Here is a 72,089-nt window from a genome sequence, read left to right on the forward strand (position 1 = left end):
AGACTACTGGAATTCTAGTATTTCAATAGACCAAAATAACATTAGCAGCTCTTGTAACTGTGTATGGTAAATACAGCTCTGTCCATTCGTTGATCTTCAGACCATTGTTTCTGGTGAGACAATTAAGTAGCCTAAGGAGACTAGGCTGCAAAACCCAGATTATTTCCCACCCCCCCCAGTATAGTCATAATAGAGTAAGTGAAATAAAATGATGAATTGTTGTTGTATCAGCTGAACAGCTAATGCAATGAGCCTCTATTCCTATAAACTTGAAATTTAGTGTTTTAACAGTGGACTTTACTCTCCCACTCACCTGTAAATGAGCGCTGCTGGAGCAACACTGTTCTCAGGTCTGCTTTCTCAACAGCTACATTCGTTTCCTCTCCTGTGAAATCACTGCTGCTTTACATCATTGTGAATTAGGTCAGAAACAGACCCAGTGACTGCTCATTCCAGCTAGTGAAACATATGGAGAGCTGCTGCAATGACAGATCCATAATAATGCTTCTCATTTTCAGTCAATTAAATTTAGACCACGCACAACTATAAGAAGCACACAGTGCAAAATTTTGGCAAGGTGACTGGCAAGCCATAGCAGATCTAACCAACTTTAAGTCTTTCAAATTCATCTTTCCTGTGAACTTTAATCAAAGGCTATAAAAAGCCAGCTGAATACAATAAGAAAAACTGTGAAGATCATTAAACCAGAAACTTCCCATTGCCTCATAGTGACTTGCAGAAAAACCATATCAACATCAGATGCTCATCCCCTGTGTTACAATCATAACTCACCTCACTGGAAAACAATCCAGCGTGGTAATGCCTGTGAACACCAAACCTGTGTATCGGAGGCAGATAAGAGAGGAGATCAGACATGTTTGCATAAGTTACAAGAGAGGACAATTACTTCTACTGGAGGGAACAGGATCTTTAGGAATGTGCTTTTGGACATAGGAGTGTCTTTTGAGAATTACTGAGTACATCTTCAACTGAAAACTATCAATTAAGTGTAATTACTTCAAAAATAAGGCATTTATGCTGTCAACGAGGCTGCATCTCGGTGCAGTCTCAGGACTTCTGTTTCACCCTCCTGGCATATTCATGCGGCTGTTAACAGACACTTCCCTTTTCGTTTGCTTGGTTTTGTTTTGGTTTAGTATTCCTTCAAAACTTTGTTGATAAAATGATTGTTTGTCCCGTGGCTGCTTTGCTTTTTGACAACTTCCCCTGCAAACCCCATCCCACAGCTGCAATTCCCTGCTAAGAGCATAATTAACCCCTCCTTGTTCCCTGCCCAACCACCAGCTCCATAGCAATCACAACCAAATTTCCTTTCCTCCTCCCATCTTTGGCAGCAAATCCAAATTTTTGTCTCTGCCCTGCCGGTATGCTTTGTGTTGTTTATTATGCTTACCCACATGCTCTGCCTCAATATTCCTCAGAATTTGTCTGTTTACATCTTTATGCTTGTCAATCCATCTGGTGCATTTCTGGTTTTGCCCTCATTAGGTGCATCCTACCCACCCTTTGCCTTCTAATCACTCAGTCCTACAAGACAGATCCTTTTCTGTGGAAGCTACAAATGAGGACTCTGCAAGATCTGGCTCACTAGTTATAGACTCAACATACATTTATCTGTTTATACAGCAGGTTCCAGAGGGCAGGGGCTTTTCTTCTGTGCCTTGCACAGAGCTTGTAATTTAAAATGCTGCCACTATCAGCCACACTACAATGACAACCACAACACAGCTTTGCTGCGACTGGGAGGGAAGCTTGCTAGCGGAGGATGGGGTTTAAACTCTGCCTGACAAAGAAAGCAACATTGAAACAATCAGTTAAGCTTCTGTTTACAGAACCCAAAGGGGTACCTAGAAACCCCAGTCAAACACGGACTGTCTATGCAAGTGACAAGTAATGGATGATTTAGTTTGGCAAACAACCAGGGACAAGCACACATGCTAGGGTTAGCTGCACATTTTTCCCCTGTGTGAAACCAAATGCACAATCTGAATTTAGAATAGAATAGAATAGAATAGAATAGAATAGAATAGAATAGAATAGAATAGAATAGAATAGAATAGAATAGAATAGAATAGAATAGAATAGAATAGAAAGAATAGAATAGAATAGAATAGACCAGACCAGACCAGACCAGACCAGACCAGAAGAGATCTTTGAGATCTTCTCAGGATCTCAGGTAGTCTCAGGTAGTGACAGGACTAGGGACAATGGAATGAAGCTGGAGGTGGGGAGATTCAGGCTGGATTTGAGGAGGAGGTTCTTCACCATGAGAGTGGTGAAACCCTGGAATGGGCTGTCAAGGGAGGTGGTCGAGGCCCCGTCCCTGGGGGTGTTTAAGAGCAGGCTGGATGAGGCTCTGTCCAGCCTGATCTAGTGTGGGGTGTCCCTGCCCATGGCAGGGGGGTTGGAACTAGATGATCCATGTGGTCCCTTCCAACCCTGAATGAAACTATGAAACTATGAAACTATGAGATCATTGCATCCAACCCATCATCTAACACCATCTAATCAACTAAACCATGGCACCAAACACCCCATCAAGTCTCCTCCTAAATACCTCCAGTGATAGTGACTCCACTACCTCCCTGGGTAGCCCATTCCAATGGCCAATCACTCTCTCTATGAAGAATTTCTTCCTAACATACAGCCTAAACCTCCTCTGGTGCAGCTTGAGACTGTGTCCTCTTGTTCTGGTGTTTGTTTGTGTTTATTTATGTATTTATTGCAAATAGTTTCAAACATTACCTCTGAGACGCTGAAAGAGATAGTCTGTTTAGGAAAATAGATAAATAAATAACAAATAAATAACCTCCCCTCTCCTAAGGATGATATTAAAAGCTGACAACACAAAGTTTTTACTAAGCCACTTTTGAGACTTGACAGGGTGCTTGGTTGCATGGTTTAGTTGGTTGGGTGGTGTTGGATGATAGGTTGGACGTGATGATCTTGAAGGTCTCTTCCAACCTGGTCTGGTCTGGTCTGGTCTGGTCTATTCTATTCTATTCTATTCTATTCTATTCTATTCTATTCTATTCTATTCTATTCTATTCCTGCTGTGTTTTTACTGTGAGATAAGCCTATCAGATAGCACAAAATCTAAGGCAACATGTTTTCAATCTAGGAAATATATTTTTCAGGAGCAGGTTTTTACAACCATCCTCTAACAGCCTTCCTGAAGCAGAATGGACCCACTCTTACTTAGCCATGCCCCATGAACCACCTCACCCCAGCAGGCACACAGCAGGGAAGAAGCAAAGAGGAGAGAGGAAGATGGAGTTCTTCAAAGCAAAGGAACACCTGTGATGTCCCTGGCCGTTGGAATAACTTTCTCAGCTGTAATGTCTGAAATAAATAAAAAGTTGAACACAAAATCCATGCCTAGAAACATTCATTTTTCAGAGCAATAATTGTTCTTTCATGGAAGATAGGCCAATTACCCTGCAGTCAGAAATAAGGTAAGACTACTGGAATAGAGGACAGAAAGGTAAATGTTACATTTTGGGGTTTGACTCTGTATTAGATGACAGAAACAGCAAAAAAAAACTTATGTTGATTTTTTGGCACTGCATCTGACAGAACTTCAGAGGCTTTAATTAGCATTTGCCCCTGAGGGTTTCTACGAACATGTTTCCTGCTGTATTTCTGTTGGAGTGGGAAGCACAAGGTGCTCTGGAATCTTCCAGCAGGCACATGCCTCTCAGCAGGCATCAGCAAACATCTTAAATCAGTTTTTGAGAAACTATATATAAAAAGCCTGGGTTTTCTTTCAGATCACCAGCAGCTTCTGTTGGTAACAAAATCATTTACTCTGTGTGTTGCTCGCAGTTTAGACAACATAATACAGCATATTGTGGAAGCCCTGATTACCTTCTCTCTTTTGCATACTCCTGCTTACATTTATGGCACAGTTAGCTTCTAGGTATATCCTAGAGGCAGGAGGACAGGTAGACAGAAGAACCCAGCAGAATTAGCGATGCATAAGAAAATTGGAGGCTATTACCTGACCTCCTTGCCAGCGTTTTGAGAGAAGGAAGCTCATTAAGAGATCAAAGCCAACATCTTTAAGATAGTGCAATTTGACCTGCATGATGAAGCAGCCAAGTTCAAACATTTTAATCAAGAAGTTTCCCTCACATAGGAAGTTTCAGAAAGGGGTCTGGATAGGGTTTGCACAAGCTTTCCTCAAATCAGACCAGCGGATGGAAGCTTGTAGACCTTGTTATCATTTTTGGAAAGTATCAGATCAGGAAAATTTTATCTGTGTACATTGCTAATGAATAAACAGAGCATGCATTCAGTTTCCCGAAGGAACGCTATTTGAATAGGTTGACTTCCAGCTAATGTGTCAATTGCTTCCTCACTTCGAGCTGAAGCCAGCTTTCTTTACATTTAGGTTGGTTGTGTGCTCAATAAAAAATAAATAAATATGCCCTGCTACTATTTTGTAACTGTCATTCTGGTGTTTTAAAGCAAGCCTCACCATCTCATCCAGTGCTTTCAGATCGATTTTATGAGCAAGCACATAAGGACGGTTGCCATTATCCCCACGCGGATTGAAATCCACCCACGACGCAGAACAATGTGGAAGACAAATATTGGATGGTGATGGTAGAGACGATTCAAATCATGCATTGAACAGCATTGGTCCTAATTCAGAAGATAAATCAACAAACAAATAAATATCTGAACGATACTTACAACTGGAAACCCTGTGCCGAGGAGACTCCTTTGTAGTTTATTTCATGTAAGTTGTGTCTAGATGGATGGGGGGAAGAAAATGCATTAGTGCACAAGGAGTTACCCCTGCCAATATTGCTGAGGAAATAACGGAAACCTGATTGGCATAAATCACTCAGAAATCTCATTACACAGGCCTGATCCATGCATTAGATTTGAATGGCATTCCAGAGGCAAGAAGTACTAAGGTCAGACCTGCTCTGGAGCACTATTTCTTTTCACATCATATTGTAACTAGGAAGGGGAATACTTACCCCCTGGGAAATTCCAGCACTTTGACATTTGTTTTCAGAGCAAATAAAACCCACCCTGAGTCGGAATCACTGCAACTCTCATATGCAAGGCTATAGGAATATCAAAATAATGTAAATATCAGAGAAGCTGAAATGAAAGGACTAAAATGCCACTATAAAAAAAAAAAAAAATAATATTTCAATATTGCCAGAAAGAAATGAGGTAAAATTATTCATTTTGATCTTTTCCTATCGCATTTAATCTAAATCAATGTATTCACTTAAGATGATTTGGGGTTGATGAAATTGCATTGTCTGAAGAGAAAATGGTAATTTTTTTTCATCTGGCTCTCATTATTGAAGATTGAGCAGATTGTAAAAGTGTTGGGAAAAACCATTAAGAATTTGGCTTTAGCAAACTTATTGTATGGAGAGTGGTTTCGATTAAAGTTTCACGAGGCACAAGAAGGAAAAGCAAATAGTCGCCGCAATTGTCAATCATATTCAAAGGACTTTTTGGTGGTGGCCCCAAAGTGACTTCATAAATGACAACTATCTGCATTGCTAACATGAATGTGGCCATTTGAAGACAAGTTCTGTCTTCTTCCTATGTAGGACCTGTGGTTATAGATCCTCCAGCAGCAACCTGTGCTTATAGATCCTCAGCAGGAACCTGTGCTTTGGTTGCTGCTTCTCCAGTGTAATCCAATAGATAAGGTTTCAGAGCCTCTTTGTTGCACCAGCTTGCCAGTGTCCAATTTACAGTCTGTCAAGGAGAAGTTGTTTGCATGCCTGGCTTTCTTCCTACCACTTCAGATTTCGCTCCTGCACCTTGTTTCTATGGCCTTACCTATAGAGCTGTGCTTCTTGAAGATCTCTTCCAACCTGGTCTGGTCTATTCTATTCTATTCTATTCTAGTCTAGTCTAGTCTAGTCTAGTCTATTCTATTCTCCCTTTCCATAGCTTTTCTCTCCATCTCCTTCTGCTCACCTCCTTCTTTAGTTTTCCTGCTTTCTTGCAGAATACAGAAATTGTGTTGTCACAGACAGAAAAGTTCTTCCCTCTCCCCAAGAGTAATCTCCTAACTCATTGACCTGTCTCTCATCCTGCATTAAGCTTAAACACTTCAGGGCCCTTTGGGGAAAAAACTCCACATTTATATAAATGGTATGACTTCAGCAGTATTCAGAAAACAAGGAATAAATGAGCACAAACTATTTTTTTTTTCCACAGGGAAGGCAATTCAATTCTATGCCAAGCTAATTAAGGGAACTCATGAAGATAAGGCATGCCTTCTGTTCAGATGTTACTGTGGTGTGTGTGTTTTTTTTCTACAGCTTGTACTGCTTCTGTATATATACTGTACATCCACTCACCAGGTGCAAATGGAGATCAAACCTCAAGTGCTTCAATGTCCACAACTGATTTATTATAATGGTCCTACTGCTAATCCAGCAAAGCGATAGCAAAATTAGTTTAGAACAACAGATTATCCTGGAATTGCTAATAAAAGCAATAAGGAGGACAAATGAAAGAAATTAGTGTAATGTAGTTGCTTGTTAACAAACTTTTGATGCTGTTGTGCATGAGGAAAATCTGGCTTGGAAATGCAGTTGGGACTATTCATCCAGATTGAGCCTTTCCCCATCTCATGACTTACTAACTTCTTGCAGATGCAGTGAAAAGTGGCCTGCATTTCCAGTCAGAAGTACTAAGCCTGGCCCTTGGATGCAGTGGCTCTGTGAATGATCTGGGATACTTTCCATATTAGATTTAACAAATTTAACCCATCACAGGCCTGTACAAAAGTATTTCTTCCTATGTAGTTAGCATTTCTCTGGTCAGCTGTGCCAGTTTCAAAAGTTCTCTCTCAAGGAAGTTTCTTCTCTGCATTTAATCACACCTATTTGGCCCTGCCTCATTCCACCCTAAATAATTCCTGTTGGTATTTATATACTGTAATTGTGGACATTTATCACAGGCAGTTCTCCAGGCAGTCTTGTGACCTGGGTAGCAGAATGTAGCTGGTGTTTAGCATTTGCTTTGTACATTTACAAAGTGCTAAACAACCATTCATTACCTGCATTTGGCAACTGCCCAGAAGACTTCAGCTTTTCAAGCCTTTGTGAGGATGAGAACATTATTAAAGTAGTTTTCTCAGAATCCTGGCTTTACATTTATTCCTGCTGCAGTTAAAGTATTCCTGCATATTTTGAGGCAGTTAAGAGCCCAGAAAGATGATGGTGTGATTCCTTTCCCTTTATACTGCATATCTCACAGTGTTGCACATCTCCAGCCCTTTTGTGAATAGCTTGAAGAAGCCAGAGAGCTATGGTCAACATGATATTGAACCCAAGTGAAGAAGATGAGTTTAGAAAGCAGAGCTATCAGCCTTAGCTCTGGGCTACCTTCTCATGTCTTAGTTCCAATTACAGAGAGCTTGAATCAGCCTATAAAATATTAAACAGGAATATTCATTGCTTACTTCATCCAAACATGCAGTCGTGAACCTAAGAAACCCTTCCAGCATGGCTGCTGATCATGCAGCAAACTGGAAATGTACAGAAAAGTCCTCAGAAGAAGCCTTTAAGGAGCTAGTTTTAGAGGATGAGGCTGCCTAACAACTTAAGACTTCCAGTTTTGCAGAAACTGTATGACCCAAGTACTTCTTGTTGGGTTTGAGCAGAAGAGTGGGATGTCTTCTTAAGGAAAAGTGGTTCTTGTGGGTTTCCTTTAGTGAAGTCCGGTCTCTGTACACTTCCAGGGACAGATGATAAATCACAGGTGGAGAGAGTTCAGTGAGCTATCATTATGTTGGGTATTTTTCCCCACAAAAATCACCACCCATCCTCCTGGGTGCTGTATCAGAGCAGGAATGGATGCAAGCAACCCTGGCAATTCAGTGCTTAAAACCCAAAGCAAGCAAGTAAATATAGACAATGGAACATACAAGAAAGTCCAGAAGATCAATAGAGGGTTGCATAAATGCCTGAAACACTCCTTTGGCCTGATGTGGGGTTTTTATAGTTTCACACTGCTGTCTTCTCATGCTTTGGATGAAATGTTGTTACAAGTTATTGCCATTAATGACAACATGTAACAACATTGTCACGATCAGCACAACAGAGATCTCACAAGGATTAGTGAGTATAATAAATTGGCTGTGACTAAATTTATCCTTAATTACTGATGCTAAAGCATAAGCATTTTCATCCTAGTACAAGGAGCGTGGACAATGCTTAAAGGAAATGCTCAATGCTCAATGTTTAAAGGACAAAGGGAGAATTGTCGCCCTTTTCACCTCCAACAGCTCCAAAGATTCTTACATATCCCTCTAAAAAAGCAAAGTTGATGAGGCCAGTGCCTAGAAACAATGAAAGACCAAGACTCCAAATTATGGGATGAGGGAAACTCAGGTTCAAGCACCCAGTCTGAATGAGAACATTCAAACATGTGAACTTGTTTTTTATATATCCTAGGTGAAATCTTCCCCACTGTCTTTCTCAGCACAAAACAATAAAAACTCATCCTGCTCTTCAGATTATTTTTCTTTTTTGACAAAGGTTTCAAGGTATCTGGTATGCTCCTGGGAAACTTGGAGTTTTGACAAGTCCACATCTCTTACTGACTGCTAATTTAGCTGAAAAAATGTTCATCTTGCTCCAGTTAAAGTCTCCTTAGTTCTACTTCACCGTTTTAATTTTATGCTCTGCCACAAACTTCAATATAACTTCTGGGCAGTCACTTAATTTCCTACCTACCTGCGCTCTTGCTATGCTGTGATGCTGTGATTTTCCCCTCTCCATAAACTTTTCAGGGAAATGGAGTGCCTGTAATTATAGGCTATAACTCATATCTCCATCTTCACATCTCAGATTGCTACGGCACTAAAGCTTAGGTGTACTCAGTATGAGAAAGCAAGCGTTTCCTGATGCCTGGAGAGATCAGCCCTGTTCAGTCTGAGCTCTTGCTTTGAATATTATAAAACCTTTTTCACATGCAACAATCTCCCAGGTTGCACAACTTGACTCCCACTACCTTGAGGATGCAAATAGGGTCACACCCATCCACCCAGAGCCACGTATAAATCAGCAATTAATAATCTTCCTGACACTCATCTCCTCCTGACACTCATCTCCTCCTGAAGATGTAGTAAACCTATGTGAACTTCAGCTGTGCACATAGCCAAGCACGCAAGAGCAGCACACACTGCCTGAATGACTGCTCACCCACTGAATCATAACAAACTGCTGCTTCTCAACAGCTACACAGCGCTGCAAAATTGCTGCATTATTCAGTCAAAGCTATGGTGCAACTTCCTTTATTGATTCTGGACTTAATACTGGCTTCAGCAGGGGAAAGAGTGAGGTAGCAATTACTTAGGGCTCCACAGAGACCCCACAAAGCTATGTTAGATAACACAATGAGTCACTTGACCCTTAATTTCTGCCTGGGGTCCACCACTAGTCTCCCAATAGCTCTGGTAACTAAACAGGGATTATTATACCTCTGGGTGTATGAGTGCACAGGTGTTATGAGTGCATGTGTACAGGAAGGAACAATGTCTCTGTTTTCTTCCTATTGCTGCATATGCAGTTCTCTTACCATTTTCTGGAGAAAATATTTAAATCAATGCTGTCCCTGAAGATCAAACCCACAGGCAGAGGCATGTGCAGTGAGTTTTAAGATGAAACCACTACTAGAAAGAAATGACCACCAGTGAAACAGAGCTGCCCTGCACTTGAAATCCACTTCCACTAACTCATTTTAGTGCAAACAGATGATTTAATAACCTTTTCTCATAAAAAGCATTATGGCTCTTACAGCATCCAGTTTGTGTTTTGTAATTCCTCACATCCTCCTAATACAATTTTTAAGCAGTTTTCAGAGGCAAAGCCAAACTCATTGTCCTCTAAGACACGTACCCCACTGAGACTTCTGGTGCTGCAGAGTTATTACTGAGAGCAGAGGAACTGCAGTGAGAACTGCCATGATAAAAGCAGAGCATGGAAGCTGCTTAGCAGGATTTCCACTTAATGCCCAATGTGCTGTGAGCTGTAGTAGTCAGATTTAACAAAAAGTCAACCATGCAGTCATGGATTATTAGTAAATCTAGCAGATACAGTAGTTGCTGAGAGCTAAACAAAGGTCTTGCTAATTGTGCATCGTAACAGAGACACTTTAATAATACTTAGTTCTTAATTTACTGAAGTTAAATCAACAAAGCAACTTCCAAAATGCCATCTGAAATAGCTTGCACTTACTTCCTGTCACTTCACTCCTAAGGCAAAGCTAGCAGCATTCACCTTAGCTATCTTCTGTTTGAGTAGATGCATTATTTCTTTCCTGCTTAGCTTTCCCCTCCATTCACACTGGATTTCAATTTCTTGACTGCTCTCCTGCCTTTCATTAAAATGTTAGGCAAGAACTCCATATTCAGCAAGAATTTGGGACAGCCACCTGGTTAGGACACACCTTGAGTGCTGTGTCCAGTTCTGGGTCCCTCAGTTTAGGAAAGATGTTGAGTTGCTGGAATGTGTCCAGGGAAGGGCAACAAACCTGGGGAGGGGTTTGGAGCACAAGCCCTATGAGGAGAGGCTGAGGGAGCTGGGGTTGCTTAGCCTGGAGAAGAGAAGGCTCAGGGGAGACCTTCTTGCTCTCTACAACTACCTGAAGGATGGTTGTAGCCTGGAGGGGCTTGGTCTATTCTCTCAGGCAACCAGCATCAGAAGAAGAGGACACAGTCTTAAGCTGCACCAGGGGAGGTTTAAGCTGGATGTTAGGAAGAAGTTCTTCATAGAAAGAGTGATTGGCCATTGGAATGGGCTGCCCAGGGAGGTGGTGGAGTCACCATCACTGGAGGTGTTTAGGAAGAGACTGGATGGGGTGCGTGGTGCCATGGTTTAGTTGATTAGATAGTGTTGGATGATAGGTTGGACTCAATGATCTGAAAGGTCTTTTCCAACCTGGTCTGGTCTACCCTATCCTACCCTATCCTATCCTATCCTATCCTATCCTATCCTATCCTATCCTATCCTATCCTATCCTATCCTATCCTGTCCTATCCTATCCCATCCCATTCCATTCCAAGCAGACTTCAATACTGTATTTGACAAAACTTGTGTGCTTGGTTTTGTTTGGGTTTGGGGTTCTGGGTTGGGTTTTTTCAGATTTTTAAATACAAGTGAAAAGACTGACCTTGCAAAACTAGCCCAGAGGAGAACAATGGAATTAGGCTTAATGATTCCTAATGTATATCTTACAAATCATCTTATTCTCCCATTCTGGTCTCATAACTTTATAAATATTCTACAATTAATTAGAAAACAGAAGTAACATAAAAAATAGAAATAATTCTGTGTAGAGACTTAAAGATTTCCAATATCTACATTACTGTAAATGCAGTGATGAGGTTTTTCTCCTGCAAGTTTCTGGTTTCAGTCTCTGGTCTGAAACAGTGAAAAAGGGATTTGACTGATTCTACCACCCAGAGATCTATATCAGAACCACAAGAACAGAAACTATGGGACCCAGAAAGAACAGACCAACCTGCCCTGGTTTGCTTCTGCAGCTTAGCCTCTGGAAAGAAAAAGGTTTCTTTACCTCTAACGGTTAAATAAAACAAGTTTGTGTGCTTGTGAAATGCCTTCAGCTCCTTGGGAATGAAAGATGCAGTTGGACGTGCCAGACAATGCATAACACAGCTTCTTCTCCACTTGTCCCACAGCATTTCTGAATGTGTCTTGCCAAAGGATCATAACGACAGCTTTTTCACATGAGAACTGGACTCTGAAAGACAGCCTGGTGCTTAGTGCTCCAGCTCTTTATCTATAGGTTTGATACTGTAAAGAAGGGGAGGTGCCATGCAGAGGTGCAGGCACAAGCAGCAGAGTAGCTCACCTGACCATTCTCAGTCTTCCTGCGTGCTTCAAGATGTTTGCATGCTGGCTGTCCAAGGCACCCCGTCACCAGAGACAAACACCAATGGAGCGCTAACACGCATGAATCCTTGGCATTAAGGATGAATGACATCTATTAACTGATGCTTAATCTGAAATTTTGCAACTCATTGAGCACACCAGTAGAAGGAATGTTTTTCTGGCCAGAATCAGAGCAGTAATGCAGTAGGCTTTGCTGTTGAAGAAGGAGATGTTTACTTATTATGACAGCAGAAACAGTAGTCCACACTATGAGTGTTGTAGCAATTTGGTCTGCCTTTTACATCTTAAATGTGATCCTTTTCTTAAATTTTCTTTTTGGGGGGGGTATTTTTCCTCTCTGAGATACAAATGAGATAATGGAATTGCTGCTCTGTATCACTTGGTGATTCCCTAGAAACACATTAAAGTAGCCTTTGGTAATCGACTGCACTGCGAAGCAAATGAAAGTATCTAAGAGTCATTATTATACAGGAACTACAATTTAGCAAGATTGGAATTATTTTGTCAGACAGTAAAGCACAGTCTACCTGGAAATGTTTTAAGATTCAGCCATTATCTGAAATAGTATTTTCTTTGTTACTTAGGAGAGACAATATTTTAGGGAGCTTGAAGAGAACTAATTACAGCTTTTTCTTTAGTGAAACTCAAGCTATCTGATTTTTTTTTCCTTATAACTTGATTGTGGGAGAAATACTGAACTTTGTCTTGAAATAAAATGAAAATAGAACTAGTGTTTGCTTGGATATTTGCATCAGATAAGACTACTATGCAACTGTAACAACAGCTCATGCAAATACAACTCTCTGACTATAGGCTGGACTCGATCTTGAAGGTCTTTTCCCACCTGGTTAATTCTACTCTACTCTACAAATATTTCTTGGTTTTCTTTTGGGCTCCTCAATTCAAGAGAGACAGGGATCTGCTAGAGAGAGTCCAATGAAGAGCCATGAGGATGATTAGGGGAATTGAGCATCTCCCCTATGAAGAGAAACAGAGACCTGGGGCTGTTTAATATTGAGAAGACTGCGAGGGGATCTGATCAATGCCTATCAATATCTGAGGGATGGGTGTCAAGTGGAGGGGGACAATCTCTTTTTGGTGGTGCACTGTAACAAGACAAGGACAATGGATGCAAACTTGAACAGAGAACATTTCACCTCAGCACAAAGAGAAATTTCTTTACAGCAAAGGTGACAGAGCAGTGGAACAGGCTGCCCAAAAAGGTTGTGGAGTTTCCTTCTGCACATTCCTGTGCAGACTACCCTAGGTGATCCCACTTTGGAAGGGGGTTTTGACTCGATCTCTGGAAGTCCTTTCCAACCTCTAACATTCTATGATTAATTTATTTCATCCTTGTACAACCCTAAACAAATTCTCTTTACAATACAGGAGACAATGAACTCTTAGTGATGCTTCTAAATCCCACAGCAATCCATGCAAGCAAACAGTTACACACTCAATCCTCTTTGCACACCCAGTTATCAGGGTGCTACCTGAGAGACAAGGTACCTCAGGATACAAAGCACATCTGCTTCCACTGAAAATGCAACCCTTTTTGCAACATGAGCTTTTTAAGTGCTGGATTTGAACTTCAAGCAATATTCAGAACACAACTGAAATCCTGTTAAAATAGAAATGAATTTTCTGACTTCTTTTATCAAAGCTTTTTTTTCCTTTCAGTTTCTCTCACCTTCAGTAAAGTTACAATTTAGTATTTGTAGCTTCTTACTTAGTCCAGCAGAATCAGCAACATTAGGAGGGCAAAAGCCTATACTAACATATAAAAGCCTGGCTATTTTTGATAGTATTAGGAGGTGAAATACAAAGCTACAGCAGCACAGCTTCCTTTATGGACAAGCCACAGCTTTTACAGAGCAACTTCTTCTGCAAGTCACAGCTTACACAGAATAATTTCTATAATATCAGGGTTGTAAAAGAGGGATACTAAAGTATTCAGTTAATTTGAGACTCTCAGAACTTTGTTTGCCATAAACAGGTTCAGGCAGCAAGACCTTACAAAGCAAGCAAGCAGCAGCAGCACAGAACCATGAACTCTTACTTTGCTATTCAAGTTTTTATTCACTCTTTCTGTATTTATACTTACCTGACCCAGGCAAGATGAAGTGGTTCTTGCACATCTAGTCTATGCCTTATGCAGGATGGGAATTTCAATTCTTCCTCCTGTCCCACCGCATGTTTCTTATGTCTTCCAATCTCTCACTTTGTTTTCTTTAGAAATCTTTCCTAACCTCTTTCTCACAATACATGCACACATACACAAACAAAATCAGAAACAGAAGAGGGGCTTTTCAAGGCTAGCAGTAGATCAGGTAAAATTATTTTCAGGATAGCTATGCCTACCTTACATGGAGGAGATACACTGAATGAACTTCTGAAGTCCTTTTCTGTTCTGTTTTCTGTGGCTGCTCTAGTTCATTTGTTTGGTTTGTTTGTTTGCTTGGCTTTTTCCTCCCCCATAGAAGGAAGAGGACAAATATTGATACTGTACCTAGAAAGATGTGTTTCATTATCTACCTTCCTCTATGATCATGTGAATATGGTTTCAGCTAGGAATCAGTATTTCTAGTTTTCCCCCTGTTAAGAAAGTAAGGTGGAGAAACAGCTGAGCAGGACACATCAGCAACTAAGGGCAGATGATGGAACAAACTGTTCTGAACAAGGTACTGTGTGAAAGGCAAAAGTAAAACCAGCATATTGTGGTGCAGGCTCTGATGTGCCACAGCACCCTAAGTGAATTGTTCCACTAGGGTAATTGTGCAGAAGACTGAAGGTAGATTGCAGCAAGGACACAGACAGGGCTATATCCTGTCTTGTCTGGGTGCAGACTTAAAAATTATTTAATCCCAGCTATGAAAAGAAAAAAAAAGAAAAGAAAATAAAAGTAAGGGGAAACTATAAAGTTTAAGCTTCATTAAGGGAGAAAGATACCTAAATCTATGCTGGGAAGCCAGTCATTCAGCCAGTCCTCTGCTGAAGAATGGGCCTTGTTATTTTTTCAACAGAAGTCATACAGTTCCAGTGTTTGAAAGTTTTCAGTACTATCTTACACTTAAAAATACATAAAGTATGTGCTGCTGCCCAATTAAATGTGTCACCTGGGACAAGATTTTAGCTTAAAACACTGACAGAAGTGTTGCGAATGATGGTGGTGGAAGCCACATCCCTGGAAGATTTTAAGGCCATGCTGGATGGGGCTCTGAGCAACCTGATATAGTGAGGTGTCCCTGCCCATGATGGAGGGGAACTGGAGGACAGGGTGTTGGAACTGGATGATCTTTGAGGTCCCTTCCAACCCTGACAATTCTGTGAAAGACCAAATCTAGTTGAAGATGGTCAGTTCCAACTTTGCTGGAAGGTGTGCTGCTTTCTGTACGTGTCAAGAGTTTGCCTTATAGGTTAGGACCTTTCCCAGGCATTTCATTTCTTTGACAAATCTACAACTCCTGCCAAACTTCAGAGTTTTACTCAACCAGACCTGTGTTAGGCTCCTTTCTGGAACAGGATATTTCCATGCTTTGCAATTCCCATTAAAGCCACAAACCTCTTGCAGCTCCCAGCACTGCTGTGCCACCGGGTTTTCCACCTGCATTGTGTGGATTGGATTATTGCCCAACCTAGAACTGGACAAAACTGTTCAGACATTTTGGAGGCAGCAACAATAACAGAACAGTAGGGTCTTCTTTGTCAGGCATCAGTATTCTTTCACTGCACAGGGCTAGAGCACAGAAACAGTAAAGAAAATCCTGGAATAACTGTCAAAAGTAGCTAACATCAGCTGCAACAGACTTCAACTTAGATTGCATGCCACACTTTTTCAGAGCAAGTCACCTGCTCCTGGAAAGAAGTTTTTATGTCATTTTAAAATTCTAATAATTTGCTTAGAACTCAGGACTGGGGGGGGGGGGATCAAAACCCAAATCAATTATTTGATACAGATGGCCACAGAAATCAGATGCAGCTGCAATATGGATGGGGCAATTACAGTGACATGGCTTTTATATTGCATTTGATGGTATTAAGAGGGTGGAGAGCACTAGGATGCTTCTAAGACAGTGATGTATTGTAGAGCTGGATGAGAGCTAATTTTAGACCATTCAAACCCAGAAATTGGCAGCAGCTTTTTTTTTTGAGAGCTCAGTTAAGACTAATTTACCTTGAATCATGTACTGAATTCATCCTGAAGATCACAAAAATGTAAAACTACCATGCACTTAAAGGATAAAAAAAAAAAGAAAATACACTGTGCAGTTTCCTGCAGGTTACATAAAAATGCTTTTAGGAGAGGTAATGCTAAGTGGACATGACTTGCATTTTTAGACTCATGAATGCTCTTCCACAGTAATTAAAAATGACATATCCTATTAAATCACTTAGTACATACCTTAAAGCACATGATGCAGAGGTTTCTTGAGAAAGCCAATTACACAGTATAGCTCTGTACAAGGCCAATGCTCCAAAGCAATTTTCAGATTTTATGAGTTACATATGCTTCAGAAAGGGAGAAGCTGCTGCTTCTGTTTTTTTTTAACTGCTGAAAAGATATACTGCAAATAAGATACAAGCCTTTCTACTTCATTTTCTTGTTGTTGTGGTTGCTGCTGCTGCTGCTCTGAATTAAAAGCCCATTGCATATCTCAGTTTCATCACAAATATTCATGAATTATTAGGTCTTTTAATAGGAGAGGGGCCCCTCTTTATACTGAACTCTTGTGTAAGTAAAGCAGCAGTACTGATTAAATGATGGATAGGATGCAGTTTTGCTATTGCTTGCCTGTTCCTACTGAAGAACAGCACTCCTAGAATTCATGGGTAGGAGAAGTGTTGGCTTTGCCATGTAGCTAGAGAGAATAGAATAGAATAGAATAGACCAGACCAGAATAGAATAGACCAGAATAGAAAAGACCAGAATAGACTAGACTAGACTAGACTAGAATAGAATAGACCAGACCAGACTGGAAGAGACCTTCAAGATCATCGAGTCCAACCCACCATCCAACACTATCTAATGAACTAAACCATGGCACCGAGTGCCCCATCCAGTCTCTTCCTAAACACCTCCAGTGACGGTGACTCCACCACCTCACTGGGCAACCCGTTCCAATGGCCAATCACTCTTTCTATGAAGAACTTCTTCCCAACATCCAGCCTAAACCTCCCCTAGCACAGCTTGAGACTGTGTCCTCTTGTTGCCTTATGGGAGAGATTCTTGGGAGATGACAGGCAATTAAAAACATTGACACCTTACACTAAGCAATCAAGAAAGCAATTGAAAAACACAAACATACCTGAATTAGGGCACACAAAGTTCAATTCACTGATCAATCAAATTCATTCACTGCCTATACTTAGTAACTTGTTGTTGTCCGAGGAAATGAATCTTGGATGTCCTTTTGAAACAGCACTTTTGCAAGGTCAAATGTTAATACACAAAGGAGAAAGATCTGACTTGCTTAGCAGCTGAACTGCTAGCAAAATCCATATTCATAAGCAGTTATAACATCCTACATCATTTTGGTTTTAGGTGCTTATAAACTCGCAGGAAGTTTATTTCTGAAACTTAAAGGAGAGAAAAATGCACTGAATATCATTGGTTCCAATCAATGATCAGCCTGCTCCTCTGCCCAGACCCTCTTGAAAAGCAGACTACAGCTGAAGTAGTCATCTGCCAAAGTAGCAGACTTTGCCACCGTTACATTTAGAATTGAAACTGACTCATCTAAAAGAGCAGCGGCTCAGAAAAACAGTGTCAACTACTGCCTCACAAAAATGGGAGGTAGATGAAAATGTGGACTCTCAAACATATCCTTTTCACTTCAGGGTCCTTGAAAGTAGACCAGACTATGATGAACAGGCACAGAAAAAGTGGTGCCCTGATGGGCAGAAACAAGCTGAAATGGTGTACTCCCTGTGCTTTCATAGCAGATGTGATATTCAATAAAAAACAGTAAGGTTCAATATGCTGACAGCAAGCTGTGCTCATACACCAGATGTTCATGTGTGGAAATCATATTTTGTTTTAAAATAACATTGATAAGATCAGACCTGTGCAAACTACAGCGGAATATATAAAAGCAGTTTACAAGAACTTATTGACACCCTAGAATCATAGAATCAACAAGGTTGGAAAAGACCTCAAAGATCGTCAAGTCCAACCTGTCACCCAACACCTCATGACTACTAAACCATGGCACCAAGTGCCATGTCCAATCCCCTCTTGAACATCTCCAGGGATGGTGATTCCACCACCTCCCTGGGCAGCACATTCCAATGGCTAACGACTCTCTCAGTGAAGAACTTTCTCCTCACCTCAAGCCTAAACTTCCCCTAGTACAGTTTGAAACTGTGTCCCCTTGTTCTGGTGCTGGTTGCCTGGGAGAAGAGACCAACCCCCACCTGGCTACAACCTCCCTTCAGGTAGTTGTAGAGAGCAGTAAGGTCACCCCTGAGCCTCCTCTTCTCCAGCCTAAACAATCCCAGCTCCCTCAGCCTCTCCTCACAGGACTTGTGCTTGAGGCCCTTTTGTGCTAGCAATAGAATTTGCTTCTGTCTTCATCAATAATTTATCTCATCTTCCCAAGTCCCAACTAACAGGGGTAGACTACTACATGCTGAAACCACCATGTGAAACACAGTGCAAAAAAAGGGTCTGAGAATCATGATTAAGTCTTTGAAACCAAATACCCTAATTATCCACGATTCTCCTGAAGCCATAAAACTAATTCAAACACTCATTCCATGCTTCAGATAGTAACATCTTGGGGATTGATAAAAGCGAGTGGTCAAATTCCTTGAATGCTTGGAAATAGTCACTTTCCAAAGCTATAAAACCAACTTGGCCATATTATAACAGATTTAAAAGCTGGGCATTTCTACATACCAAAAATCCAACCTACCAACTCAGAACTGGGTATTGTCTGTTTAAAATATTCAGTTTAGTTGATTAGATGCTGTTGGATGATAGGTTGGACTCAATGATCTCAAAGGTCTTTTCCAACCTGGTCTATTCTATTCTATTCTATTCTATTCTATTCTATTCTATTCTACTCTACTCTACTCTATTCCTATTCTAGGCTTCATCACTTACACTACAGGACTGCTATCCCATGTCTGGTTGATCTGAAGTGAGAAGTGGTTTATGGCTTTTAGGAAAGTAAGACAAAGTTAGGGAAGATTTATGAAACCACAGTCTCCAACCCCTTTATTGCTTCTCGTCTCTCCCAGACTATGTGCAAGAATTTCTGGCCAAAATATTTATCTTAAGATGTGAGACACTGCCTCTAATTTTTGCCATGATGACACCACCTTTAGTTAGACTGACTAGAATAAGCATCAATACCAGTGATGACCATGACTTTGTGTAAAGAGGTCTCTTAATAAGGTACATTACATGGAACATGAAGCCAAAACTTATGCCTACAAAGTATGCCAAAATGTAGAAGAAGGGTGGGTGGATAAGGACCAGAGACAACTGAAGCATTTAATTCATGACAAAAGAATTGCTAAGTAGGAATATGACTCTTCAAAAATAGATTCCCTGTGAGCAGCTTGTCTTTATGAGTAGATAAATTTGTTATTTAAGAAATGCTGTTAAATCCTCCACCCAAGAGTTCAGATGAGCCCAGGGTTTCCTACAGGTTGTTCCCTACTTGCATTGTTACAGAAGCAATTGTAGACTATTGATACTTGAGTTGTTTTCACCCCAGGATCACACAGAACCATAGAATGTCAGGGGTTGGAGGGGACCTCCACAGATTGAGTCCAACCCCCTGCCAAAGCAGGATCACCCAGGGCATGTCACATAGGAATGCTTCCAGGTGGGTTTTGAAAGTCTCCAGAGAAGGAGACTCCATAACCTACCTGTCTGGGCAGCCTGTTCCAGCACTCCATCACTCTTACCATAAAGAAGTGTCTCCTTGTGTTGAGGTGGAACCTCCTGTGTTCTAGCTTGTAGCTGTTGTTCCTCATCCTGTCACTGGGCACCACCAAAAAGCGACTGACACCTTCATCTTGACACCCACACCTCAGATATTTATAGATGTCAATAAGATTCCTCTCAAACTTCTCAAGACTAAACAGTCCCACTTCTCACAGTCTCTCTTCATATGAGGTATGTTCCAGTCCCACAATCATCCTCATAGTTCTCCATTGGACTCTCTCCAGCAGATTCTTTTCTCTCTTGAACTGAGGAACCCCAAACTGGACACAGTATTCCAGGTGTGGTCTCACCAAGGCAGAGTGGAGGGGAAGAAGAACTTCTCTAGACCTGCCAGACAGACTCTTCTTAATGCACTCCAGGATGCCATTGGCCCTCTGGGCCGCAAGGACACATTCCTGTCCCATGGATAACTTGCTGTCCACTAGGACTCCAAGTTCTTTCTCCAGGGAGCTGCTTTCTAGCAGGAGGATCCATACTCTGCACTGGTGCCTTGTGCTATTCCTTCCCAGGTATTACAGACACATTATGAGGTGAATCCTTAGCATACAGAAGATCAATTTCAGTTAGCCCAGGGAAGCACACCATAGAGAGTAGTACAAACAATTTCATCACGACTCTCATGCCCTTTTACTGCTTGCTTTGTCTTCTGGCTGTGGACAAGAAAAACAGCTCCCTTCTCTTGTGTTTTCATTATGTTATTTCATTATGATGAACTAGGTAAGTTTGACTGAAGCTTAAAAAACTATGCTGTGAGAAATGTTAGCTGAATCAGCTGACAAAATATTACCTTTACTCTTCACTCCCATTTTCTTCAGTTTATTGCCTGTGCTTTGGCACAAATGAAAGTATGCAAAGGATTTAGGATGAAACAAGAAATAGGACAGACAGGAGCAAGACTGGTTGATAGTATTAGCCTACAAACAGCTAACATTAGTTGAAACAACCAACCCAAATGAAAACAAAACAACCCAACCCAACAAAAACACCAAGAAAAAGCTTTCCTCAGAAAGGCTGCAGCTATGTTGTGTCATTTTCCTGGTGCCTAAAGGCTGGGTGCTACAGTCCTGCAGACACAGTCGATGAGCCATCTATAAACTAATCTTATCTTCAGAGCACACCACATGGGTGTTTCCCTCCACCTCACTGCCAATCCTGGGTACCTGTAATAGACTTTTACTTCAAGGAAGCAGTCCTGATGCAGAATACACACCCTACATCTCTGGAGTTCTGCTTCTCACTTGTTGAACGCCGTTTCCTTTTTAGTCAAGAAAGCAAAAGATCAAAATTCACAAGTTAGCACATTTCAAGTAAATGTGCTCTGAGCACAGATTGTATTAGCATTTATCCCCTCTCTTTTCCTAATTATAGAAAACATCTTTCACTTTAAAAAAAAACAAACTTACCTCATTTTATAGCAATTCATACACAAGCAGTAAGATATTAAGAATTTGCCCCACTTCTGTTTTAATTAAAAGGATTAGAGTTTCCCCTTCATGGTACCTGCAGGGAGATATGTGCCTGAGAAGTTACAGGAACCTTCCCTGAAGCACAACTGAGAAGCATATAGAAAAGTCATTCTTTTTTATAGAAGGAGTCTGGTTCTGTACTCCAGCAGGGTTTTGCAGTCATTTTCCTGTCCCTCTGGCATGTGTCCATCCAGGCTGTACTCTTTCAACAGCACACACAGACAGATATCTTTGCAGCATAAAAGTTTGTTCATGCATTTTGCTCTCATACAGCCAGATCCATTTCACTACATGCAAACATACAGTTCAATGAGGCATAGTTTGGAAACTGGGCAAGGCAGAAAACATTGTCTTTTAGAATCATAGAGTCAATATGGTTGGAAGAGACCTCAAAAATCATCATGTCCAACCTGTCACCCAATACCTCATGACTACTAAACCATGGCACCAAGTGCCACATCCAATCCCTTCCTAAACACCTCCAGTGATGGTGAATCCACCACCTCCCTGGGCAGCACATTCCAATGGCCAACAACTCTCTCTGTGGAGAGGGAGTTGCTTTGAGGGAGATTAATATCCAATAAAATCAGCATCCTATGCTACAATCTAGCAATCAAAGTGGACTAATTTATCCACTCTGCATTCCCCCCCCCCCCCCCCCCCCCCCCCCAGATGCTCTATGGCTTTCATAAATCAGAAGTAGCCATTCCTTACTCTACAAAGCTTGCAACATGGGAGCTATGGACTGAATGAGAGCAGAGCATTCCTTCTGGGTGTCTTCTGCACTTTAGACATCACCTGTAGACTTTTCAGACTAATTCTGCTCTCTGCATTTACTGCTGAACCTTTGGGAGAAACAGATTGGGAGGAAATATTTTTCATGACTATTTGAGCTCATCTAAGAAAACAAGAAAAACAAAGCAAGGACTGAGGCTGAAGAAGTGCTCCATAAAACAATTTGGTTTTGCTTAGGCCACTGCCAGCCTGATTTTGCTGTAACACAAATCAGTGATAGAGTATTAGACTATGACTTTGTTTCTTTTACAGTAGGTAAGAACTCCTTCAATTAAAGGTTATAATCTTTCATGTTGTAATAATTAATGAATACATTTAAAGTATCATCCCTCTAATAAAGGATGACTTAGGCAACCACAAGAATAAAAAAACAATTTAGTATAAGAACTACCTTGACATTTTTAGATTTCACTTTGAGAATCATTAAGTTTCTAAGTGTATGTTACTATTTTTAGGGCTAGTTGGAAAAATGATTTTCATCTTCAGGGTTCTTAATCATCTGCTTGCAGCACAGAAGCAGTGAGAAAGCAGCAAGGTAAGCACTCCATAGCTTAACCCATCAAGTCACCTCCACCAGTGGAGGCAGTTGCACAGTGCTGCCTGCAGTAAGATGCTGACTCAAGACAGAGATGAAGGTGGGCTCTCTCTGCTGCATACTGTTTGAAGGGCAATGAGACTGGTAAGAGGCCTCAAGCACAAGCCCTGTGAGGAGAGGTTGAGGAAGCTGGGATTGTTTAGCCTGGAGAAGAGGAGGCTCAGGGGAGACCTTATTGCTCTCTACAACTACCTGAAGGCAGGTTGTAGCCAGGTGGGGGTTGGTCTCTTCTCCCAGGCAACCAGCACCAGCACAAGAGGATACAGTCTCAAGCTGCACCAGGGTAAGTTTAAGTTTGAGATGAGGAGAAAGTTCTTCACAGAGAGTTGTTAGCTGTTCGAATGTGCTGACCAGGGAGGTGATAGAGTCACTATCCCTGGAGGTGTTCAAGAGAGGATTGGACATGGCACTTGGTGCCATGGTTTAGTAGTCATGAGGTGTTGGGTGACAGGTTGGACTTGATGATCTTTGAGGTCTTTTCCAACCTTATTGATTCTATTCTATTCTGTATGGCTCACTTCTTGGCACAAATCAGAAGGTTTTGGAGGACAGCTACATTTAAATCAGTCCTTTGCCTTATGCTTCTCCTTCCCTGCTTCACTTTTCTTGAACTATTAAATCTCTAAAAAAAAAAAAAAAAAGAAAGAAAAGAAAAAAAGAAGAAAAAAAAAGACCTCCAAGTAAAACAACGTGACAGAGATTACAAGGGGATGGACAAGCATAAGCAATTAATCCAGATTGTTTGTGTTACATTTAGAGATGGCAAAATGTTTTGGTTTGTCTCTTTCTTGTTTGCTATACAAAACCTCAACCAAAGAAAAAAACTAATGGCAACAAGAAGTGTGCTGAAATCTGTCTCTCTTACTTCATTTTTCCAGAGGAACACCATGAGGGAAATGTGCCCAAGCTCTGCTCAGGAACTTATCTTCAGAATATTGTGAATTTTGAGATGTATTTATTTCTCAGTGTCTGACAAATGCAGCTGTCTCTTCTACTGCATTGGAAGTAACACAAGGCTCTAAAGTCTTCTGCAGTTTTTGCAGCAATCGATGCTTGCTATCGTACAGCACTAGGATGAATTGCAAAGATAGTTTAATCCCTGATTACAAGTACAGGCTCATAGAATACTGCAGCAGTGCACAGATGGTGCCATACAAATTGTTAACAGCTCTGCCCTATTAGTATTCTGGACAATAGCAGGACCACAAGAAAAACACCAAACCATAAAACCCCAGCTCTAAAGTGTTAACTACTTATTGCACTTCATATTAAAACAGGGATTGAAGGCTAAAGTGTAAACCCACGTGGATAAGTGTGGGAAGGACTCATGGTGGAGAAGTTTGTGAAGGACTGTTCCTCTCCTGGGAAGGATTGCATGCTGGAGTAGGAGAACAGCGTGGGGAAATAGCTGTGGTGATAGAATTATGCCCTAACCACCACTCTCCATTTCCCATTCCCCTGTCCCCTGTATGAGATGGAAGACTTGGGAGTGAAGTTGGTTTACATTTTATTTTTCTTTCTCACTATCTTACTCTGGTATGAATTGGCAGTGAGATGGAATGGAATGGAATAGAATGGAAGAGACCTTCAAGATCATCATGTCCAACCCATCACCTAACACCATCTAATCAACTAAACCATGGCACCAAGCACCTCATCAAGTCTTCTCCTAAACACCCCCAATGATGGTGACTCTACGACCTCCCCAGACAGCCCATTCCAATGGGCAATCACTCTCTCTATGAAGAACTTCTTCCTAACATCCAGTCTAAATCACCCCTAGTGCACCTTGGGACTGTGTCCTCTTGTTCTGGTGCTGGTTGCCTGGGAGAAGAGACCAACCCCCATCTGTCTACAACCTCCCTTCAGGTAGTTGTAGACAGCAATAAAGTCTCCCCCAAAGCCTCCTCTTCTCCAGGCTAAGCAACCCCAGCTCCCTCAGCCTCTCTTCGTAGACCTTGCACTCCAAACCCCTCCCCAGCTTTGTTGCCCCTCTCTGGGCATGTTCCAGCAACTCAACATCTTTCCTAAACTTGAGGGGCCCATAACTGGACACAGTACTCAAAGTGTGACCTAACCAGTGCAGTTAAATTAGCTTTCTCCAAGTAGAGCCTGTTTTGCATGTGACAGCAACTGGGGAGTTGTCTCCCTGTCCTTGGTTCAATCCATGAGCTTTTTAACTGTTTTCTTCCCCTGTCCTGCTGAGGAGATAGAGTGAGAGTGCAGTTTGGTGGGCACCTGGATGCCAGCCAAGGTTAACCCATCTCACCTTGCCTGTAAGAATTTGAATAGGAAAGTCTAGGAATTCAGTTTCTCACAGGGCCCCTAACAATGCCTTAACACAACTACTGGCAATCAGCCAGAAGGAGATCTGCATCAGGCAGATCCTGTCAGTGACACTGCTCTTAGCACTTCTTGTTTTATAACTATAAAATGCTGTGCAAACAGCAACTAATCCTCTCACTCATGCAATATATGCTTACCCTCAGAGATGTTAAGTAACCAACAGTCACACCATAGATGAGAGACACAGCAGAGTTCTAACATTTACTGCCACTGCCCTGATAAGCAAAAGCCAAGCAGAGGACACAAACAGATTTTATGAGTGCATTTCCTGCTGACTGAGGTCAGGGTCAGTGAGGTGAACTTAAGCCCCTGCAGAATGAGGAATAATTTAAATGTGAACACCTCAACAGCAGAACCTTAGGCTTCCTAATTTAGAAACAAATCCTTTACTAAATGCGAGAGACAAAGCAGAGCCTGAAGGGAAGGGGCTGTCAGCAGTGCTTCATCTTCTGTGGGTGGCAGTTGGACTGTTTCTTCACCTCCCTGGCCCTTGAATGTTACAGAGATGCCAACAAGGCAATTGAGTAGCAACTTTAATCACCTTGAAGAGGAATAATCCTTCTAAAGCTCCTCCTTCAGATGGGAGGGGATTGACAAAGGTCAGTAAAGTTAACATTCAAGAGCAATAGAAATGCAATGGGGAGATGACAACTGCCATTGAAAGCCTGGAAAGTGACAGAGGAAGAGAATTAGGGGAGTTTTGCACAGGCATTTGCTCCAGGAATAGAATAGAATAAACCAGGTTGGAAAAGACCTTTGAGATCATCAAGCCCAACCTATCATCCAACACTATCTAATCAACACTATCTAATGGCACCAAGCACCCTATCCAGTCTCTTCCTAAACACCTCTAGTCCTCCTATATAGGAGAGAGGGAATAGGAAGATCTCATATCCCAGAAGGTAGGCAACAATCTTTATCAAGGGGGACAGATTAGTAGAGGAACAGAATGAGTCAGGCTGAGAGAAGTGCTGCCTGCAATTGGAGTGAACAGTGCATGGTAAAAATCACTGCTTCCCTGTCCACTCACTTGCTGATCATCTGGTCCAACCTTTCTAGGTGCCAGTGTAGTTTCAATGAGATGGCCCAGCACCCTGGATAGAAGCAGCACACTACCTAGCAGCAAACCTGGCTGATACAGCCCCAGCACAGGGTTCAAGCACAGGGTGGTAGAGGCTCTACCATGATTTTTCTTCCTGCCTGAGGTGAAGTAGAGAGGGGAGGGACACAGCTGAAAAATCCCAGATGAAACCAATCCTTCCCACCCTTACCAATTCTTTCCTCTTCTGCCCAGTCTTTGTCCTCCCCTGCCACAGCACAATGCCAGTGCAGGACTTCCACTCAATCACCATCTGCAATAGTTCAGACCCCATCAGTGCTCTAAATTGCCCTCTGCCCACATACTATGCAAACCCCAAGTCAGAGCATGTCAAAGGGAAGATTACGTAAAGAAGTCAGTGCCAGGTTTCCAAGAGTCACATTTCTGTAAGGCAAGGTGGTGGTGAACCCTGCCAGCACTTACCTACAGCTATCAGCCTCTGTTACAAGCAAACAGCAACAACAGCACTTACAAGGAGTTTCTTGCCCAGACACTTTCAGGATCACAAAACCTTGGTTCTCAGCACACTGAGTTACAATTTACACGTACCTACAACTAGCAGGCACACCACTCAGAACAACAGGATCAGAGAAGTCAGAAACCATCTTAAAGGACTTGGCTGGAGAAAGGGAGACAAAATGATTTCTTTTGAAGACAGAGCTCCTTATAAGACACTGTACATAAAGTCCCTTACTCCTGTACTTCCAGAAACAAAAGGAGACTGCAGTAAGTGATTTTTTACCAGTAAGTGAACTGTGTTACTGATATTAAATATTACTTTTGACCTTTCAGTGAACAGAAAGCTGTAAATGATTACACACATTGTTTATTACAAATCTTCCCCAAACTTCATTAAGGCAACTTTTGGTTTAGATTTTCACTTCCACAATGTTTTGACTGTAAGCACTCTTAACTGTGGCAAGCTTTTTAAAGAAAAGGCTAGTAGAAAATCCTATAGCTCAAAACCCCTCCAAGCTCACTCCCCACTTGAATCTCCAGGCAAGATGGTTATTCTTGTCTTCTGCTGCAGGTTTTGCTGCTGGTTTTGTTGGTTTTGCAGTGCCAGCACCAAAATGCATGCACAAATGTGACTGTCATGCTTGCTGATCCAAAAGGCAGTACAGGTAACCAGCAGAGCAGTGACATTGGCTCTGCAAAATAAACAGATGGCATTTTCTATCCTGCCTTCCAATTAACAGGCAATTAGTGCTGCCTCCCAAACCACTTATCATTACAACACTTTGAGCACAGGACTGTGCCTGTTTTTGCCATGCAAAGGAATTTCCTTAAAGGATAGTTACTATTTTTAGAGGCAGCACTGGAAAATATGCAATTCTGCTCCAAATTGTGAGCTCATGTTACCTCAAGGAAGGTGAAGATCTTCAGTCACACACAACACACACTCTCTTTGTACTGCCAGTTGAAAAAGGTTGTTCAAGGAGTTCTTAACCTGCCTCTTCATTTACTTGAATTACAACCTTGAGAATGGATTATAAACTGCTGCAAACCCAGGAAAAAGTGCTTTACTTCATTAGATCCGCTGTTTATTTTTAGTTAGAACACTTGACCTCTCCCTCCTCTGCTGTTCCCACCTCTAAGGCACATGCAGGAACTTTTCCCTTGCAAATATTTTGGGGAAGGTTGGCAAATGCAAGACTTAAAGGGTGAGGAACTTCAGTTTAGAGCTAAAAGATGACTGTTCCAGTTTTCATAGTACCAGTCAGGGTTGGAAGGGACCACAAGGATCATCTAGTTCCAACCCCCATGCCATGGGCAGCGACACTCCACCACTAGACCAGGCTGGCCAGAGCCTGGTCTTAAACACCTCCAGGGATGGGGCCTCAACCACTTCCATGGACCACCATGAGAGTGGTGAAGCCCTGGAATGGGTTAAGAACTTCCTCCTCATGTCCAGCCTGAATCTCCCCACCTCCAGCTTCATTCCCTTCCCCCTAGTCCTATCACTACCTGAGATCCTGAGAAGTTCCTCCCCAGCCTTCTTGTAGGCCCCCTTCAGATCCTGGAAGGCCACAATGAGGTCACCTTGGAGCCTTCTCTTCTCCAGACTGAAGAGCCCCAACTCTTTCAGTCTGACCTCATAGGAGAGGTGCTCCAGCCCTCTGATCATCCTCGTGGCCCTTTCTTCCAGTATTTGAGATGTGTTGAAGAAAGCTAAACACTGAGTCTGTCAAGAGCCATTCCAAAGAGAATCTGAAGCTTTAAACAGTAGTTACACAGGAAGTACCTTTCACACCTTATTCTGGCATTTCAAGTCTTACTACAGAATATTCATCTCCCCCTCTTGCCTCTGACTTGCCCCACAGTTCTTGCACAGGCCAACTAGCTGCTCATATTACTCAAGACAAATTACAGTGCTCAAAATATAATTAAAATTCATGCTATGTGGAAACCCATCTACTAATTTGATGATTAAGTGCTTTCCATGTTTACAGTAACTATAATCATAACCACTCCTAGAGCTGGAAAGGATAAATTCCACCAATAAGTTACAAACCCCCAATAATCACACAGCTTTGCTGTTTAGCCACTGTTTCAAAGCTGAGTGCCATAATTATCAGTGATCTACACTGCTTCAGCTAAGAGCAACTTCTGTAAGCTGAGCATTTCTAACTGCAGCCCATGAAAGGTTACTGGGATTACAGCACGAATAAATATCAGTATTTTAAGGACACAAAACACAGTTTATGACAAGAGAAATGTAAACACCATTTTGCCTTTAATGCCCCTCCTTGAGTCTCTGTGATACCCAAACTCGCTAGTGACTCGGAGCAAATCAATTTCAGGACAGGGCATCTGTTCCTTGTTAGCTAGAGGGAAGATTGTTTGAGAGCATTCTAAACTCCACCAGCACTAGATGAGCTTCCATCAAAGCAAGTTTGAAAAATGAAGACAAACATAAGTATCATTTACATAAACGTCTGCATATGTAGCTTAACAATCCAAGGCTCTCCCTGCAGTTTTAAGTGTCTGCTCTTGTCACTCAGGCAAACAAATAGGTACAGAGAAAGTGCTAGTGCTTACTACCTGCAGATAGAGACTCATTTAATCAGCTTGTGTAAACTGATGTCTGTTTCTTGCAGTTCTTTTATCAAGCTAACAACCCAGCTGTTACACCTCATTGCACCAGAACATCCATCATCCCCTGCAAGTTTGTCAGAGGGCAGGAACTGTAGAAGTCAGAATGTAACCAAATGGGCAAAAGCCTTTTCAGGACAACAGCAGGAATTTCTCCCCACACTTGGCCACTGTACTGGGCCTGCAATTTGTCAACATTTACTTTTAGTTTTATAAATAATGCATTAGTAAGATACAAGCTTGATAGATACGAGGCAAAAGAGGGCTTTGAGAATGGGAGACGATATGGCCCCCGTGCCTGGGAGAACTGACAGCTTGAGGGTGACACAGCAGCAAGACTCCAGGTGCAGAATACTTGAGACCATAATTTAGAAAGGACTTTAGTAGGAAGCCATTCTACTTATTTCATTCAGTTAGGGCAAACAAAGACTGGAAAAAACAACGTCAGACTGCATTCAGGGATACTTACTTGGCTTTTAGATATTTTTTGCTTCCCAGATTCTACCTTTTTCTCTCTGACACCTACAGTCAAGCTTACAATTTTAGCTTCTAATTAAGTCTTGTCATGACACCTTTTACTTCATATGTGAGGCTACCAATACACAAGCAACATGTTCACTTAAAATACTGCTCTTGCTACAGAGTGCTCAACACTTGCAAAGTGTTGCTTATAAAGAGCCAACAGCCTGGGCAAGTTTGACACAAGGCACATCTGCAATTAGGACACTGTTACAGATATGCAAGTGGTAATTATTGATCAATTAACCTGAACCTGCAAATCAAATCTGAATTTGAAATAAAACTCAATTACTGCTTGCTAATAGGAAATTCAGGACTTGCTCCTTGGCTTGTTTCCTCCTGGCCTTCCCTTAGAACATGGCTACAAAGGGAGACTGTGCCATTACCAGTCAGTTTCTGCTGAATGCGTTGTTTACAAAGTTTCATTTCAGCTTTCAGACTATGCAAAGTCTGTAAGACACCACTTGCTACTAGCTGTCTATCCAAATCCCCCTTCAGTTTTCAAATCAGCTCAGGTGAGTCACTGGTTCTTCCACTTCAACTTAGGTTAAGATCACTTCTACACTACTATTATGCCTGCCTACTTCTAACTGTAACATCTGACTTGCAAAATGCAAACTTGCAGGCATGCAGCATTTTGGCAGTGTCACTCAAGGTCACTGCTGCAGATGTGATAGCAAGCAGGAAACTCAATGAACTGTTTCTATGAAAGACAAGAACAAGTAACTCCCCAGAGCTCTGCAGCAAAGCAACACCAGAAGCTCAGCAAGTGTCCCCCTTGCCATGTAAAAATATTCTGCAGTACTACTAGACGTTCACAACACCACCTTAAAGCTTCCCAGTTACTATATTTGAAATTCAGTAAGAGTTGTTAACTAGTTAGATTCTCCTGAGCATCTTTAGCTACACTGCAGTTATAAATACTACACCACACTCACTGAGGATCTTCTGAGTATACAGAAGTGGTGCAGAGTGAAGCAGAATTAACTCTGATTTCTTGAGCAAGCCCCTAGATGTGGCAACAAAACTTGTTTCTCCATTTGAAAGATTACAGCATGCAGAGGTCTGCAGAGGTTTTAGCATTGCATGTGATAATGCAACTGAAGCACAACCAAACCTGAAGCATGTGGTAACACAAACCATGAGGTCAGACACCACAAAGTGTTGTACGCAGTGTTTATTGAACTTCAAATTCCATGGTACATCATAGATTAAATAGTTAAAAACTGTTTACTATTATACAATGTTCAGAACAGTCTTTCAAAAACATCTCTTTGGACAAAACTAAGAGCCAAATTCAAGCACAATTCCCCCAGAGCAGAATGCCTGGGGTGGAAGAAAGCTTCCACAGAGTACTGACTGTACACAATGCCAGATAAAGCATGACAGCACATCAAGTCATTGTTCTCAGCTCCAACACATGCTTCAAAGAGGAATTCTATACAATGCTTATGATCATCATGGGCAGGCATCTACTGTATTAGTGGCACAGATACTCTCAGATCCTGCTCCTCCAAGTCTTCAGTACTCCAGATTTACAGTTCTGGGTTCTCTGATGCTTTACGTTACAGAGCTGAAACCAGATTTGAGAGTATTAGCACTAAATAGTCACAAACAGCAAGAGCAAACTGACAAGGCTTTGTTCTTCTGCTCTTCAACCTTGACCAACAAGGTGTCTACAGCTGAAACTTCTTCCTTGAAGACATGATGTCACCTGAAGTCAGACAACTATGAATGTTAACAGCAGCAATGTCTTAGATTACTTTGAAGTTTTAGTCTGGTTGAGGTGGGAGACTAGTGCTTGAACTGCCCTAGTCAACACTCTTTGTGCCATCTTGACTCAACTGAGTACACAATTAAGTAAAACAAAATGCATCAAAAGAGATAAAGCAATCAACTGAAAACTGCTGGAAAGAATCTTTCAATCATTTATTTGTCTTCTCTCTCAGGCATTTGTACAAGACACTGGAGCTTAGAAGCATTAGCTTTAACTTGTGCAACTTTAAGAATTTCCTTCAGGAGTTTAGTCATCTGACCAGACGAAGAGATCTCCCAACTTTGCATGGCAGCCATCAGTTGCAGCTCACCTCACAATAAGGTTCTGAGCTACAACGTCAAAAAAGCACAGAAAGTGCTGATTCCAAGCAAAGTCAGGATTTACAGTTCAAGGTTTCCCTGCTGTTATTACTGTTTCCACTTGCAACACTGTTCACTGAGGAAGCCACACAAAGGCACCACTCCAGCTGCAGCACATACAGCGGTACTGATGCAAGTATTTTGCTGCAGAGCAGCTGGCTGTACTTAGGGCTTCCACAGCACCCAGGGTGTACAACATGAAAACATGTAAAACAGCAGATTTAACCTCAGCAGCCTCTTTGAGTGATGTCTTGTCCTGAAGATTTTGTAATATCCATGGTGGTGAACACCTGTAAGACACCAAAAGAATGGCTTGTTTACTGTGGCTCTGTAATACCACCTACATGCCCCTATCTGTCTCCTCTTGAAAAGTGAGCAGTAGATTTCTGTGAACTGTTACAGTGGAAAACAAGTTGCAATGCCAAATGAACATTTTCTATCACAGGTCAATATCCCAGGGTTGGAAGCTCAGCAAACACTAAATAAATCTCTCAAAATACAACGGAGTATTCTTTCCATGCATCTAAGTGAACAGGTTTTAAATGAAGCTGTGCCCTCCCCCTCTCCCTTACCTCTGCACAGGTTGGATGGATACCAATGGTTTCATCAAGTAATTCTTTGGTGAGACCACATTTTATTGCAGCAGCAAAGCCTTGGGTAACTTCACCGGCATTTGGTCCAAGAACATGAAGTCCTATCACACGATTCTTCAAAGACAGGTGAGAAGAAAACAGAAGTCAGCACAGGTAAAGTTTTTAACAGAAGTTTTAACAGGTAACTCCCATTACACTAAAACTGTTATGCAAGCAAGTTGATAGCAAAATCTCCTAAAAACCCCAAAACTACTCTGCAGAGTACTTCACCAGTCCTTTTCAGTCTGTTCTAGCACAATGAAACAAGCCTTTGAATGAATGAATTTTAAATGTATTCCACAGGAGTACATAAAAGATATTGCCTTCAACTAAAGAGATTGTAGTTTGTCAGCTGATTTTGATTTGATAGATGTACAGCATGTTTAGTACATTCAGATTTAAAATTACTTTCTACATGGAAATTAGTTCAGATAGAGAACCTGTGTATATTGTTTGTTAAATATCTGATCCTGAAGAGCTTCACTGGCTGTTCCCTTCCTCTCCAAACAGTTAATAGGGAAAATGAAAACATTAGTCTTGACTTTTGAGCACACTGTCTCTGTAGTGAGATCAGAAGTGATGGCACTAGGCTATCAAAAACAAGTTGGGTGTTATTTCCATTTGTTTCAACAATTAGTTTATCAAAAGAGATGTTTTAAAACATTTTCCCAGGATGTTCTCATGCATTCAAAGATGTCCTAGCCCAGGTGTGGCCATGATCTGCAAGATGGTGCTTTTACATTGCTTGTTTTACAAGCAATTTGTATCCTGTTTCCCTTACATCTTTCTCCAGAATCCTAGGAACCTCTCACAGCTAAATCAAGTCACTCCTTCACAGAATCACCAAGGTTGGAAGAGACCTCAAAGATCATCAAGTCCAACTTGTAACCCAAGACCTCATGATTAAACCATGGCACCAAGTGCCATGTCCAATCCCCTCTTGAAACCTCCAGAGATGGTGACTCCACCACCTTCCTGGGCAGCCCATTCTAATGGCTAATGACTCTCTCAGTGAAGAACTTTCTCCTCACCTCTTCCACTGTGTTAATTTGGTTTACTTTCAAAACAGCTCCAATTAAAGCACAACTTTGAGCCTTTCTGCAGTCTTTGGTAAAGAGTTAGGTGGGGTAATACAGAGGAGAGTAAGCTTACTTCTTATCTTGAAAGCCACACTGTCTCAGCTTCATTACTCCTTCTCTCCATACAAAAAATAAAGTATCTTCCACTGCCTGTTCTTTCAGACAGTTTTGAGGAAACATACTGGACAGCATAGGCACATTTTTGTAACAAGAACAGAGCCATCACTAGAAATTCCCATTTAATATCAATTTTCGAGAACCAAACGCAGGTTTCCCAAGTTTCTAAGCCTACAAAAATGTGCACTTCGCAAAAGGCAAATCCTCAAGGTCCAGAAACAAAGGAAGACACCAGATAGCACAGTTACTCATAACCCATCTGGGAAGAAAAACCCTCGTGAGTTCCTTCACAGATATGCTCCTTAATAGGAACTCAAGATGAAGTTTCATAATGCATAAAGCTACCACTTGCTCGAACACCTGTTACCAAAAAAACCAAATCTAACCAAACAAAAGTCTGCTCCCTCCAGCTTGATTAGACCTCCTAAACCAAATATTTACACTAACAGAATAGGCAGAGTTGGCCTCAAGCAGGCCAAATAGAAGACACCAGTTTTTTTTGGCTGATCTAGAAAGAAATTTAAGACTACACTCAGCATATCCATTCCAACTTGCTACTTACATTGTCCTGTTTATTGCAGATAATCTTTGCATAACAAGTATTGTTATCTCTGCCTGGTACTGTCCATTCAAGTGGCCAGAACAAACTGTGATAAACCTGGCAAGATGACAAAGAAAAAAAGAGTGATTTTTCTCCCTCCCCATCCCAAGCAGTCCACCCTCCAAAAGTCATTAGAGGAAGCTTTGAATCAAACCATGCACCTCTGACTTACATACTTGCTTAAAACAGCAACAGCTGTAAGGCACAGCATTTTAGCATCTTACTTTCAGAAAGAGAAGTGCTTTAGTAGCACAAAATTGCTATCTAGCTACAGTAAGTGTGAACCCATTCAGCAGAACAGTTCACAGAAGCAGCTAAAAAATGCCAACTATTTGAAAGACGTAAGGAGTAAGAGCTGTTCACATGCCTGGTGTTTAATGAAACTTCAGAGAAGTGTGAAGCTAGAAATTAGCACAAGACACAGAAGTGATGCCTGATACTATTATAGCTGTAAGAAAAGGTCAGGAAGAAATTAATTCCCATTTCAAGTACAGTGAGCAGGCAGAAAATAGACAGCTCATCCCAGGAGTGCAGTATACTTCAGCAGTAATTCTTTAATGCATGACAACAAAAAAACACCACCTACAGCTCTGCAACCTGCATTTGGCATCCTGAAGCCAAATGCTTTTTGACAGCATGCAAACAGCAATACACAGGTGTAACGTTATCAAGTCCCTTTCTGGGAGTTCCACACCTTGTTAGCCAGATGGCAAGACCTCCAGGATCAAAGACCTGACTAGCTAACCCTACAATCTTCTTTTAACACTATGCCCTGAGTGCAAAGCAGCAAGGCCCAAGAAAACCATTCTCAAGCTACCAGCTAGACAAGCCTTGTGTGCTCTCACCTCCAGGTTTTGCTTTCCATATTCTTCTATCGCTCTTTCCTCAGCTAGCCCGCAGCAGCCATACTCTAAAGGAGTAAACACTGTCGTTGGTACATTGATATAGTCACACTAAAAATAAAGAACCAAAAATTTGTATTTAGACTATGCAAGTTTGACACAGCACATAACAGGAAAAGTGCACATTTTGGGTCTTTTCACAAAGCATCTGCAGTGCCCACAGTCAAGTGGGCAAATAACTCATGCTACCACAATTTTGAGGCAAAAAGCACAGAAAAAAAGTTAAAGTTGTATTCTTACAGCTTTACCTTTTTGGAACTACCACCATAAAGCCTCTGGGCTAGCAGTTTCCCTGCTTGAATGGCAACTGGCGTAAGTTCAAGCTTTCCTTCCAATATATCTCCAATAGCATAAACGTAAGGCACATTGGTTTGTTCTTCATCATTTACAGGTACTTTTCCATTCCTTTGAAACAAACAGAAAAGTGAATAGAGTTATTAGAATAGAATACAATTAACCAGGTTGGAAGAGACCTTCAAGATGTCCAGCCCATCATCCAACACTATCTAATCAACTAAACCATGGCACCAAGCACCCCATCAAGTCTCCTCCTAAACACCTCCAGTGATGGCAACTCCACCACCTCCTGGGACAGCCCATTCCAATGAGTATCCAATTAGAGTTCAAGTCACAAGCTTCCTTATTGCTCAGCAAAAACAGGGAAGAAGGGCACCTCCTGCAAAGATGTTCTTCTAATCACTCAACACATTGTATTAAATAATGCTCAGGCCTCTTTTACTTCAACTGCAAACTCTTCAAAGCATGAATTACCTCTGACTGACATCAATTACTCTGAAGCCTGTGTTCAGTGGGCCAGTTTTAACCTCAGCCACAGTGCATGCTCAATGACAATGAAATTACTTTGACATCTTTGGACTTATGATCTTTAACTTGATTATTACACAGCTTGCAATGTACATTTTCCCTTATGAGGAAAGAGCTGCAATATCAACTCACAAGCTTAAGTAAATTGGCTTAGTAAGATGTTACGTGGTGCAACATGATCTTAATTTTTCTTTCTCCTGAACAACATAATCCTGCCTCCTCTTTTGCACCTTTTTACATTGAAGCCAGGGAGAAACAACAAAAAAGTTAAATCTGTAAGAATTGAGCAGCTTGCTGCCTCTTTAAATCCCCAGATTAACTTTCTGCATGAGCTGAATAAAACAGAATATTGAACTGCAGTTTATAAGTATATTAAGCAAATACATTAAATTTATTCCTTAAGTAGAGTGGCCAAAAAGTAGGTATTAACTCAGAACAGAAAAGAAATGGGAGTTAATGAATAACTGTACTCAAAGCCTGGAGGCAAAAGGTTTTGAAGGTTCACATAATTACCAGGTATAAGACCAAGGATTATTTTTTTACCTCCAAAATATCATCAGTTAGCTGTTGTAAAGAGGTAAATAAAAAAGATGGTTTAAGGGAGTTGAGCAATACTTACTTCTCATTGATTTTCACACCAATTGTCTCTAAACCAATATTTCTGGTACATGCATCACGACCAACAGCTATCAAAACCTACAAAACCCAAACAAACCAAGATTAAATTACTTGATACAAGAAAAGCATAATTTGCATGACACTTCTTTTAGTAGTTTGCTGAAGAAACTGGGAAGTATGACTGAAGGGACTTCTCCACAATTTTTTGGAAAGAGCCACCAACAGTTCAGACTCCTCTATGTCCAACTTGTTTCAGAAATTCAACAAACAGCAAAACCAGTCATATCAGAACAAACCCAGAAGCAACACTGGTCTTATGAACTGAATTCCAGGCATGTAAAGTTTCACCAATTCTTCTGGCATAAGGCAGTTGAAGATGAATATTAAATGTTTCTGTGAACAACTTTCCAAGATTCCCCTTTTTTTCCCCCTAAACAATTTAAAAAGTATTTCAATATATTTTCACGTGCTGCTATATTCAGTTAATCCAAATCCAAAATGCTTACAGTGTTATATTCTTCTTCAAAGAATTCTGATCCCTCAGTAGACTTTGCTGTCACCTTCAGTCTTCCAGGCATGCCTTGCTCCAACTGTTCAACCTGTATAAATATTTGTAAGCTTAGAATGACCCTGAACAGCAAGAGCTCACTTCTCTATTGCTACTTCAAACCAGCAGTAAGAAGGGAAAGCTTAATCTCATAAAACATTTCTTCCTGTGCAGAATTAAAGCCTTCCAGACCGTACAGGCATTCTATATCCGTTCTTTAAAGTAATTTTGCATGGAGAGAATAAACCTGAAGAGAACACTTGCCTGAACAGGTACAAACTTCCTGATGAACTTCACGCCATGCGTTTCCATGTGAGCCCCTACTCTTTCTGCCATTTCTTGGTCAAAGCCCCGCAGGAGGATAGAACGCACCATCACTGTGACATCCAGCCCTAGACCAGCAAGAAATCCTGCACACTCTAGAGCCACGTAAGAAGCACCCACAACTAGAGTTTTGCCAGGGCAGTAAGGCAGGGAGAAGAGGTCATCACTAGAAAGAAAATAGATGTAAGTTACAAGGTGCTCTCCACACAAGCTTCTTTGTCTTTGCAAACATGAGGGAAAGCAAAATCCAATCTATATCCCTTTTCATCTCACCTTGTAATACAGTATTCTTTATCTCCAGGGATACCCAGATATCTAGGCCTTTCTCCAGTTGCCAGCACAAAAGTCTCTGCTGTGTGATAGGTTACTTGTCCTTTTCTATTAGTTGCCTGTTTACATAGAAACAATTAAGAAAGCCTTTTTCATAGGAACAGATTTTAAGAGAAAAGGAAACAAAAATAATAATTAAAAATTATGTAAATCTTCCCTTAAATATTGTGGATATATTCAAGAATAGGCAGTTTCAAGCAAGAACCAGTGCATTTAGCAGAGAAGTCAGGCAGGTCACTGAAGACCAATAGGCTTTTCTCAGAGCACTTAAAATCATTCACTCTCTGCATCCCACCCATTTCAGGTACTCACTTAGATTGAATTGTTCATAGTAACTTTACATTGAAGTTATAAAAAGCCCCAACAACAGCCCCTCTGTCCTCTTCTTAATGAAAGTCCAACACAGTGACAGTGACATCAATTAGTTCTTAGGCTAATGTAGAAATACAAAAGTATCTAGCGACATGATTTCAGGAGGCTTAACACCCAACCTTAAATGAATTCAAGCTAATTTGACCTCTAGAGCCCCCTGATTTCGAGGAATTTCATGTTGCATCTCTCAAAATCTACCTTTCAATTTCTCTCTTTAGTTAGCAACAGCTGAAGGGAAGCTTCCTTCCCATCAAGTCATCACGTAATTCATTGGAAGGGAACTCAGGAGATCATCTAATCCAACCTCCTGCTGAAAGTCTTTCTGTCCTCCTTCATTTACTGAATAAGGACACTTATGTAAATGACCTACATATAGGACACTTAGAACAGTTGGTGGATGAGTTAAGTTGAGCATAATACTATATTTTCAGTGCTGGCCTGGGTTTGAAACATGCAGTTCACAACCTCATACTGGAAACAGACAATTACACCCACTGAACCAGGCAGCCATCTTCAATATGCATGCTACAATATGATCACTTACAGTAAGATTGCCAGCACATGTTTTGTCTTGCAACACTGACAGTTTAATTCTTATGCTGATACAGCATAAGGCTCTAGCAGTGCTGTCATGCAAATGCTTCATCTGAATTCAATTTCAACAGTTTTCATGCTTTAGCATGAAAATTTTCAAAGTAGCAAAATCATACAGCTGAAGTTTTTCTTTCCTTTCCATCACTCTGTCTGCTGACCTCAGTCATGAAGTTAGCAACTGAGACTGTCTCTATACATGCAAAACATGAGTTTACAGACATCCATATTAATCTTACCTTACACTTACTAGGTTTGCAAATACTGTGGCATGTAATACAATACACTAAAAATTTAAACCAGTAACTTGTTTCACAAATGACGAACTTCAGCTGACTTCAGCTGGCAGTGTCAAGATGAACCCTTTTCCTCATGGGATTACCAGTATCACAGTATAACTTAGGTTGGAAAGGACCTCGAGGATCATCGAGTCCAACCTATCAGCCTTTGACAAGGCTGTTTTAAAACACAAGTTCTCACTCCCAAAGAAGTATTTTACATACAGCACAGACCTTAATTTTGTGTGGTTCCACAAATTCTCCGTAGGAATTGATGTACGTCACAGACTTCTCTCTTAAGGACACTCGGTAACCCCAGTTCAAAGAGCCAATGTAGTTTTGAACTGCTTCTACCATGACCTCCCAGTTGTGTTTAACTGAAACAAAACATTAATGCCATGTTTAATAGAAACTAACATGCAATGAACCCTTCAACAAACCAATCAAGGTTTATTCATTATATGTGCTGCTAAGGAAACATCACTATCATCAGTAAGGATGATACATGTTAAAGTTCTACTATGCTAATATTTACCTGACTTGCTACTATCTGAAATAAGAACATTCTAGAAGGTTTATCATTTAAATCAGATAATACAGGGAACAAGAAACAATTGGCTTTCAGTCCTAATGGTTTTATGACTCGAGGAGGAAAATGCCTTCTGATCCACCTATGAGAACTACTGAACTCTGCCTCTGGTTTACAAAATCCAAAGTACAAGAACAGTCTCAGAGTCCCATTTGTACAGTCTTGATCTGTCTCCTGTTCTTACTAACCTTGCTCATCATACTGCCACCCATATTTCCTTGAGTCTTGGAGAGCCTGACCCAGAAGTGCTGCTTGATGCATTAGCTTCTTAGGAATGCAGCCTACATTTACACACGTGCCACCAAGTCCTAAGATGGAAAAGAGTCATGTTATTACCTGCACAGACAGGATCTTTATCATGCTTAGTTCATGTTTGCTCTAGCCACAAAATTAACTGAAATTTCTGTTTTAAGAGACATTTTAAAATACAATGAACACACTAAGCTTACAGGTTTGTATTCAGTATAAGATGTTACTTGACTGACTGAACCAAGGAGGATACAGTGTGCTGTCAAATAGACCCAGGAAACTTAGAGCAGACTACTTCAGATTTCATACTGGCAAGAAAGCAAGACAAAAAGCCCAGGGTTTCTAGAGTTTAGTATCACCTGTCATGGAGAATTAGAAATATGTATGTTTGAAATTTTAGCTATGAAAGCTTATTCATACCTCAACTCAATAAAATTTGACCAGTTAAGTTCCTTAATCATCCTCAACTGCCAATAAAATTAACAAGGTCAGACAGCAATTGGTCTTTAATTCCAGAAAGGTGAGGCATGCACAGCCATACAGTCATACTGTTCTGGAGGTTGCCTACAGCAACTGCCCATGAACTACAATTAATTAAACAGGAAAAACAAAAGGGCAAACTCCACCCCACAAACATGAGAATGTGAACACACAGAACTAGAACAACATTTGACAAAGAACTCGGAGTTAACAATGCACAAAACAGAAATGACTGTCTGCAAAGCAGGCATGCCAGGAAAACTCCTTTGTTATCCATGTTCCAGAATTACAACAATTCAGCCACAACCTCTGAGATGACAAATCCATAATATCAGACAACTCATTACATATCACTGGCACTCAAACACTGTAAAATAGAGGTTCACAGAAGCTCACCCCATGAGGTTCCAAGGGGCGTTGGAACAACATAATCTAATACCATTACTTTCTTCCCCAAGGTAGCAGCTTCCTAGAAAAGATGGAGAGACAGGTCAGCATCGCTGCACTTTTGCCTGACCAGGAAACCCTATCTGCTCATTTACAGTCACAACGCACTTAGCACCAACAGACTCATCTCATATATGGCTCTTGTACCTCCTTCACAAGACAAAAACCTGAAATCCCTCAAAAACTATTACTTACTTCCTAACTCCGAATGCCTATGTTTAGTGATGCATCCACATCATTCTACACTCTCAGAAGCCATGATCTGAAGAAAACACAAGGTGGACTTACCAGCCTATGTTGTTGTTCTGCCTCACCCGAAGAAATATTTATGCTAGCTCTCCCTCTCTCAGGAGGGCAGCACTAACTTATGTTTAAGGAAGAAAACAGACTTAAATGAACTGTTGACAGTTCAAGGGAGGACTACTGAGATGCTCAGGGACTGGAGCACATGGCTTGAGAGAAGGGTAAGGAAACCTGACATATTCAGTCTAGAGAAAAGGCAGATTCAGATGGGATCCAACAGCAAATTTCCAATACCTACAAGGAAGCCATTGAGATGACTATGCCAGGCTCTTCACACTGGCAAGCAGTGGAGAGACAGAAGACAATGGCTGCAAATTGAAAGGTTGTACCATCTACATCCCTGGCAATTTTCAAGACTCCAATGGATAAGGGCCTGCACAATCTTGTTTGTCCTCACAGCTGAGGGGTAGTGGAAGTTGGGGTGGGAGTTGGGAGTGGGAGTTTAAGCTAAACATCCTCCTACCATCTTTCCAACCTGAATAAACCAGCAGCACACTATCCAAGGAATTACTAGGTATCTGAATCAACCCATTACTTGTTCTTTTAACAGCTCTGAATCAAACCTCTAGGTGCCTCAAAACTGTTTTAGAGCTTCTGCAGTTTCTGCAGTGCTGGCTCAGATAAGCCAATATCTGACTCCTCCTACTCTGAACAGTTTGGCAATTATCACCCATTTATAACTGACGTGAGGAAAGATATGGAACAGTCTGAAAATGCTCAACTGCTTAATTGAAGAATTCAATTGTCACCTTCCCCTGCATGCCTTATATTTATCTAGTGAGAGCTGTATGTTTAACTGTTCTGTTGTGCAGCAGCTGCCAAGGCTGTCAAGAATAACATCTCTGTGCCCAAACTGTAAATTGGTGGTTAGGACACCTGGCTGAGAGATGGGAATTTGGTGTTCAAACCCCTCAGGTAGAAAACTGAATCCACAGATTGAGTCCTGAGGCACTGTGAACAACAGAGGTACACAATCTCTACTACCACATCTGAAAAACACAGCTAGAAAGAGAACTAAAGGATGAACCAGTTCCCTGACAAAATAGTTGGAAGTGCTTAATTTTAGATGATGCTAAACAGTCCTTGAAAAGCAGCCTTCACATTTTTCACATTACTGCCTGGAAGTGTTGGAGGATATACTTAAAAACCTTTTGGTTCCACCCTCAGCCAGGAACCTGAAACCTATTATTAGGATTGAGACCTGAGTAGTCATTGGCTAGAAACTGGTCCACACAGACCATGATCTTCCTAGTGAGCACACATTACTAGACCACTAATTATTCATTAATTAACAAGCTGAACTGTAATAATCATAAAAATATAGACTGTTTTGTACTACTGTGATTATTAGAGAGACTAACTTTTGAAGAAGTTTCATATACAACCTGTTCTTTAATGCAATTGTCATACCTTGGAACATGCAAGTCCACCTGATCCTCCACCAATAATAATGAGGTCATAATCATAGGGTTCTATATCTTTGCTATCACCAAGAAGTTTCTGCAGTGATCCATTCTGATAAGCCTGGGAGGGAAAATAAAAATGTCAAATCACCACACACATCTCTGAACAAAGAAACTTAATTGCATTGCCTCCCCTGATCTAGGGATCACTTAGTCTCTTATGTCACTCAAAATTTAATTAAGACCAAACAAAATTCACTCAATAGTCTACTTCCAGCTAATTTTTAAAGAAAAGTTACCTGGTAAGTTGCATCACAGCCACCTACGTGAGTTCCATTCACAAATACGTTAGGCACTGTCCTCTGATTAGTTAGTTCTGCTAGTACTTGCTGAATACTGGGCCCATCATCTAAGAGTAAAAGAAACAGGTATACAATAGAACAATTTTCTAGAAGAGAGATTTTAAAACAACCTAAAACATTAAAGGTGTGGACTACAATATACTGTGGGCCTGCCAAGAGAACAATTCTGTCAGAAGCACCACATTTGTAGACTACCTGAACTTAAAGGAAGACTTCAGAAACTACATCTTACAAGAGCATACTTAAATACTAAGTATAAATTGGTGCTTCAAGCTCTAATTCAACAGAATGGAGTAAAGTTGAAGAAATAATTAATAATTTAGTCTGTCTCCTCTATTCTTATCAGCTTGTTCCTGAGAGCATCACTGGCTACTACACAAAAGAACAACCAACCCTAAAATAATTTTTTCCAGATATCACAGAAGATCATACAGACAGCTTTTCTTTCATGAGAATTGTCTGGTTTGGGAGTATGTTCAGAGTAAGTCCATGTAGTTTTGCCAGCAGCTCTATGTTGTAAGAATGCAGGGTTGGGAAGAATTGAACATGCACTGCTACTTAAACTAAAGCTACCTCCAGACTTTCTACCCACTGCACAGTCTTAAGCTTTGCAATTTTAAGATTAGCATTGCCTGATTGACTTATCTGAATCATTAGCACCTACACACAGGCTCAGTTTGGATCTCTCAGCAGCTGCTCAGCAGTAAATGTGGAAACAAAGCTTTACAGTAATCAATTTGCCTAAAATATTTTTGCTCCAAACCCATATCTATTTAGTATCAATAACCAGAGCAATTGCAGAGGAAATACATTCTTAATTAGAAATAATTAAAGAGAAAAGGTTGTGCTTTGTACATCTTGGGGTGTAGTTTCCAGAATCATGATTTCATTAAAAATTAGAAATAAGTAAGATAAGACACTATAGATCAATCAATAAGAATGTTTTTCCCAATACTGCATAGACACAAACACTCCAAAATAACCACTGGCACTTAAAAAGCAGCATTGGAAACTACCTTTTGTATGTAAAAACAATTAATAACACACACCCAACAGCTGACCAACAGTTTACTAAAAAATGTTAAAAACCACTTGTCTTCATATAACATGAAAAGCTACGTGTATTATGTACCTGTATGCAGAATGCACTACACAAATCTTAAAACTAAAGCAGATTTGCCTTTCAAGAAAACAACCTAAGACCAAACAAGGTACTGGAATTTACCCCTCCTGCCAATGACTCAGCAACTTTCTCTACAAAGGTCACCAATACACCAAGTCAAACATTAACAATTCAACCAAAACCACCAAAGAACTTGGGGCAGAAGAAAAATACCACAGTCTTTTCACCAAACACAGAGCTCCTCAGAGAAAAATCAGATCTCACATTCACTATCAGTTGATGATTTGTACAGAAAGACTCAAAGCCTTCAGTTACATAAAAAATACACATCCTGTGTTAAAATCTTCATTGAAGCCTAAGCAGTTTTATCTCTGCATATGTAACAATTGGTTTGAATTGCTTTATATCCTCTGATTAACTCAAACAGCTTAAGGAGTGCTGTAGTCACAGAGTTTCAGTTACATTAAGCAGCACGTGACAGACTTTTTTACTTACCAGTGATATCAAGTTCCAAAGCATAGTACTCCACACGCAGGGAGCGGAAGAGCTCTTTAACCTACAACAGAAGGAAAGCACAGCGCTAATGCAAAGGTGTCACAAGTTCTGACAGAGTAAAACTTGATTGTTGGACGTATACAGGTAACTGTTTAGTCTCAGTTATTATGCTTCAAGGGTGTAGCTCTACGTGGCTTTGCTAGAGTGTGGCACTACTACGATGTTTTGCATGTTCCTCACTTAAAGCTGGGCTATTCAAAAGCATCCCACATCCACAGCAATTTTTCAACACAAGTTCAATTACCTTGATAAAAGATTTCTAAATACAACTTGCCATGTTTCAGACTTCTCCATCCCTAACAGATAGCAAAAGCCATCAGAATAACTACTACATAGAAAAATATCAAGAAGAGGGGTAAAGTAGCAGCCAGATTCCTTGACAGTACTAATGGAAAGAAGAAAGAAAAGAAAAAAGGAGGAGAATATGCAAAAAAAAAACAAAAAACACTGCCAAGTAAATAAAATAAAAGGAGAGAGATTATAAAAAGCTGAAGGCAAGGTCATACTTTCCAAGAGTCTCAACAGTAGGACAGGTCATGCCTACCAGCCCTGCATTCACTTTTTATTGCTGTACTTCAGAAAAGTTTTAGAACAAGCAGAGAACAATTACTGTAAGGAGTCAATGAGTCGGGTTTAACATTGAAAAGATGAAGAAAGAATTAGCCGTGTTTAAATATTAACTACCTCAAGGAAGATGAGAAGCAGTGGTAGATGGAGTAAGAACTAGTGGTCTTGAACTACATCAAGAGATAGAGAATAGACTTTAGGAAAAGTTTTTTCCCAATAGCAAGACACTGGAACATATTGCCTAAGTAGATGACAATCTTCAGTCATGACAGGCTTCAAAGTGCATGAAAACAACATTTAAACTACAGCTTCTCCTACCCTGAGGCAAGGGACAAGACTACATGATCTCTTGAATTCTCTTACAGCTCTGATTTTGGGTTTGCTGTTTAGCAAGGTCTGCCTCAGCCTCCAGAATCAGGCAGGAGTGGTTCCAACTTGTTTGACATTGTTTTACTAAATCAGTCATACTTTGCTTATGAAATATTGAGGGAGTTAATACCAGAATGTAACAATTACAGTTTTTAACCTTTTAAATTGCTACTCTTCTCCGTTAAGCAGGAGAAGCATTCTAAAGACACTTGGTCAATAGAAGGCTGCTGCTTTTCTGCATGACCATGAATAAATGCAGATACAGTATCACTAGAAACATGTTTTATGCATCTAAAAGTCAGCAATAAAAACCTCTATATACAAGTCTACTCTTAAAAATAAAAATAAAATAAACCCTAAATGACAACTTGGTTGATATTTACCACTCCCCTCCCTGACAAGGGTTCTGGGTGTTCTAGCATCAGTTCTGAATGGATAAAGTGTACCACGAAGTAGCCTTTTAGAATTGGTGTTTTTATGGCAGCATTATTTTGTGAATTGGCAGTACTGAAATTGACCTGTCCTTCCAGATGGACACCACCATACCTCACAGTACAGGATGTAGCACTACATACAGCAACATTTACTCTTTGAAAACACAGTTTGCACTTACCTATGCAAACAGGTATTTTAAAGCAATGCATAAAGATATATCTGCATTAATGCAGACTATCTGGATGTGAAAACACCTCTACCAGGAAGCACTAAATGTCTTGTGATGGAACCTCTTGCCAGCCTAGAGTCTGAACAATGAAGCACACCTAGCTGCTGCCAATTCAGAAGAAATCTTTTACAACCAGCTGATGAACCTCAAATTTATTGACAGCACTTCACTAGAGTAAGTTGATTCACATCTGACAAGCTTAAAGATGTCTAACACAGGATGACTAAAGTGTATTTAATGTTGCTGTGATCCATGCTGTTACTACGCAAAAGGCTGAGTATTCCAGTGCTTTCTACTGAAGTGCCAGCTTGATGCATACAAAGCTTTTGTATTCTGCACCAACTACATGGGAAGTTTCTTGCTACATCGTGTATCAACTGTAATATACAAAAATAAGCTCTGCATCTGTGACTGATTACATTACTTCTACAACTGTAGAATTATTTAAGTTTTAAGGGACCCTTGGAGGTCATTTGATCCAACATCCTGTTCAAAGCAGGGCCAAGTGTGAAGGCTGATTAAGTTGCTCAAGCACTGTCCACTCTAGATCTGAGTATCTACTATAGACAAACCATAACCTTGCTGGGCTGTTCTAGAGTTTGCCCATACTCACAGTAAAAGATTCTGCTTTATTTCATTGGAGTTTCACTGGTTCCAGCTCACATTTATTGGCCCTTATCCTTTCACTCAGCAACTCTGAGATATGGTTGTCTGCCCACTTGGTAATGAAAATCCCTCCTTAGCCTTCTCAAGGTTGAACAAACTGAGCTCCTTCCTCACACAATCTATTCTTCAGTCTAACCATCTAGGTGGCTCTAAAAACTTTTGTCCTAAACTCACTATTACCTTTGGACTTGCCTAGTGAAATGACTATGGCTACAGACTGAATAGAAGGGAAACAGCAGTGAAACTACTGTTTCAGACTTCCTGCTTTGCAACTGCTGCTACAAAGCCCAAGCTGAATGCTACAGAAGACCTAGAAAGCAAAGCTTAAAGGCATTGGTACTATGAAGTGACAAACTAAGAACTTGAAGGGAAGTCACAAAATCAGCTACTTGGCTGCTGTTTTAGTTTGCAGCAAAGCAGCAGAGTAACAGGCAAGTTTCCATTAGTGCTTTTTAAAACAAAACCAACAAAAGCCCCACCTGCTAAAGCAGGTGGCAATGGGGAGGACTGAACAAGAAAGGGCTCCCACTCAAGAAAGGACAGATTTAAGACAATGCATTTAGGCAACCTTTATTTTTCTACTGCAAACAGGAAGTAGAGGGGGAAAAAATAATCAGATGAATGCCAGCATCCTAATTAGTAGCTATTGGACCTTATGAGTGGATCATGCTTGTGTTGCTCTACTGAATCAGAGAGAAAGAAAAGTAACAAGTATATGATTAGTTATGAAATCTTCAACACAGGCAAGAGACAACAGATTATTTCTGTTTGAAATAGAAAATGATTAGGAGGAGAAGGAAGATAACACACACGAATCATGAGTAATATCTAGATAAGATGAACAGGAAGTGATATCTGAGAAATGCTCATTAGAGCGAACAGTGACAATTGCATTTACCAGAAGGCAAGTTTGAAATGAAAAGAAAGTAAATCTTCATACAATACATAAACCAGAGAATTTACAGCCACCTGACATTGTAAAAACCAAAATTAAAAGGAGATCAAAAGAGCTACTAGACCAACTTACAAAAGGAAGATCTGCTGAGAACTTTTAACTCAATAGAACTAATACAAACTCAGGTCAAGAAATTCCTGAGCCACACAGTGCTGGAAACTTCAGCTGCACACTGGGAAATGTCCTTCCTTATACACCAATCCTAAAAATTTATTTTCTCCAACACGTATCTGGGACAGGACACTACATCTCAAGGTCACTGCTACCACCTTTGACTTTCTATCTGATCAATGCAATCATTCACCTACTAAACTCTTCCAGTTTTCACGAAAAGAAAATTTCCAGGTATCATTTAAGAGTAAATCTCTCTGAAACTGAGATGATGTTCTAACATTCTAAAAAACCCTATTCCTGGAGATGCTTTCTGTCACTAGCATAGCTAAGCAGGTTTGAAACAATCTTCAAGCAGTAAAGTTAAATAATAATTGTATGTTGCTCTTAAAATCTTTTCCACAATTTTCTGTGCTAAAACCCTATGCTTTCTGTACACTTTTGTATCTTAATATTAAACCTTTTCAAGGTGGTAAGAAATTAAAGAAGAGTCAAGTTGAGTTATGACAAGGAAGTAATTTTAACACCACCCACTCTCCACTACTGCCTCACTAAAGCAATTGAGCAGAATTTGAATTTGCAGAAAGAGAACTGCACAATTGCCTAGCCGTGCTAACAACATGAACAGAATCATCCACGAAGGATCTTCTTAGAGACTTTATTTGCAGTGCTTTTTTAAAGGAAAGCAACCTTAAAATTTCCTTTCAGCATGGCTACCCTCCCATTGAAATAAAAAAATTCTTCCCACCCCCCAAATTAGGCCCTTATAAAGCTTGAGTGTTCTGTGCACTAGTGCTAAAGATCATCTTTTTTCCCTATTAATCCTACCAAAGGCACATTGCTCACAACCATCCACAGTAAAAGACAGACACTGCACACTAGTTGTCTGTCCATCATTAAGAACTCAAAAGCATGTGATTGCAGTCTAAGTACTAGAGTGTAACTAAGTTTTCAGATTATATCTACTTCCTTAATTCTACAGACTAGATCAGCTAGCAAGAATGCTGCATTACCCATTGTTCTCCCACTCTTTTCACTATTTTCTAAGTCTTCAGTGGTGGAGGTTGTTAACCCTCATACTGTTGCAGATGTTTATCAGTTGATGTGTCATGTATCTTTCTTCTCCTAATTCTCTCTCTGCAATATATACCTCTTCTACATGTTTTGTTCAATGTGTTGCATTTCTCTCTTGTTCCAAACAGGAAAGTAAGCCAACAAAATCTGTCTACTAGAGACATTAGCTCTTCCTCCCACCCCCCACAATTTTACCACCTGTTCCTTCATCAAGATTCACATAGAGTCTTTCTACTCTCCCTGTTAGAAAGGGCCACAAGACCCTCCCACTCACAATATTGTTTTTTCCCTTCTCCAAGACAATAAAGATACTACTCCTTGTATCTGATTGTTTCCCTGAAGCTAGTAATCCTGCCCAATGGAGAAGCTCTGAACAGATGCAGGCAACATCACTAACCTGGAATTTAATTACTGAACTACAATCAAGTCTGTTTTTCCCTTAAGCTGCTTGTGTTAGTCTGGCCCCACAGTAACACTACAAACAGATGAAGGATATTAGGTTGTAAGGTTTAAAAAGTTACTATGACATCGTATGAGCTCAAAAATACCAGACTGAATGTCCTGCACATCATCACTTGAGCAATCACAATCACTAAAAGTACACAGAGTAATACACACAGTGACAACTAAGTATTTCTCAATGGACTGAGGTATTCAACAGAAGGAGTTCTCTCCAACAGAAGAAAACCTTCTTGTCAGCTGGACTGGAGCAAGACTCCAACCCTTCATTTGCTAAAACTTTCATGGAGTAAGTTGCTAGGTGACCCAATTTTAGAAGGCTTTGAGCTGTGTAACATTCTACACATCCTGCCAAAACATTCCTGGAGAGAAGGCATTGGTTTTGCCTATCCTCTTGCATGCAGAAGCTTTCTTTCTAAAACCTTAATGAAACTGCAAGTTGTATAGGTATATTAAGTTTTCTATAATAGGCTCACAGATCACAGTTCTCCTCCCTCACAAGAATTACTGGAACTAAGCCTAATCTACACATGGGAGCGTAGCTTCCAAGTGTTTTCCTAGTTGTCAGTTCCACTGAGGAACTCCACAGTTCCAATTATGTTTTTCCACCACAGCCACATCAAATATGGTATTATGATGTTTAACTAACACTTCATAACATGCTCTTTGTAAATATCCATGAATCACAGTGCCTACAAAGACAGAGATTCTGTATAGGCTGTGACTATAGTGTGTTGGTACCGTGAAATTCTAATAAAGTCTGGTTTTCATTAATGACTCTGACTCAGTAGTTACAGCTACCCTGTGATGCTGATTGGCATAACGAGGGCTAGAAAGGCATTTTTCTCTAAACATCACAATTAATCAATAGTGTTGTTGCTTTGTGCTTGTTTTGTTTTTCCAAAACATATATATTATGGTCAACACTTAGAACTTACAGTCACCACTGAGTCAGCCTTTTCTAGCAAATTTAAAAAGAGAAACTTGAAGAAACTTAATTTAGCCTTCCCCAGAGATGCAGCTTGGTCCCAGCTGAACACCAACGCGGTGCTCAAACTCCCTAAGAAAGGGACGCATCCAGCAGCCTCACGTTCAGGAAACAGGAGAGCAGAAAAACAAGCAACCTGTGCAGAACTTCCCACACATTCGCCTACCTCTTCACCCACGTGGCAAAGGGAAAGAGGTAATAAAGGCACCAGCTAGGAGCTTTGCCTCGTTTCAGGCTTGGCAAGAGGATTTCTACGGGGTGGCATCTAGGGCTTAACTTCAGTGGGATGGCCGCGGCTCTGCTTTTGGGCTCTCTAAACCCCGAGTGCCGTCAGAAGCAGCGGCACCCCTCGCCCTTCCCCCCTTCCCCCGCCCGGGGCGGGCCACCAGCCGCGCTCGCGCCCTCAGGGCTGATGTCTCCCGCCTCGCTCGGGGGCCGCGCCAGGCCCGCCTCCTCCTCCCGGCCAGCCGAGGGAAGTGGCTTCCAAAGCCCCCATTCCGGCGGATGCCGGCCCCACGGGAGGGCCCGCCAGAGGAGCGCGCCGAAACACCATCCACCGCCGCCTCACCTTATTGCAGTAGGGACAATAGCTCTTACTGAAGATCATGACGCGGTGGGAGGCGATGAGGGTCTGCACGCGAAGCTTCAGGCCATCCCAGTCCGGGAGCTGGGTCTGGCCCGGCGGCGGCGGTGGCATGGCGAGACCGGAGGCTGAGGCGAAATGCCCCAACTTGCCGGCACCTTCCCTGCTCACCCAAAAGCAGCACCGCGCCCGACGCCCGCACTGACCCTCAGCCCCACCCCGCCCCTTCCGGAGCGGGGAAGGTGACGAGCAGGACCGACTTACGCGGGAGGGGGTTGGCAAAACACCGAGGAACACTTGGCTCCCTGTCTTTCAGCTACACGCACCGTGGCGCATTGTGACAGTAAAATACCTTAACACCAGAAGTAGGAGCGGCGTGCAATGTGAAGTTGATACATCAGAGGATAAGCCTGCCTGTTTTTAAGTTTCCCTCTCCCCCCTCTCGAGGCAGTGTGGAACCACCCAAGAGGTGTGAGACGAGAAGGCGCAGGCGCAGAGACCGTGGCGCTGTCCCCGGTGGCCTCCGGGCGCGCTGGCCTGGGGTGGTTAGGGGGTGGTCCTGCCTATAGAGCTCTCCTGTTGCTGGGGCCCGCGGCCCTTCCAGAAACGAGGCAGGGCAAATAGTTCCAGCAGGAAACGACTGAAAGGGACAGACGGGAGCTGGAGTTGGGTCAGGGATCGTAGGTATTTCCCCTGCTCCCAGTTCTCACCTCCGGGACAGTTCGATCCCTTGTTGGCGGCCATCGTCCTGTGTGCCGGCGCGGAACAAAGACGGTGGTGGTGGCTTTGTTCCCACTCGGTGCTCTATAAATCAGGGCAAAACCTGAGCCGGGAACCTGTACGGCCCTTGTAGAAGGGAGTAGCCTGACTTCTGCCTTCACTTGCTGCGTGGGTCCCTCATGCATGAGGAGGAGAACATGGGTACAGTTGGAGCTCTGGAATAAAATGGGTCGTGGCTTGAGAACGCGTTGGTCGAAAGAAGTTCGCTTTTGTTACACGTCAGGGGGTTAAAGGAAGGGAATGCTGAAGTGTCGGGTACTGCTCATCATTGCACACACCTCTTTCCCCCAGTCGTAACTGTCGGGAGCGGAAGGTGGAGGGAAACGTCTTCGAACAGCACGAAGAGCCTGCATCAGGACACAAGTCAGGAGAAAGCTTGTCTAGAAAGCCCCCGGCTTTTGCTGGGGAATGCCAGGCTGTGTACTGAGGTCCCAAGAACCTGGTTGCCTCGCTGCAGTATCGCTGCAGCAGCTGCTTTCTGCAGTCATAAGGACTTGCCCTTGTTTAGCATTTAAGAACATCACTAAGTCAAACCCTGCAAGCTTCTGAGTATCAGGAATCATTTTCGGTGGGTGAGGAAAGCATAGAAACAGAGCAGTTTAGTAAGGTTCAATAGGAAGCTTGTAACAAAGCAGGTAATAAAGTCCAGTGCTCCTTCCCACGCCTGCCACAGGCCAGCCCTTCTGCTATTCACTAAGGCTAAAAATAAGCACATATAAAACCTGTAATGCCACTTGTGATGGAAATGGGCCTGGTGGGAGACAACTGAATTAACTAGCTTAATTTCATTTTGATCACATGTCTCTCTGGTGTTCACTGCCCAGCGAGCTTGAAAAGAATATATTACATTTATTTGAATGTTGGCAATGAAGGAGTTCTAGACTAAGTGTTACTACACTCCCCACAGAGAAAAACAAATCGCAAGTTTTACAGCCTCTTATTTCAGTATCAGCACGTAAGAAAGCAGATAGAGTACCTGCAGCTACTAGCTTTGACTTAGCATGCAGGGGCCAGAACTATGCACTGTACTGCATATCCAGCCAAAATGTCTTGTACCATTCCTAGCTTTGCCTAATTTTTCTCCCTGCTTCTCAGACTCCTTTTACCTGTTACCCATAGTATTCTTGCAGGAAATATCACAAGTGTAAATGTGTGCATCACTGAAGGCTGGTGGGTTCTCACATTGACCTTGGCATCCGTCAGATTCAGAAAGAATAGAGACTGTAACAAATACTCAAAGTATCTTTTTCTGCCAAAGTGCTCAACACTGATGGCAATGTGCCAAGTCCCATGAGGAATAAATGTCTAAGGCAAATTGTGTCATCTGACAGGTTTTCTTTGCCTTCTGTGCTTTCTCTACTGTTGGCTGGTTTTGTCACTGTTACCTTAGAAGAAGAATGAGGTAATGGTTTTAAACTAAAAGAGGGCAGATTCAATCTAGACAAAAGGAAGACATTTTTTACAGTAAGGGTGGTGGAAATGCTGAAAAAGGTTGCTTAGAAAGGCAGTAAAAGTCCCATCCTGGAGACATTCAAGGTCAAGTTGGAAAGGGCTCTCAGCAACCTCATGTAGTTAAACATGTCACTGCTCAGTGTAGGGGGGCTGCAATTAGATAACTTTCAAAGGTCCCTTCCAACACAAACCATGCAATAATTCTCTGATTCCATGGAGAATGGATTGGGAAGCAATGTCGACTCAGAAGACAAATGGATGACCTGAAAGCACTATAATGGCAATGTCTTGCTTAGCTTTGATTTCCTCAAAGCTGGAGTGGAGGAGAGAGCAGGGAGGTGAGATCTTGCCATGTTGTTAGTCACTGTTGATGGCTGAGAGAAAAGGAAAGAACTGAACTCTGGAGAAAGAGGGAAGGCAACTGTAGAGAGAAAAGGACTGACCCATTAGTATCCTTCCTGTGCAACTCAATAGCTTCTAGTAACTGATTATTGTTGACAGTATAGGCTTGCTTTTGTTCTGTGGATTTTTTTTTCTCCCTCAAAATATTTGAAACAACAGAAATGTAATAAAGGTGTCCAAATGAAGTTGTTTGAAAGAAGAGATTTTGAGGAAGGGGCAAATGGCTTATGGAAAGACCCAGGAAACTCTTTTAAATAGAGGAGTGTGAAAGGCTTTTTTAATTAAAGTTTAAGCATGCTTGAACTGTGGCTTCTTGCAGGCCAGCAAGAAGCTATACAAAAAGCTGATGGGATGACAGTAAGTTTCCCCACCTTCCACATGAAAGGCCTTGGTCTCATTTCTGTAACATAAACAGGTAGAATAAAAGGAACTGGTCTCATTAAGACAGCTCTCTCTTATGCATTACTCACCTTAGTCTCAGGATTAGTAAAAAACCACATGAAAATAGTTCTAATGAGGTAGCATAACGTGACATTGGAAGGCATTGAGGTAGAAATTTGTAGGGGAGGTGAATGGAATGGAATGGAATGGAATGGAATGGAATGGAATGGAATGGAATGGAATGGAATGGAATGGAACATAATATAATTAGAATAGAATAGAAATAGAGTAGGAATAGAATAGAATAGAATAGAATAGAATAGAATAGAATAGAATAGAATAGAATAGAATAGAATAGAATAGAATAGAAAGAATAGAATAGACATAATTTCCACAGCACTTGCACAGGACTAGAGGGCTCTTCACATAAATGTCTGATCCTATACTTAAAAGTATAAAACTACACACCATTCTGAAAAACACAGTAACACAGTCTCTGCCATTAAAAAGACTGCAAAGGACAAAGAGTTTGCAAATGAAGTTGCTTGCAAGAAGATATTTGAAGGAAGGAGCTGGCTGATAGGAAAGAATGAGGGAACTGTTTTCAACAATACAATGTGAAAGTCTTTAGCTGTCCTTTTGTTTAAAATCAAATTGTTGTGTCACCTGGGCTTGCTCCCTTTCCTCAGGTATATTCAGATAGGTGTGAGTCTCAATGCTGCTGAAGGGAGTTGATTTAATAGAAAAGAATAGCCAGAGAGCTCTCTCCCAGCCATATTCCTTTGTTCCCTGACTGAATTCTCATGTCACAGCACAGGAAAGGAAAGAGCATGACCTACCTCCAGCTTTATATTCCATCGTGGATCTGTCTTTGAACTGGTATTCCCTATGGCTGCTGTCTCTTGTATATCTAGAATGCTGTAACTCAGCTAAGAAAGAGTAGAGAATGTGTCTTAAATATCAACAAGGTGACAAAAGCCCTATACTGTGACCTTACTCTTTCTCACATTATTCCAGTGCCTTCCCTGACCTTCTGGGAACTTACTGTGTTTGTACCAGGAGAAGAATAAGGGTGCTGCATTTTAGAACTGCCTTTCTGGGTTTGGAGAAGGAGCTCTAGGTCTCCCCAAAGCCACAAGGATTTCATGGGGAGAAGGAAGAAAAGAGAGTCTGATTACTTCTTCAGAAAAAATAACAAATGACTATCTGTGAATTGCCACAGAAATTAGTCATAAGGCAGGAGACAGCCAAAATCCTTAGCCATGAGCATCGTTACACCCTTTGTCAACACTAACAACAGAGAGTTAATGGAAACTGAGCCACGCTGGAGGCTGTTGAAAACCTGATTTGATAGCCAGCTATTTGGGTGACATGCAGATGGCCTGCAGCTCAGAGTTTATGGATTAGTGTTCATGGCAAATGCTGTCAAAAGCCTTCTGGCACATTCACAAATTTTGGCACCATTAAGTATATTACAATCAGCTCGTTGGAGTGCTGCTGGTACGCATAATGCAGAGAGTATAATAACTCCAGTTCTGAGACCGGGAGAGTCTTTCACATCATGAGAGATTTTGGCGAGGGAGGGAAGGCGGAAGATCTTAGGGAGAAATTATTATTCTTCCTCCACTGAAGAAAAAGGAAAATAAGCCCTTCAGCTGAGTAGCAGCACTCTCCAGGAAGGGCTGGGCATAGCAATAAGTTCTGTTAGCAATGGTACAGCTAAAATAGAGTGAGCGTAGACACAGCAAGAGGGCAATCATATCTTCATTGTTGTAAAGATTCAACATCCCACCCAGAAAAGCTTGTCTGGACAGTGGCAGGGCATTGAAATAAGGCCTGGATGTTAGCTGCTATTGAGAAGTCAATGGGGGGAGCTCAAGACCTGCCAGGAATAATTTTCCTCTAAGATGTTGAATAAACAGTTAGAAGCTGTTGTGCTTCTTTTTTTACAAGGCACCAGAAACAAGGCAGTTAAAAAGAAATAATCAAAGTGGAACAGTTAGGACCTGCATCTGTTAATGATGTACACATGCAATTTTTCCATGCAAAACTCATGCCTGTGAAGTTGTATAAGACAAGAGTGGGTGCTTGAAGTTTGCTTTCCTGGTCTTGCAAACCATCTGCTAGTTTGTGCCTGCAAATGAGAGTCGACTGTGGATCTGCTTTTCTGCAGACGCAATGTTTGTGGTCCTCTGCTTCAAAATTTGACCCTGGGAGTCTGCTGAATGTGTCTCAGCTGATCTTACCCATCACACTTTCAGTCTAAAATGTATGGCTGATGTCCCTTGAACAGTGTTTAATTTCTATTAGTATCTTTACTGTAAAGGGCTATGGTGAGTATGTTTTGTTTTTTGCATCACAATTAGATTGCCAGCATTTAGGTTCAGGGAATGTCTCCTCCTATAGGTGTAGGGCACATGGTTTGTTGATGATGTTATATGTATTTTGCAATAAACACTAGTACAGAGAGGGCCAGGTCTTCTTCCTCAGGTGGCTGCAGTGAGAGGGAAAACAATGAGAAGCTGGCAGGCTCCAAGGATTTGTGCAGGCCAGGATCTCCTTTAGCTTTAATGAAGTCAGAGTGGCTCAAGCTGGATCTAAACCTGCAGAATAATGGCCTCCACAGTTCAATTGTGTTAAGTGCTGCAAGCCAGAAGCTTTACTAGAGCTGACAAGGAAGTGTTGGTGCTCAGCTGCTCTTCAGGATGAGCCCTTTATTTGCCTGCTTTAATGAACAGCATGGTGTCCATCTCCTGTGCACTGAGGTCACCTTTCCATGCTAAGTTTCTTATGAAGGCTTTTTAAAAGAAAAAGGAGAAGAAAAGAAATGCAGAAATAAAAGATTAAAAAGTCTTTAATCCTTTAAAAATATGGGAACTTGGCTGTAATTCTAAGCAAACCCATTTCCTTTAAGTAGTCATATGCTACACAGTTCCCAGGAGAGTATTTTAATGAAGGCTGGGTTGTTTTTGTTTGTTTGTTTGTTTTAATTCCAGTAAGCTTTAGGAAGACAACTCTTTTGCATTTGCAATGAGAGGGTCTTGGCCCAGGGTCTACTCCACTTTGCATTTCTCACTTCCATTGAAATTTATAGTGTCTTGGTCTGTCCACTCTGACTGTGCCATTCTCCGCTTGAGAGAGAGAGATGGTCAGAAGTATCACAGGTTAATATTTCAGAACAGGGAATATTCAAATGTTTCCTACAGTTTCTTTAGCAAGACCAATTTATTTTATCCTGCAGCTGCACAGGAATGCTCAGCAGGGAGGTCAGATAATAAATTCAAAAGCACAGATTTCTACCTTGCCTTTTGTCATAGATTTATTATCAAGTGTGTCTCTTAAAGTTTATTTACACTTTTTTCCTTTAGGTAGTTAAATACTGGGCTGAAAAAGAGCAGGGATTCTCACAGTTTTTCACCCTTGGGGTAGCTGCATCAGAGAGAAAGAGAGATCTTTCTGTGCATCCAGATTCCCACCCAGTTTATAGTTGTCCTTTTCTTGTTGTTGTTGTTTTTTCTTCATTCTGTGGACAAAGAGGATGGATGTCTTTCAATACTTGGAGCTGAGAACTCTGCCCTTTGTGCCTTTTGGTTCACATGTTCTGTGCTCTTTGCTGATCCTAGTAGTGTTGCTAACTCCGTATGTCAAAAGAAGTCATCCTTTTAGGATTTTCATTGCTTCAGTGTAGCGAGTTGATTCATAATAGTGGCTGATGCTGACAAAGATAAGTTGTTGGCTGAATTTCTGGATCCATTCAAGGTTTTGCCTCTGCTAAGTAGGGTGGTTCCTTAAGTAAAAACAGGCCCGCCCAAGAGGCTCATAATATTTCCTGCTCCTGGGTGGTGATCTCAAGCAGTAATCTTTCTTGCGGTTATTTGATGCTTCCAGGCCTGGCTAGGGCCCAGAAAAGATGCAGGAAGCATGAGAGAAGGTGTTGTGAAAAGGAGATGATATAACAGAGCAGCATTTTCTGAAAAATTAGAGATAGGATAGGATAGGATAGGATAGGATAGGATAGGATAGGATAGGATAGGATAGGATAGGATAGGATAGGATAGGATAGGATAGAATAGAATAGACCAGGTTGGAAGAGACCTTCAAGATCATCGTGTCCAACCTATCGTCCAACACCACCTAATCAACTAAACCATGCAACCAAGTACCCTATCAAGTCTCCTCCTAAACACCTCCAATGATGGCAACTCCACCACCTCCCTGGGCAGCCCATTCCAATAGGCAATCACTCTCTCTATGAAGAGATTGATTGATAAGAGTGATTTCAGGGAAGGATCAAACAAAACCATATTTATGCTGGAGTAAATTTCATGCTCTTATTAGATAGCACCTTAATCCAGACACAAACTGAGACTGTCGTCAAATCTTAACACAAGTCTCTCAAATGTTATGTTTTGCTTAAAACAGTGGTGGGGAGAGAAACTACCTTCTTTTTAAGCTTCTCTTGCAAATAATGGCTTGGAAACACGGGTTTGACAATCTCAAATATCAGGCTGTCTCTGCAAAGAATAAACATTTCTTAATGGCACAATTTTAGAGACAATTGATTTTTGTATGCCTTGGTGGCAAGACTCAACAGTCAGTTCTTTAGGGATTGTTATCTGACTGACACCTGATTCAGTTTGCAGGTGGTATCTCTTGTTCTTGTAGCTCAACCCAGGAACCAGAATGAAACATCCCCAAACACTGGTGTTTGATTGGATCTGAGCATAGACTTTTGGAGTATCAGAAACACATTTGTTCTTCAGCCACATCACCATCAGGGTGCTGCTTTAAATCCTAATGCCTCTGCACTCCCCAGAGTCCTCCTGTTACCTTACATTGCCAAGACAATATTCTCAGTATGTCTAGCTAATTTTAAATTATTGACTTTATCATTGGTGAATCTGTGGAAGGAAGCCTTAGTATTGTTCACTGAAGGCCTAAAATCCAAATCAAAGCAAATGCATTTATTGATTTTAATTAACTGAGCCCAAAGCAACAGTAGCTCAAAGTAAGAATTGCTGAAGTGCTGATGCTGGCTTTGCAGTTTCCCAAGGCTGCCTTGTGTTTGTCCTTCTCTTCTGCAGTAATCCACAAAGATCCCTGTACTCTGGAGTGTCAACAGCTTAGCACGATGTCAAAACCAAGAGCAAGATGACAGAAATGACTTTTTCCCAGCCTGTCTATCTCTTCTGAGGTGATGCTACTTGCAGCCAGCTCCATTTGGTGCATATTACCTGGCATCAAGACTTCAGATAATGTTATCTTTGGTCTTACCAATCTTGTGTGTGCTTGGTTTTGTTCATGTCATTTTTGTAAGTGTCTTGTCACATGAGGATGTGGTGGATGGGGCTGAGAGTGGTGGGAGAGGCAAAGCAATGAGATTATAGCAGCTAGTCATTTAACTTAAATAATTGGGTTTGGAGCTCTGCTCAGAGAGGAAGGACAGCTGGGCTAAGACATGGAGCTGCTAGCACTTCTGTACTCCCTACTTGATTTTTCAATTGCTTTTGCTTTCCCTCGTATGGAATCCGTTTTGTTATTTTGACTTCTCTCCGGCTAAAGTGTTTTATGTAGTACCTTGGATGTTACTGAGTCATTGATAAGTACTAACAAACCATCTGCTTATCTCAATTTGAGCCAGAGGATAGGCTGCAAAGCACGGCAGGGTTGGTGGTTTGTTTTTTTTTTTCTCCTTTTAATATGTCAGAGAAAAATGCAGCAGAGGGCACTGTGTTGTTAGGTTTCAGGGGAACACTAACTGAATTGCACTGGGTGGCTGGGAGCAGTCTCCTTATGAATGCCTGTACAACTAAATAACAGAATATTAAAAGCACTTCCTCTGAACATGAGGGGGTTAGGGTTTAGAAAGCAGTCTTTTCAGTGATGTAAGGACTTGGCTGTTTTAATTTTTTGAGTGTTAGCATCAGGATCTTTTCCTAATATGTACAGGATCTGAAAGACAGCCTCATTAAAGGAGCAGTGTAGAACACAGATGACATCGAGTAGGCAGACTACCTATAATAATGTCATGTTTTGTCATTTATAATAGATAGTTCTTCCAAACCTTCAGGATTCCCACAGCACTTGGCAAATTAAATATTTGAACATTGTTAAAGGGAATCTTGTTCAAGGAGGCTGGGCAGCTGGGAAGTAGGACATGGATGCCATTGCAGCAAGAGGTGGAGTGCTGAAATTTCATTTGAGGAAAGCCCCCATTTTCACAAAGCATGTCATGAGACGTTTTAAAGTGTCTCTACAATAAATATGGCCTTGTTTAAGGCATGATTGGAGAGAACTGGGTACAGTAAATAACATGCAGTGTTTTCAAAGCACTGAGCTCTGCTGCATGGCTCATCACATGGCAAGCTGGGTGCAACTCCTTTTTCCTCAGCTGGCAGCATGAAGGTGGGTCGGACTCATCTGGAAACAAATCCCATGGTTTTAAGAAGACCTATTTGTTCAGAATGGAACTTGGCTCTGCAAAACCATCTCTGCATGCCAGCCTTTGTAGTTAAGATGATGTCGAAGATATTGTTAACTTAATTAATTCTAGGAGGTTTAGGTCAGTGGTAAAGGTTTCACTGGCAGACACTGACTCTGCTGAGATAAATGCAGTATTTCACTGAGCTTCCCTTGGAGCAGGGTTTTGGTCTCACAGGCTGTACTCATGCACAGTGAAGCATACACCCACAAAAGAAGCTCGTGTGGTTGACTAGATTGTTCTGGTGCTTGAAGTTAAGCAGGTGCTTAAATACCTGAAAATAGATTATGCTTTATTTAATTCGTAAACCTGGATTACTGGGAGATGGAAAGAGATGCAAGAAGGAGGATGAACTGTTCTGACACTGCCCTGTCGAGGGACTGCCAACATGGCAGGATGTGCTAAGAGTGAGGACCAGGTAGAGCCCTGGAGAATGCAGCTTGATCTCTTGGTAGCAAGGAGTTTTTTGAGGCCAGCCTCTTCTCCTTGGTGTCAAGTGACAGGATTAGAGGTTTCAAGCTGCACCAGGGGAGGTTCAGCCTGAATGTTAGCAAATATTTCTTCACAGAAAGGGTTATCAAACATTGGGATGGTCTGCCCAGGGCAGTGGTGGAGTCACTATCCCTGCAGGTGTTTAAGCAGTGTGTGGACCTGGCACTTAGGGACATGGTTTAATATTGACCGTTCAGTGCATCATCAAGGGTTGGACTGGATGGTCTTCGAGGTCTCTTCCAACTAGATGTATTTGGTGATTCTGTAAAAGTCAGGATGTTCCATTTCAGTGTAAGTTCATGACCTTTCCTGTGGGTTATTAAGGGAAATAAGAAATGAATAAGCAGCTATAAAAATGAACAGCACTAAAATGTGCAAAAATTAGAAGAAGAATAAAGGGGATGAGTGGAAAACCTTCTCCTCTCTCCCTCACATAAATGATGTTCTTATCCTGGTAATGGTGACAGGAGGTGGTCAGATGGCATTATTTAGCTGAATGGCCCGTGTCTTCGTGTGTGCTCAGATAAAGTTCAAAATGACCTTTAAAAAAATCCATTTTTAAAGATTCTTTTTACTTCAGAAAGGTCCAACTTTAGTAGCTTAAATGTAATTTTGTTCTTCAGGGAACTGGCTGTAGGGAGGAAAGGCAGCGCTAGAGATGCTCACAGCAAACTACTGGCAGGTAAAATGTCATTTAAAAAAAGCGAGTGGAAAGCACGTGTCATCATGAAGAGGAAATTAATGCATTCTCTTCTCCTAATTCCTTTTCTCAGGTTTTGTTTCTGATGTCTTTTCTTCTGACTGCCACTGCCTCTGCTTGTGTTAACACAAACTTATTAGCTGGCTCATTGGTTAGACTGAACCCAAGGTCAGAAGAACAGGGACACCAAAGCGGTCAGCTGCACACAGAGGGGAAGGCAAGTGTCTCCAGCTCTGGAAGCACACAGCTCACAAGACAATCCCTGCTGCTCCTCTGGAAGCACAGACTGTACTTTTTTCTCCTGTAAATTTCTAGCAACAGAAGAAGGAACTGACTGCAAGCACTTCACAGCTGTACCCCATGAGGAACAACACTGACATATAAGCACCAGTAGACAGGTTGTACAAGGCCGGAGACTTCATCACTTCTTAAGAAGCAGCAATTGCTCTTAGTTCTCACACTAAGGAAACTGGTCTCCAGCTTAGTAACGAGGCCAAGGAGAAATTGCAGGGAAACTTTTCCAGGACTGTCTGGATGAGGTGTTTCCCCACTGGGCTGTTGCACAGGAGTGAAGCCACCCTGAGCTGGTCTTTGATTTAATGAAAATTTCATTTTGAACTCCTTTCAGTGTTTGCTGCTCTTGTGTGGAACACAGGTACTAGTTGTGCCAATTTGCCCTGGTAAGAATAACAAAATGCACCATTGCAGGTGCTGGTAGGTAACCAGAGGAGGGGACAAATGTCTGTTGCAACTAATACAAGAGAAAGGTTGTCTAAATCATTGGGGTGGACAAAAAAAAATACTTGGACTTATCATTACTGTCCATAGAGAACCACAGAAAAAAAGAGGAGGCTGTGGGGAGACTTCATTGCTCTGTACAACTACCTGAAAGGACATTGTAGAGAGGCTGGTGCCGGTCTCTTCTCACAGGTAATTAGTGATAGAACAAGAGGGAATGGCCTCAAGCTATGGCTGGGTAGGTATAGACTGGACGTTAGGAAAAAAAATTTCACAGAAGGAGTGGTCAGGCATTGCAATGTGCTGCCCAGGGACGTGGCTGTGTCACCAACTCTGGATGTGTTGTCTGGATGTGGTGCTTGGGGATATGGTTTAGGGGAGAACTTTGTAGAGCAGGGTTATCAGTTGGACCTGGTGATCTTGAGGGTCTTTTCCAACCTGAATGTTTCTGTGATTCTGTGATTCTTCATGTACTTCCTCTTCCTGCCTGGAGGATCCTGACAGGATGCTGGGGACAGCTCAAGATCTTCATCGTCTGAACTTGAGATTTCTTATAAAATGTACTCACTAGATGGTATCATACTAGGCCTCCTTTCCCCAGAACACAAGGACCTCCTGGCCTATGCATTTCTAGTGTCAACCAAAGACCAGCTGCAGAGCTTACCAGGATACTTTTATTTTCTTGCATTTGAAGCATGCCTGTTGAAGTGAAGCTGGAATTAGCAGTTCTGGCAGTGTTGGCTTGGCTTATCCTTTGGTTAAGCTGCTGACAAGCTAATTCACACTGCTTTATTTGCCCTGGAAACCCCTAGCCCTCTCCTGGGCTTGTTGGGAAGAATAAAAGAGATCATGTTGGGGATGGACAGCCATGACTACTGATGTGTAAGAATGAAAAAGACAAGCCAATATGGGAGACTTATGCAGGACTGGCTGGGTTTGCTACTGCCCTGGAGTGGAGGCATAAGCAGCCACTGTGAACTGATGACAGCATGGTTCTTTGGATGAGTTTTTGCACGTAGTCCCCTCTGCCTGTGGAATGAGGCCTGATGGCTGGGCTGCGTTGGCAAGGTGACAGCCTGGCCCCCTCCTCTCAGCCCTGGTGTTTCAGAGATAACATCCAAGAGGAGATCCAGTTGGAAGCTTGACTGGCTAACCAGAAAGGGCAACTGGAGGCTGAAGTTGTTGTGCCTTCTGTGGATAAAATGGAAAACTCTGCCTTCAGATCCACCTAAAGACTGCTGTTGGAAATTATCGTGCCTTGCTTCTTTATGGCTAAGGAATAGCCTGCCTGCTTCAGGGCCTTCTGTGCAATGACTCAGTCACAGGAGTCCAGTAACTCTTAGGTTTTTCTCTTCCTGCCACCAAACACAGTAGATCTCTCTTTAACAGCAGTTTATACTAGAGCTAATTCTCTGCTGAGCTCTCATTATGGCAAACAAGGAATTCCAATATAATCCCATTGGCCTCTCTCTGCAGGAAAATACTTGGACCTTGACATACTGCCTTCCTGGGAACACCTGCAAGCTCACCTTTGGTGGTTTTTTTTTCCTTTTTAATCTGATGTGGCTGAGAGTCTGGGATGTCTGAATGACCCCAGGCAGAGAGGCAAAGATGACTTTAAAGGCCGGGTAATGTATTTCACAACTGTATAATCCTGCAGTAGCCTGGGGGTTTAGAATTGTTTTGTACTGGTTTTGATGTAGGGCTTATGCTAGGTTTTTGAAGAGTTGCTGCTTTCTTACCTAACACACAGCAGCTTACGAGCTGTTCTGCAGAGGACCCATTTGCTTTAGACTCTGCATACAAACCAGTGCTTTTTTTTGGGGGGGGGAGGGGAGTGTGGGCTATGTTCAGACATGGACATGGATGGAGACATAGTGGCCCGTGGTTGTAAATGCACCACTGCACATACATTCGTTTACTATACTGAAACTACCACATGGAGAAAGATCTGTATCTTCTAATGAGAGATTTATGCATATGTGCAAACGTGCTCATGCATGCTCAGGGAACTGCCTGTCATCAAACACATGCACAGAGGTGTGTGTCTGTACCTTTGTGTGTGTGTGTGCAGAAATAAAATCAGAAGTGCACTTTGGTTAAGACACATCTTTTTATAGTAGCTGTTCATGTAATGGTTGTGCCTACTCAGACCCCTCACAGGCGACAGTTCTACCTTAGCCTCAAAATGCATGCAGTAGCGATGAAATCTAGAGAATATTGCAGGAGTCCATTGCAAGCTATTTTACTCTCTCTTTCCTCAAACCCTTCTAGTCTAGTCATAAAAGGTGCCCCTGCTGTTTTTCTCCTCCAACATCTTTCCTTATAAACTTTAAGAAGTAATCAGGTGTGATCAATGCCAGGTACTACTCTCCTGCTCCTCCGTTTGCTGTTCTAGTGCACAACAATTCCGTAAAATTACCTCCCAGGGATGCTGCATTGATTTATTCTCAACTGATCTGAAACTCCAGCCATTTTCCTTCTTGCATTGCCCCTGCTAGAGCCTCTTCTCGAAACAGGAGGATGCTGTGAAGTCAGCTGCTGGTGTGTGATCTGTGAGCCTGAGACAGACCCTCTGGTGAGATAGGTGCAGCAAGGCAGACTTGGCTCAGGTTCAAGCAGGGAATAGAGAAGGACACTCAAGGGAGGAACTTAAACTTTCTCTTTTTTGCATCTATTTGCAAGCCATGGGTAAAAAGGCACTGTGTGTGTTCCTGCTACCCAAGCTGACAAAGGAAGTGATATGAAATAAGGAGTGAGTTATGAAGGTAATGCTTTCTTCACCTATCCTCAGTAAGCACAGGAGTTTCACCGGTGAAATATGAGAGAGAGCACAAAGGTGGCTGTACAAGGTCATATTAAATAACCTTCTAAGCCAGGTCCTTGGTATTGGCCATGAATGGAGGGATCTGGAAAGGAGAATAAGGAAAAGATCAGCTGGATAGAGTGGCCCTCCTCTGCTACTCCTTCCCAGCAGCTGACAAACTGCAGTTTAAGGGACAATCTTGGAGCTAGCAGATGTGCTGACAGAAGAATTTTGCAAAGAAGCTAGGTTTGCTGCCCCAGGGTGAAGATAGAACAAAGAAAAGAGATCTCAGGGCAGGGGGTGATAGCAACCCTTTAGGAGGTCAGAGTAGGAGTTCAGACTGTGTTCCTTCTTGTGCCACAAACGCAGATGCAAATAGTATGCAATGAAGTATGAAAGTGTCTCAAACAGGAAGCTCAGGAGAAATTTGCCCAACTTCACCATCCTTGATCTATCCTCATTTAGAGAAATGAAACTCAGAGACAGTAGACCTATGCTTATGGTGCCAGTGTCGACCCTCTCTTTTTTTCTAGCAGAGAGATGAAAGGAAGGAGAGTTTGGGTGCAATGAAAAAGCATCAGAACTCTGGCAACTTTGACAACAGTGACAGCTTTCCCCCTGCTAAATAAAAAGGGTTTGGGTTAAAGCCTTGGCATTAGAGTTCTAGAAAATGCATAAGATCTGTAAGGTTAACAAAAGGTTAACACCCCAAGTATCAGAAGGCTTGTGTTTTCAGTTTGGGTTACGTGCTATGGCATCCTTTATACAGGAGCCACCTTACAGCTGTAACTGTAACCAACAAGAGGCTGCTTCTCTTTGCTGCCTCTTCCCTTTGGTACACAGCCCATTGCATTATTAGAGTAGGATAAGGATAGGGAAACCCTCTGACCCCAACGTGCAGCCTCCCTGCATCTGGGAGAATAAAATCTGCTGCTCCCCTCAAGCAATTATAAGTGATAGCTATTTTGCTATTCAAGGATTGTGATTTCAACACTCGAGGGGTTAATGCACCAGGGAGGCAGCTGATGCTTTCATGCCGGTATACTGTATCAAACAACACAGTTTCCAGGAAGATGAATATCCGTAACCAAGTAGCACAGCAGAGCCCAAAGCCTGTTCAAAAGAATTCTTTTTGATGATCTGGTTTTATTACTTTCAATGAACTGGAGTCTCCAAGGTACCAGTGAATAAGGGATGCTGTAAAGCGGCATCTTGTATACATGTTTCAAGCTGTGTCTGCTGGTGCTAAAAAGGATGAAAGAGAAACTGCTTAGCAATGACCCTAGGGCCTAAACCCAGCTGAAGCTTCCATGGGGCCTTTGCTGAGACAAAAAGAAGATCTTAACCGTTTGCACTGGGACACGACATCAGGGACGCAGCCTACATCATTCACTTGCCCCAGTGGGAAAACAAACCCATTTCCAGGACAGAGCATGTGGCATGTGTTTTATGTTTCATAAAAGCTCTTTGCCAACAGGAAAAAAAAAGAGCAAAATGTTAAGTCAGGAACAGGTAGATGTGACTTATGGGCCTCTGTGCTGTGTGGAGAACCTAGGTGATTTAATAATGCTCTATAGGAGACAGTACATTGGTCAGCAATCCTCTACAGAAATATAGTGCTTGAATTCACCATTCTTGTTTTGTCTGTACATGATATGTGGATTTGAGTGTAAACCACAGCTTGGACCATGAGTATGTGGACCCACCTGGTAATATGGTTTAGCAAAACACCCACCAGATATGTGAAGGGAGGCAAATGAGAAAGAGTGAAAAGAGCAGAAGCAGCACCCAGTCTTGGTTTCTTCTTTAGGAACCATCTGGGCATTTCTGTAACAGCATTATGGAGAAAATTTAGAGATGTAGATTTGAGCTCAACTTCTAAATGGACAAGGACTGAAGTGCACAGAAACCCAGACTGCTTGAAAGTCCTTTTTACCATTAAAGGATGTCAGGCAGTGTCCTTTCTTCCCAAGCTCTGCGTACACCATTATAACAATATTAGCCTGTGCATTGCCTCTCAGTGCTTTTGCTTTGGAATTCAAATCATGTGTATGTTTTATAAAAGGCTCTCTAGTGTGAGTCTCAGAAATACACAGGCACTCTCCAACTGTGTGGGTTTTCTCTTTCCTGCCTAGTGCACAAATTACTCATTGTAACATGATAAATGAATGGGACTGTGTAACCCTCTTTATAGTTTACAGTTTTTATAGTGCTTTGCCACCATATGTTATAAATTCATGAGGCAGTCGTAGCGTGTAACAGGTTTTCTCTGTTTGTTTATTTAGTTATTTGTTAATTTGTACAGCTGTGTATACATGTATGGATATGTCTAAATATCTATATTTGTCTGGTGGACTGAAGCCTAGGAGAAAAGATCAGCTGCATCTGAAGAGCACTTGAGGGGCAGAAAACAAGAAGAATAAAAATATTGCCTTGAAATCTGGTGAGAAGCGAGGAGATTGAATAGAAAGTCACTTCACAGGCAAAATTCACTTTTATGGTCTGGAATATTTTGGGGCAATTTCTGCTAAAATCAACTATATTGTGTACAAAAGGAAATACAGAATAAAAGAACTACATTATGAAAAGCCTGGGGAAATCTTCATGTGGTCCTGTAGCTTAAAGACAGAGAACAGAAGTTGTGAGACAAGCAATGAAGTAAAACACAACTTTTAATAGACTTCTGGGATTTCTGATAAGCATTGCCATGGGATCCTACATGCTGCTCCTTCCAATGAGTGGAAGTTGCAGGGAAACAGCTAAAAGGAGTGGCTGAGGGGGGCAATATCTGAATTCCCAGGTAGAGATGTGAAGACATCTGCTTCACCTTGCAGTGCAATAGGCTACCCTAAAACACCCATGTTGCTTGATTAAATTCCATGGTGCAATTACAAAAGGAGTAAACCAAGCTGTCCCTTTGCAGGGAATGAGTTGGGAAGGGGCTACTTGTGAACTGGCCTTTCTTCTTGCCTTTTATTCTGTTCCTCTTCCTTCTCTCATGACTTCTCTGCAAGTACTGTTTGGTTAGGCCTATGTGTTTGAGTCATCATTGAGAATAGGGAATTATATTCACAGAGTACCCAGGCAGGTTGATTTAATTTCCCCATGTTTCCTGGTGGGAAATCAAGCTGGTGTTTTAGTGGAAATCCCTAGATACTAAGCCTGCTTGAAGTAAAGGGCTGACAGAAGGAATACATATAACTGTGTATATATCTGTATCTGTGTAAGCATGCCTTCCTCTCCCCCCCCCCCCCATACATAAATATAGTTACATACACAGGCAGAGGTGTATATATGTGTGATCATGCGAGGTCATCTGTGCCTGGCCAGTTTCAGTATCTTTCTTAACAATTCCACCACAATTCCCATGGGTCTCACTGTTTAACAGAGTCGGATGGGATGTGCTTATCCTTTATTTAAGAAACACTGTGGAAACAAGAGGATCTTAATCATCACTAACCATGGTGGCTGCAGATTAAATACCTGAGCTCTTGGAAGCTCATTCATCATAAACATCCTACGTCTGCCTTAGGAGAAGGACTTAAGGAATCACTGCTAGTTCAACCTGAGGGAGATTATTAGGAGGACATATATAGTGTGAGTAAACTGGAATGTCTATAATGATGGATCTGGTACTTCTAATGAGAACACTTCCTAAGTTTTGTATGTCTTATTTTACCTATGTCGTATATCTTTCCCATCTAGTAAACAGCTTTTAAGACAGGACCCACTCTTCAAAGCCACAAGTCAAACTAAGGAAGGCAGGGGGAATTGGGGAAAGTATACAGGGAGGGGTGAAACAGGATGGGGGATAGACACTGTCATAAACCAACAAAGATAATTTGCAATATTGTTTCTCTGGCCACACCAGATCAACCATGGGACCCTTTTGTCTGGTAGCAATTACAACGTAGCTAATGATTCAGAAAAGACTAGCTTAATTAGTAGTTTCATAAGCTAATTTTCTTGTAGCTCAGACTGAAGGAAAATTTCTTTGCTCTCCTAGAAGGGTAAATTATGACGAGTATTTTTCCATCAGGCTGTTGTTAACCTACTGATGTGATGTTTGTGTGCATATTCTGGAAGAAAGCTAAACCTAAACTCCGGATCCAATACCACTGAATTTTGGCAGGTGGAAGATTTGCACCCTATTTTGGAATGTAATCTTGGTGTCACCATTGTACTGACAGGCTGGAGAGACATCTCCATAAGTCTACTAAGAAGTATACTTCATCTGAAGAGTATGATTTCCAGCCTTTGATTTTACATTAGACATGCTAGGTACTCAACCCCTCCTGGAAGCCAGGCCACTTCGTTAGGCTCCTAAGCAAGGATTTAGAGGGCCTGCCTCAGCCTTATGCTTTTGAAATGAAGAAATGCAGATTTTCTTATTTGCTTGCATAAGGATTTAATTGGGGGGGGGGGGGGGGGGGGGGGAATCACAGCAGACATTCAAGCTCTGGATGTTAGTTTCATCGAGGCAATGAAGGCCAGTAACACTCTGCTCACTGCAGATGCCCCTGTAAGTGTGCAAAAACTACACCCAACATACAGCTAAACTGCATGCCCAGAGAGGATGAGGTTTACATGCTGTGCTGCAGTGTGGAGTTAGGAAATGGACAGCAATAGTTGGGAATTTAAAGAGAGAAACACATAACACTGCATTAGTCACCTGGAGAAGGAACCTTTCTTTTTATTATGCAAATGCTCTGCAATTTTGGGGGTTGGGTGTTTGGGTTTTTTGTTTCACTTTTGTTGTTTGTTGTTTGTTTTGTTGTTGTTCCTGTTGTTTTTGATAGGCAATCGGGGAGTACATGGAGGAGCTCTAGCTCATAAAGTTAACGTAGCAGCTCATCAGCTGCTCTGCAGCAAATAAGTCATTTGCTCTATAAAGGGTCATTGTCTCCCAGATTTCTTCAGATGTTATCCACCAGCAGTGGAAGCAGTGATACAGCACCTGATCTGTACCAGGGGAAGCTGACAACGAGGTCCTGGGTGAGTGTGTGTGCATGTGAATGTATCTGAGTGCTGGAAGAGAGGAGAAAGGAAGGAACTTGCTGTTCAAGAAGCTTAGAGCAAAAGGAGATAAAAATAAATCAAATATTTCATTCCTTTTTCTATGAATCAATTGAGAAAGACTAAACAATTCATTGAATCATTGCCAATCCAATGAAGCATTTACCAGCAGAGCCAAATTGATCCTCAGACTAACAATGGAGATTCCTCAGCTCTGACAGGACTTGAAAGGGTCAGGGTTACTCTGAAAAACGGTCTTGAAGACCTGGAGATTAGTGCTGGGTGCACCTTGGCCTTCCTCCATAGTAAAATGAGTGCTGCAGGATTTCACAACTGCCTTCTGCTTGGGATGTAATCTGATGGTGAGACCTGCGGGGATGCAGTTGTTCTGTGATCAGTGAGGTAATGGTTGTGACGTTGGTCTGTACATTGGCATTGCAGGGGCTGGTCTGGAACCAGCCCCACTGGTGGTTGTGTTGGGTCTCAGAGCTGTGATAAGGAATTTAGCCAGACAGAATCTCTTTGTGTAGATGTCTCCAGACTTGTTTAGACCGTCCTGCTTGGCTCTGTCTCAGTTTATTCACTGAACAAAGGCAGGATTTAGCCCTTGCTCATCTGCTCCAAAGGCATTCACACTCCCTGTGTCTAGACAGCTCTTCATCACCTGGCAGTGCGCCTCCTCTTTTCTTTGTTCCTTGTTTTACTTCAGCCAGATCAGGATTTCAAGAGAGAGTCCTGAAAACAAGAACAAAATAGAAATGGACATAACTTGTGATATTTGCAGATCTTACATCTAGATTCACCAATTGTAATTAATCTAGCCTAAGGTTCTCTTTGAGCCAGAGAATTTCACTCAGTAATTCCTGAAGAATTCCTTTGATTGCTTTGACGTTATTTGACTTCCCCTTTGGCTAGTCATGCTCTCCTGTAAGATTCAATCTCACAATTACCTGAACTCTCACTGTTAAGTACAGAATAGTCCTAACTCCCGTGGAGTATGTTGAAATCAGCTCCAGGCAAGATCAAGCCATGAGTCTATTCTCCCTCCTCTCCTCTTCCTCCCCTGCACATCTAGTTGTGTTGCTTGTTACATTGTGAAATCCTGCCTTAAAGAGTCACTGGGTACTGCATTTGTGCCAACAGCTCTGAGATCAGTCTGTGTTCAAATAGCAGATCCTGTATTGTAAAGGACACCCAGTGTCATCATTAGATGAAATGAAGTTCACGTTGATAGTACATGCAAATTCAGCCAGAGACCTGCATCCTGAACTGCTCTGTGAATCCACACCCTGACACCTGCAGGCACCTGCCCTTGGTTCAAGATCTTAAATATATCAGAGAAGGTGGCTGCTAGGCATTGACTTCTGAATCTAATTTACAAGGAAAATTTGCACCACAGTGGCATAACCTTTTCATTGCCTTTGCTCTGAACAGAGAAATGGATTGTTTTAGACAACTCAGGACATGTTTTCAGGACTGCAAGTGATAAACTCAGACATGAATGGCTGTCAGCAGAACCACAGTTTCTGCCTGTGCATCTGCTCTTAAACCTTCCCCAATGGCAAGAGAAAATGCTGTTGCTTGAACTCTCAGGTTCGTGTAGTCAACAGAAAGAATCAGGTTGGACCAGAAGAGCGATGTGGGACTGAAGACATCTTGGCTTCCCACCAAGGCTGCTGCAGCCATTCAGTGTATGGCTATGGGCACTTGCAGATAATCAAACTGCTACAAAGCAC

General features: G+C 41.7%; 1 protein-coding gene across 2 annotated transcripts; it reads right to left on the reverse strand.

Moving 5' to 3' along the window:
• Positions 1-30,967: 30,967 nt before the first annotated feature.
• On the reverse strand, positions 30,968-51,324 carry TXNRD3 (thioredoxin reductase 3). Of its 2 annotated transcripts, none has more exons than XM_068169482.1 (16): positions 51,091-51,324; positions 44,610-44,670; positions 42,929-43,038; positions 42,637-42,750; positions 40,873-40,945; positions 39,936-40,055; positions 39,393-39,535; positions 37,861-37,976; positions 37,528-37,753; positions 37,223-37,315; positions 36,718-36,794; positions 35,522-35,678; positions 35,217-35,324; positions 34,333-34,428; positions 32,515-32,649; positions 30,968-31,379 (listed from the first exon to the last, which is right to left on the reverse strand). In XM_068169482.1, exons 1-16 carry the CDS (start codon positions 51,217-51,219, stop codon positions 31,305-31,307), a joined length of 1,833 nt encoding a protein of 610 aa, XP_068025583.1. In that variant the 5' UTR covers positions 51,220-51,324; the 3' UTR covers positions 30,968-31,304. The 2 variants fall into 2 exon arrangements, with proteins under 2 accessions (XP_068025583.1, XP_068025584.1); XM_068169483.1 differs by having other exon boundaries at positions 30,968-32,232.
• Between the last annotated feature and the right edge of the window lie 20,765 nt (positions 51,325-72,089).

This window comes from Melanerpes formicivorus, unplaced genomic scaffold, assembly GCF_026170545.1.
Source record: "Melanerpes formicivorus ecotype bairdi unplaced genomic scaffold, bMelFor1.0.p_v2 SCAF_185, whole genome shotgun sequence".
In the NCBI taxonomy this organism is placed as follows: domain Eukaryota; kingdom Metazoa; phylum Chordata; class Aves; order Piciformes; family Picidae; genus Melanerpes; species Melanerpes formicivorus.

What these genes read in the sequence shown, in the direction of transcription:
- TXNRD3 (XM_068169482.1), bottom strand. Translation starts at nt 51,219, where the DNA reads ATGCCACCGCCGCCGCCGGGCCAGACCCAGCTCCCGGACTGGGATGGC. An exon ending in GTGGACTTGCATGTTCCAAG is followed by an intron (nt 40,946 to 42,636) that starts GTATGACAATTG and finishes CATCTTTTCTAG; the next exon opens with GAAGCTGCTACCTTGGGGAA. An exon ending in GTGGCAGTATGATGAGCAAG is followed by an intron (nt 39,536 to 39,935) that starts GTTAGTAAGAAC and finishes GTTTTGTTTCAG; the next exon opens with TTAAACACAACTGGGAGGTC.